General features: G+C 44.6%; 3 protein-coding genes across 3 annotated transcripts; 2 read left to right on the top strand and 1 right to left on the bottom strand.

The window, feature by feature from the left end:
• Positions 1–10,748: 10,748 nt before the first annotated feature.
• Positions 10,749–19,270, top strand: Purb (purine rich element binding protein B). The gene has a single exon (XM_087909176.1). It carries the CDS (start codon positions 10,982–10,984, stop codon positions 11,951–11,953), a length of 972 nt encoding a protein of 323 aa, XP_087765302.1. The 5' UTR covers positions 10,749–10,981; the 3' UTR covers positions 11,954–19,270.
• Positions 19,271–40,762: 21,492 nt separating this feature from the next.
• Positions 40,763–56,156, top strand: H2az2 (H2A.Z variant histone 2). The gene is made up of 6 exons (XM_085691412.2): positions 40,763–40,805; positions 41,099–41,400; positions 45,712–45,789; positions 50,944–51,057; positions 55,316–55,445; positions 55,829–56,156. Exons 1-6 carry the CDS (start codon positions 40,763–40,765, stop codon positions 55,888–55,890), a joined length of 729 nt encoding a protein of 242 aa, XP_085547538.1. The 3' UTR covers positions 55,891–56,156.
• Positions 56,157–63,889: 7,733 nt separating this feature from the next.
• Positions 63,890–67,315, bottom strand: Ppia (peptidylprolyl isomerase A). Its single transcript, XM_085692184.2, has 5 exons — positions 67,161–67,315; positions 65,193–65,223; positions 64,992–65,080; positions 64,416–64,588; positions 63,890–64,215 (listed from the first exon to the last, which is right to left on the bottom strand). The coding sequence occupies exons 1-5, from the start codon at positions 67,227–67,229 to the stop codon at positions 64,083–64,085; spliced, it is 495 nt and encodes a 164-aa protein (XP_085548310.1). The 5' UTR covers positions 67,230–67,315; the 3' UTR covers positions 63,890–64,082.
• Positions 67,316–71,377: the final 4,062 nt, after the last annotated feature.

Raw genomic sequence — 71,377 nt, 5'->3', positions numbered from 1 at the left:
TGCTAGGACTTTGCATGAAAGATTTTCATTTTTAAATTTTGTTTATTATCTTAGCAGGTTTTTAATAAGATATCGTTTAAAAATAATTAATTCAATTGGAGAACGAAGAGGGGGAGGTGTTCCAGGGTTTGTCTGACCCAATAAGCAGGAGCATTTATCAAAATGGATACCTGCTCCCAAAATCAGTTCCCCTTTTTGTACACTGAAGACAGAAAGAGCCGCAGGCAGCACTTTGGAAATAAGGTGTATTGGAGGCTTTGGTGGATGGCTTAGAGCGGCGGGTTTTTTTCTGATGCTGGGTAAATCCAGACACAGCTGGTGACTCCAGAACAGATGGTGAAGCTGGACCTCTGACAGTGGGGACGGAGGGGCCAGAGACTAGAAGGGAGGTCAGTGGACCGGTCTCAGCTACATGTAGTCCAGGGCAGAGCCAACACACTCAGCATTCCACTCTGCACACAAACGCAGAGGGGACAATGGGCATAGAAAAAGCTGGACTAGTGAGCTTGGAATGGCCCTGCAGCAAATCAGTGAAAGCTAAAAGAGCCCCTGACAAGCTCCAGGCCAGCACTGGCTGGGGGGCAGTCCTGGGGGGCAGCTGGGCAGAGCTGGCAGTGGGAAGGGATTACAAGATGCACTTGGTGGTGCTGGGCACAGGGTCAGCACTGCCAAGTATCCAAGCGGTGTGAGTTGAACTCAGCAAGAGAGCACGGGAGGGCGGCAAGGTGGGCATTAGGAAGCGACATGAATACATGCTGCTTGTGTAACCGAGCAGATGACCCTCACACCTGAGCCTGACAGCTGAGAAGGAGGAATACCCGAGACACCTAACAGACATTCGCTAAAAGGCAGGTGTGGCCCTAGACTGTCTCGACAGCAAGTGGTGGCACAGCAGAGAGCCTGGGCTCAGCAGCGGGCCGCAGTGACACTTGGCTTCCCACACACTTCCCTCCAGCCACCCACACCTAGCTGAAACTGCTTCAGTCCAGTCAGGACCTACGATGTGTGCCCTATTTCCTGTTAAGGTGGGTGGTCTCCACGGGGCAGGTCATGTCTCCCAGTGGCACAAGAATCTACAGGGAACTGCAGCACCGTCTCAATGACAAGGACCATCGGACTAAATCATGATGTCCCACACGCCTAGGTCACTGATTTGAGGGCCAGGGATTCTGTAGCTCCTGTACACTGTTTGGAATGTATTGGTAATTAAACAGAACAAGCTATTGTTAAAAATACCTTGACTTGACCATGGTAGTATATGCCTGAAATCCCAGTAAATGGGAAGGTAAGGCAGGTGGATCCCAAGATACCAGATCTACAAAGTGAGATCCTAATTCTTTTTTTTTTTCCCCTCAAGACAGGGTTTCTCTGTGAAATCCTGGAACTTGCTCTGTAGACCACGTTGTCCTTGAACTCAGAGATCTGCCTGCCCCTGCCTTTTGAGTGCTGGGATTAAGGGTTTGCGCCACCACTGCCCAGCAGTTTTTGGTTTTTTGGATCTTTTTAAATCAATTCTTTAACGATTTCATACAATGTATTTTGATCATTTCACCCAGTTCCTCCCTCTAACTCCTGACCAAATCTGTCCCCAACTTCCTGTCATTTTTTTTTTAAGTAACTCATCAAGTCCAGTTGCTGATGCCTGTATTGTCCTGGCTATGGATGGTGTCCTGCACAGGAGCGTGGTACATGGCCATACCCTTAAAGAAAACCGAGCCTCCCTCTCCCAGAAGCCAGTTGCTGTCCATAGCTTCTGAATTAGGGGTGAGAACTGCTGAGCCCCTCCCCCTCCGTGCTGGAATGTTGACTGCATGCATCTGCAGCTGCGGCAATTTCACGAGCGTGGTGACCTTTCCATGTCCAGAAGACACGGTTTTGTGAGGTCCTTCCCAAGCTCTGACTTTTACGATCGGATCGTCCAGAGGAGCCTTGAGCTTTGAGCCTAGAGGGTGGAGAGGGCGGGGAGGATGGGAGTTGGAGCCTCCACTGACTCTGCCCTTTGAGCAGCCATGAGCTTCTGCTTTAACCACCCTCTGCTGCTTGATTCTGACCTGATAAGGTCTGAGAATTGTACTAATCTATGGGTATAGAGATAAGAATTCAGAGGGCAGTTTAATAACTCCCAGCATTTAGCAGAATAATAGTAGCAGTCCCCCCCCACCCCCCCCGACCTCCCACCCCCCCTGACCCCCCACCCCCAGTCTACGATCCTAACCAAGGGTTTTGTTTGCTTGCTTTGTTTTGTTTTGCTAGATTTCCAGTAGCAGGCCCCTGTTTCCTCCTGTGGCCCAGGCCTTAAATCTGATCAGAACGTAGTTGGTTACCCTATAGCATTCATGCCCCTTTGTATCCATGGGCAAATCTTGCCATGTTGGTCATGATTGTTGTTCACAGGTTTCACAGTTAGGGAAGATTATTGACACCACACCCCTCTACCCAGCAGCCTGCACAGCACCTTCTCACAGTATACAAGATGACTAGCAAGTAGTATGGTTCCTGGTCAGCACCAACCTCACGTCTCTATGTCCTGTGATTCAGATGGACGGTGTCTCCAGCAGTAGTATCTTATCGAGTCCTGGTGAGCACCCAAGAGCAGAGACAACAGCCTGTGTTGTTTTGGGGGCTGAGATCCTATTTCTGGAAAGGGAGAAAGGAAGGACAACTTGAAGAGCACAATGCAACTAATTCTATAGAAACAGTATAGAGATGCCTCCAAACACAAAAACAAAATCACTGGGTGATCCAGCTATTCACTACTGGCTTATGTTTATTTATCTTGTCATAGTTGAGACTGAACCTTGTACTTACTAAGCAAATTCTCTACCCTCATGTGACATCCTTAGCCCAGAAGTCAAGATCTCAACGAGACATGTCCCCCATATTCATAGCAGCAGCATCCACACACCATCAAGCCCAGGACTCTAAATCCTCACAGATGGAAGAATGAGAGGACAGTGCACTCTGCACACCTTCAGTGAAATGCTCGTCTCAAGGAGACAGGCACATCTGCACTATGCAACCAACATGGACAAACCGTGAGGATGTCATGCTCAGTCGGATGCACAAACATTGCGTGGTACCATGTACACAAAGACTGTAAAGTAGTCAGACCCACAGCAGCGGTAGAATGATGGTTGTCACGGGTATGGAGAGGAGGGAGTGAGGACTGCTGATCCACGTATGTAAAGTGTCAGCTATTCATTTGTTGTTGTTTTGTTTTGTTTTGTTTTGTTTTTTGAGACAGGATTTCTCTGTAGCTTTGGAGCTTGACCTGGAACTAGCTCTTGTAGACCAGGCTGGCCTAAAACTCACAGAGATTCGCCTGCCTCTGCCTCCCGAGTGCTGGGATTAAAGGCGTGAGCCACCACCACCCGGCTATTTGCAACTTTTTTATAAAAAGGTTTAAAATAATGAAAATTTTAAATAATAATATTTTACTAAAAAATAATTTCACGAAAAGATGGACTGAAGAATGAGAAGGAGAAATGGCAGTTCAGGAAAGTTTTGGTCAATAAAAGGCGGTCAGGCTGTGCCCAGAATCGCCACCCTAACAGAAACAGGCAATGGACATGAGCAAGCACCTCACCCACGAGGACATACACAGTAAAACACCTGGAGAGATGCCTGGCCTCCTCGGTAAGGAGCCAGCTGCGAGGCCTGCCACTAGCCAGTGAAAACGCAAAAGGACACACGAGGACAAAGGCACTGACCAAATGTCCTCAACGTCTAGAAAACCTTTCTCAAGTCGCACGTGGGTTCGTGGTTGTTACTCCAGTATTTGAGAGGCGGAGGAGGAGAGGATAGCTGTGAGTTCTGAGCCACCCTGAGCTACACAGAAAGGTCTGATACAGCCTGGGCTACAGAATAAGACTGTCTCAGAAATACAAAAATTTAAAAATAGCTAAGTGTGACAGGACATGCTTGTAATTCCAGAATTTGGAAAACCAAAATGGGGGAATCAGGAATTCAAGGCCAGGCTACAGAATGAGACCCTACCTCAAAATGAATGAATGAATGAATGAATGAAAGAAATTTTGGGTTTTTTTATTTCTACCTAATTTCAACCTCAGAGAAAAATTGCAAGAACATTCAAAAAAAATTCTATGTCTCCTTGTGAAAAGGAGAACTTTAGACCCAGTCAGTTGCACAAAGTTCAAGCAAGGGATGACTCATGAACAGGCAGTGCTTGTAACCTGAGGGGCTCAGAGCGCTCTGACCACAGCGGAGCAGGCGCTGTCACGGGCCACACCCAAATGTTCATACACGTGACTGTCTCCTTCTGCAGCAGCTTCCTTCTTCTGGCATTTATATATATATATAAATGCAATTTCCCATAACCTGTGTGTTTCCATATTTATCTGTGTGTGGATACGCATATACAAGGTTCTGTATCTCCATGTATTTGAATATACACAAGTCTGCATATTTTAACATCTATCTACATGTATGCAAATGTATGTGTGTACAATTCTTTTTTAAATTGTTACTCTTATGTGGATGAGTGTTTTGCCTGCATGTATGTCTCTGTACCACATGCACGCAGCACCCATGGTGGACAGAAGAGGACATCAGATCCCCTGGAACTGGAGTTATAGACAGTTGTGAGCTGCCATGTAGGTGCTGGGAATTGAACCTGGTCTTCTGGAAAAGCAGTCAGTTCTCTTAATCTCTGAACCATCTCTCCAGCCCACAATTCTCTTCTTTTTGAAAGAGGGACTTGCTTGTGTCTCTAGCTGTCCTGAAACTCGCTCTATAGACCAGGCTGGTTTCAAAATCAAAGAGATCCGCCTGCCTGCCTGCCTCTGCCTCCCAAGTGCTGAAATCAAAGGCATGTGCCGCCACCAACACCCAGCAAATTTTCAATTTTTAAATGTCTTTACTCAGGGTCTGTGTGCGTGTGTGTGTGTATGTGTGTTCAAGTCATGCTGCACATTAGGAGATCAGACAACCTGACGGAGCCCTCTCCTTTCACTACATAGGTCTCTGGAACAGACCTCAGCTGGTCAAGTTTAATAGGAGGCGCCTTTACCCATTGAGCCATTTCTCTGACCTATACTCTATTTTTTTTAAACAGTGTGTGTGTTGGGGGGTGCATTTGTGTACAATATATGGTTGTCAGGTTTGCATGGTAAGCCATTACCCATTAAGTCACCTCACCAGCCTAGGGACTGGTTCAAATACTCTGCTTTTCAGTTAAAGACAATTTTAAAGACTGTGGATACTGTTCAGGCCATCATCCTTATCAGTGACCCTAAAAACCCTCTCCCTTGCCACATGGCTTTCCTTGTGCTCAGTACAGACTTGGACATCATCCAGCCTGTGGGAGACCCTTGCTCTAATCAAGCAGAAGGGCAGACGGAATAACCAGGCAGGGGCCTGATTCTAAGCCAGTAGGCCTTCTGGAAGGTTTGGGGAGACAGTATCCCCAGGAAATGGGGGGTGCTAGTGGACAAGGAAAGCACTGGGTTTCTCTGGGTGAGTGAGAAGACAGAGCAGATGGGCTGTTGGCCGGCTCTGCAGAAAACCCACAAGTGACCTAGAGTATGTCTGGAAAGGGCAAACCTGTTCCCCACAACAGCTGGGATAAGAATCCTAACTGGAGGCTTTGTGGACACAACAGCTGGCTTCAGCCAAGGCTGGGGCAGCTGGGAGTCTACATGAGGCTCTGCACCATCAGCTGTTGGCTGAAGAAGCCCATGAGAGAAGAGGATGCCCCACCAGGGCCCTGTGTGTGCATCCTTCCCATTGCTTTGGGGTATAAATGAGGGGAATCGTGACCTCCCTAGACCTGCTTATTCATTACCACCTAGTCCATTTGAAAGTTTCAGCTTTTTTTTTTTCAACTAACACACTTCCCAAAGAAAGACAAATGTGTATCTGGATTTCATTTGTATGTTCTCAACATTATCTGAAAACAAAACAAAACAAAATGTCTTTATAGTAGCCAGATTAATGGAGGAAGCTCAGTAACTTCCATGAATAACACCAACAGCAGAAACAATGGTTTTTGTCTTTGGCGAAGTCAGACCTATCCACCAAACTACAGGGCATGTGGGTAGCTTTGTGAGGGGCACGTGAGCATCAGGAATGACCTACAGAGTGAGGTGCACTTGAGGTGCCAGGCAGTGGGAAGTCAGGTTGTAGGAAGGCCCTAGGTATGTGCAGCCTGCAGATGGAGGTATCCCTGCCTAATGCGGTATCTGCCTCTCACGTGCCACACAAGTCATATGACACGAGGTGCCACAGCTGACTGCTAAGCCCAGAAGCTGAGAAACTATGCTTCCTAAAACCCAGCACTCGTGCAAAGAATTAATTTTCCACCTCACAGAGGACAAGAGTGCCCAGAATAAATAGCAGCACAGCTGTCGCACAGAGTCAGGGCGAGGCAAAAACTTTAGACTGTGCATGAGCCATAAACTTCCTTCCAGCCACACAAATCCAAGATAGCAATAGAGACCTGGACAGTACATTTGGCCCACATCTGTCAAGCTACCATGTGTCCGCAACATGGGAGGCCTGGCCTGGGGCATGGACGGCCCTGGTTTCTTGGCAGCTCGTATACAGGTTCCTCTGAAAGGCCTCCCTGCTTCCCCCTAGTCTGCTTTCATCTGGAATGGGAAAAGGCAAAAAAGACCAGGGAATTGCGGCTTGCAACAACCCAGAACAGGAAGACCCTGGAATTAAACATGGTTCCACTTTAGATACAGCCACAAACCCATTTGTGCAACCCCACATCCTCCTGCCAACCCCCGCTTTGCTGACCCTGGCCTGCAACCACCTCTTCTCCCCCTCTTCTAGCTTTAGGCACAGGCTGGTTGGCACATGGGCAACCTTGAATGCACTGTGGGGAGTTGGAAGGGCCAGGGACAGCAGACGGTTCTAGAGTGTAGCCAAGAAACACCTTTAAATCCAGAGTAGTGTGATCTATCTACAAAATAACCAGCTTGCACACTTCAAAATGCTGCTGCTGTGGACAGCGGAGACCCAGAACTGGCCAAAGACTAGGGAGAGAAGACACCATGACCTGAATGCTGCACAGTTTTCCATGCAGCAGAGGGTGCAGTCTGGACACTTGGCACAGTGTCCTTGGATCTGCAGATGGGCTAACGGCAGGCGTGGCTGAGCTAATTTCTTGAGTTTAACCATGGTGCTCCAGTTAGCTAAGAGTGTCCTTCTTCCGCTGAACAGACACAGAAATGTTGCAGGGTGAACAGGCATATTGGTTTATTCCCAAACAGCTCAAAAGGAAATCTAGCCACAGAGCAAGACACAAAGATATGGAGACATAGAGAAATGGAAAGAGACAGACATAGCAAGATGGAGACCAAGCCAGAGAGAGATGAGAAAGCAGTGTGGAGATCAGAGGTAAATATGGTGGCACGTTAATATTTGAGTGAATTTGTGTGAAAAATACTACTCTTACATCGTGCGTGTGTGTGCGTGTGTTATGGTGTTCTATGTATGCATGTGTGGGTGTAGGTGTGGGTGTGCTCACCCGTGCCTGCAGATGTGGAAGCCAGAAGCAGGTCCTGGAATGTCTTTGTCAAGCACCTTTCCATCTTAGTTTTGAGTCTCTCCTTGCACAAGACCTCACCATTTCAGTTAAACTGGCTAGTCAGAGAGCCCCAGGCACCAGCCGTCTCTGATCTAAGTATTTGGGTTACAGGCACACATCACCACACCCAGAGTTTGTACATGGCACCCAGGAATCCCAACTCTGGTCCTCGTGCTGCATGCAGTCGGCATTTTACCCATGGAGTCACACTCTAAAGCCCTTTAAATTTCAAGTTTACGAGAGAAAGTGGGGTGAAGGGGAGGCCAAACCTTTGCCCTCTCTATATGAACCCTCTGTGTCCTGACCCAGCTCCCTCCAAAGCTCAGCCCTTTCAAAACTAGCCACACAAGGCCATTGTCTCCTGGCTCTGCCACCTCAGCCTGGTAAGGTTCATTCCCATCTGCTTCCCATAGTCCAGCCTCCACTCCTTAAGAGTGTATGCATACAAACCTGCCTCAACCTCCTCAGGCTCCGCCCTGGATGCCGAGGAATGTTCTGTAGGCTTCTACTAGTTCCTCCCAACTATCAGTCCTAGCCAACTCAGCATTGTGGCCTCGGGCAGGCTGCTTCAACGTCTCCCCCTTCCACCAGAGGCTCCAGTGTCTTCTCTCCCTACTATCAGAAGGCAATGGATACTTCTTGTCTTCTACCCTGTCCCTTTCCCAAGCACCAATTGCCTGTGCTTGCTCCAGGCCTCATATGAGTGATTCCGAGTGAGTCTGCACTCTGCCCTTCTTCAAACTTATGCCACTTACATCTCTCTAGAAAGAGAGCCTGCACCCTTTGTCCATTCCCTTCCTTTCCTGATGTCACAGGATGGCTCCTCAAACCACATTTCCTGCTTTCACACTGCCTTCCATCCCCTCCCCCAATAACAATGTGAAATAGGGCTAAAGAAACAGCATTTAGAATTGGAGGATCTGAGCAGTGTGACTTGTGATGCAATTTGAAGATGTGGGAGAAGCTCATGCTCAACTATTAACTCTCATATGACCTCCAGTCATCACCGGCTCGACTCTCTCTCCATTCTGCTCACCTGTCCCTTGCTTTACGTGGCCCCCAAGGAGAATGACGTCCAGTCTGTCTGTCTGCTGGCAGTCTCTAAGATGCATCTCTCTCCCACCCCAATGCTAGACTCTCCGCTGGCACATTTCCCCAGGGGCATCAGCCAGCCAGCTTCTCAAACAGTCAACAGATCTGTCTCATAAACCCTTAGTTTATCGAAAGGCAGGGCTTTAAGCCCACCAAGAAGGAAGAAAGGAGGAATCAACTGACATTTCAAAGACAATGTGTTATAAAGCAGCCCCTTCCATAGATTCCCTGTGCACAGGGATCGGGGGACAGCTAACGTCTGCAGCATCTGAGGTCTTGTGAAGCCTAAGTTTGGTTCCGAGTTATCGTCTTCATTAAAAGACCTCACGCCCCCAATCGAGCTTATCTGCTAGCATTATTCTCATTCTCTGGTCACCAGAGCCCTCACCTTATTGTCTTCTCTTGACCCCATATAGTTTTTAAATCCTGACCAAAGAACCACAGTCTCCCTCCTCCCCAGCTAGCATTGCCCAGTCACTCAAAGTCTATGTGGGCCTATTTTAGAATACAGATGCTGCTTTTAATCAAGGGCTTGTGCTTGCCCTGAGTCACTTCCTTGAGGCACGAGGCTAAAGAACTACTCCTGTTTGTTCAGTTATGGTGGCCCCTGTCTACCGAGTCAAGGGTCTCCCTAGCCATAGAGCAGCTAGCTGCCTCCAGTTACATTGTCCCCCATCAGACTCCGGACCCCAGCCAAACTGCACTGCTCACCATCTGGAAACATATGTTCCTTCTGCCCAAAATAACCTACCCCTGTCTCCACCTGTTAACATCTATCGTTGAAGGATTACTCAATAAGTAGTGTTGGGACAATTGGCTAGTTATTTGAAGAAAATTCCTTAGATTCTTAACTTCATGCTAGACATCATGATATACTGTAGATAAATTAGAGTTTAATATATTTAAAACATCAAACCAAAAAACTCTCAAAAATATGCCCTTATTTTAAAAAATCGATCCTAGGATTAAAAACAAATGGAATCTCGAAGGAAACAAACAACAAATCTGATCTCAGACAGAACACAGACTGGAGAGAGAGTTAAGTGCTTAGCACACAAGCAGGAAGACCTAAGCTTGAATCCCTATCATTTGCATAAAAAGGTAGCAGTGTGCTTCTGTACTTCAGCATTGGGCCGGATCCCCAGAGCTCACTTCTAGCCAGCCTGGCTCAACTCAGTGAGCTTCAGGTTCAGTGAGAGACCCTACCTCAAAAAAATAAGGTAGAGAATAACAAAGACACCCATGTTCACTTCTGGCTTCTACACACATGTACATATACCCACACAAGCAAAACTAAAACACTTAACACTTGATTAAAATAGAACTTGATTAACTAGGATTAAACTGAGGCCAGAACTCAGGTTCAAGTCAGTCTAGCTGAGGTAGTGAGATCCTGTCCTAAAGACGCCCAATTATAAATGATCAAAAAGGGCTGGGCAGTAGTGGCGCTCTTTAATCCCCGCAATCGGGAAGCAGAGGCAAGTGGATCTCCAGAAGTTTGAGACCAGCCTGGTGTACAGAGCGAGTTCCAGGACAGGCTCCAAAGCCACACAGAGAAACCCTGTATCGAAAAAAAAAACGAGGTGGGGGGCGCGGGGCGAGGAGCAGCTTATGTACTGAAGGCTTCACCCTTGGCTGGTGGATCGTCATTGAAAAGTGACTGGATCCTTAAGACTCTGACCTAATCAGTGTATTAGTCCCTTAGGATTAATACTCTAGTGGCAATACTGAAAAGTAGGATCACGTTGGAGAAATCAGGTTACTCTGAAAAGTAACGATGCTCTGGAAAGATCACTCGTCCTTGGCCCTTTCCTGTCTCTGCTTTCCAGGCACCAGGAGGAAAGCAGCTCCACTCTTGAGTAATTCAGACGCTTCTCAGCATAGTGCTTTACCACTGCCCAAAAGCAACAGAGCCATCCGATCGTGGACGAAAGCCTCTGAAAACCGTGAGTATCAATAAAGTAGAAAGAAAGCACCCCAAGGCCAGCGGACAGAAGCAGCGACGCACTGTCACCCAGAAAGCCGCAGGGCGCTTCCCCGGCGCGGCCAGTGACGTCACCTCTGCGCCCCGCTGCCTCGCTTGGTCTTCCGGCCGGGAGGCGGCGGGCGGGCGGGGCTGAGTGACGTCACGAGAGCCGCGCGCCGGAAGCGGGCCGTGCAGCGCGGAAGCCGCGGGGGCGGGGCGCGGAGGCGATGGGGGGCGGCGGCGGCCGGCGATGAGCGGCGGGCGCGCGTGAGGAGCCGGCGGGCGAGGCTGGGGGGCCCCGGAGCGCGAGCCGCAGGGCGGAGGGCGGGGGCGCGAGCGCAGCGGGCGGCGGCGAGGCGGCCGAGAAGATGGCGGACGGCGACAGCGGCAGCGAGCGCGGCGGCGGCGGCGGTAGCAGCGGCGGGCCCGGCGGCTTCCAGCCCGCGCCCCGCGGCGGCGGCGGCGGCGGTGGGCCCGGCGGCGAGCAGGAGACGCAGGAGCTGGCCTCGAAGCGCCTGGACATCCAGAACAAGCGCTTCTACCTGGACGTGAAGCAGAACGCCAAGGGCCGCTTCCTCAAGATCGCCGAGGTGGGCGCGGGCGGCTCCAAGAGCCGCCTCACGCTGTCCATGGCGGTGGCCGCCGAGTTTCGCGACTCGCTGGGCGACTTCATCGAGCACTACGCGCAGCTGGGGCCCAGCAGCCCTGAGCAGCTGGCGGCGGGAGCCGAGGAGGGCGGCGGGCCGCGCCGCGCGCTCAAGAGCGAGTTCCTGGTGCGCGAGAACCGCAAGTACTACCTGGACCTCAAGGAGAACCAGCGCGGCCGCTTCCTGCGCATCCGCCAGACGGTGAACCGCGGCGGCGGCGGCTTCGGCGGGGGACCTGGGCCCGGCGGCCTGCAGAGCGGCCAGACCATCGCGCTGCCAGCGCAGGGCCTCATCGAGTTCCGCGACGCGCTGGCCAAGCTCATCGACGACTACGGGGGCGAGGATGACGAGCTGGCCGGCGGCCCGGGAGGCGGCGCCGGCGGCCCGGGGGGCGGCCTCTACGGAGAGCTCCCGGAGGGCACCTCCATCACGGTGGACTCCAAGCGCTTCTTCTTCGACGTCGGCTGCAACAAGTACGGGGTGTTCCTGCGCGTGAGCGAGGTGAAGCCGTCCTACCGCAACGCCATCACCGTGCCCTTCAAGGCCTGGGGCAAGTTTGGAGGCGCCTTCTGTCGGTACGCGGATGAGATGAAAGAGATCCAGGAGCGACAGAGGGATAAGCTCTACGAGCGACGCGGTGGGGGCAGCGGCGGCGGCGACGAGTCCGAGGGTGAGGAAGTGGATGAGGATTGAAACGGGCAGCTTCCCGCACTGGCCTCCCCCAACCCCACCACCATCCCCCCCCCCCCCCTTGGCTAGAGAGTTCCCTTTCCTCCTCGTCCCCCGTGAGCTAGTGGAGAGGGATCAGGGGAGGCCGCCGACGGAGAAAACAAAATTTAAAATAATATAGTTAAGAGAAATAACCATAAGAAAACAGTCACAGACAATTAGAGAAAAGCAGTAAAGTTCCAAGGAACTGCCAGCAACCTGCAAAGAGGACAGACAGCAGCATCTCCTCACCTGCGCAAGAGTCTCAGCTTCTGTTTGAAACCAAGGTTCGTAAATTCATCAGGATAACACTGGAGGGGATAGGTCTTTGAAAGTCTGGGACAAAACCCGCATCCGAGTTCCCCAGACTCGTCCATTGGTAATAGGTGAATTTGTGTTGTACCTGGGTAACCTGGTCTTAGCATCCCTCCAGGCCTCACTATTGCACCATCTATCCCGTCACCTCCATCGAAATCAGCATTTTGGATCTAGGTCTTAATGGAATCTTTGAGAAGAAAGAGGCCTTTGCAGTTACCCAGTTCTGAGGGTACAGGTTTATGAAAAGGAATGCAATTTTACAGTCATAGACAGGGCAAGCTAAGAATTCAAGAAACTATCGAAGAATTCAGAAACCAATTGGATCCATTTTTTTTTAAAAAAAAAAATGGTTTTGCATGGAACCTGGACCAAGGCCCCTGTCTTTTCTTTGCAGAATTGTTTTCCGGGATGCAGATGAATTCAGATATCAAAGCTTGAACTAGAATCCATTACTAAAATAGTTTAAAAGTTGGCTTTTTTTTTTTTTAACGAAAGCAATTTTACAATGGGGATTGCTGAGGTAGGCACAAGAAGTCAGGCATAAAGCACAAGATGGATTTGTTTGAGTGGGTTGGTTGCTGCTCACTAAAGTTCTTCCCTGATCTCTTCAGTGTGGAGGTCATTACCAAGAAATGGCTTACCATGAGTAAGAGCTGAATCCCTATGGCTCCACCATATGAGCTAGTGAATTATGGCTAATTCGGCTGTTACAGCCACTGGCTGGCTGCATTTTAAACCTTAAAACTTGACTATCTGCGAAAAGGAACAGTGTGGCTACAAGCCTGAGCTTTAAAGGCATACACATCCTCACAGAGAAGTTGGAGGCAACCGGAACTGAAGGCTTCATTTACCTTCAGTTTAATCTGTGGATTTATTGAAATACTGACGATCCTCAGGTCCAGAATTCCAGCATCATTTATTCTTTTAAAATAAATTTTTAAGAACTTGATCCATTGTATTCAGTACCTCACAATCAAAGTTGGCAAATGATGGATGAGTGATTCAAGCATTGCACCCGGTGGAAGCTGAAATCCATCTGTGAATGGAACTGAAGTGAACGTGAATGCTGACTCTATCCTGGAAGCATTTTTATACCATCTTGAAATTTCAACAAACTGGCATGTGCCAGTTTATCCAGCTGTCTTTCAAGAATAAAAGTTGGGGTTTTCAAGGATCGCCTCTTCTATATTTTAAATGGATTTTCAGTATAAATGATTTTTCTAATCAAGTTAACCCCACCCCATCAAAAGGTATTCCTAGAAATGTCATAGGCAACTTTGAATTGAATGGGAGCTAATGTTCTTTCCAAAGTTTTTCAGGTATTTGTGTGACACCTTCTCAAGAACCAGGAGGCAAGTAACCCCACCTCCACAATCTTAGTATTTCTTTTTAACTGCATGCCTGCCCTTTATTTGAGCTGCCTTTTTAATTTATTGCATATCCCTTTTATTAGCTTATTTTGGTATTCAATCTATACAATCTTTTTGTATTTATTGGGAAATAAGTAATATACAAAAAGGTCATTTTTGTGTCTGTGGCTGAGAGGGAGGGAAATACTTGTGTATATAAAATCAGGCTTTGAAAAAAATTAGACTGATTCAGAATATTGTTGATCTTAGACTTAAAAATGGGAGAGCCACAAACATTGGTGCCCTTACAGACTATTTCTCTACTCATCATCCACAGTAGAATTTTTAAACAGATTTTTTTAAAGCTTTTCTTTTAAATTTTTCTCCGTTGCAAAGAATGTTTCCTAAATTGTATGGGAGCAATAGTATTTTTGATGTTCTAATGACATCCGTATACTTGTACTGTATTTTGTACTACAAGGCAGCTGTTTTCAATAATGTCCTGCTGTATTTACCTATGTGTTTTGAGTGTTTGTTTCTTTGCTGCGGAGAACAAATTCCTACTTTTAGTAAAGGAGCTGAGAAGCTAGCATTAGGTTTGCAGAAACTGATTATAGTTTCAAACTCTGAGGCAGCAATGAAAATTAAGGTTGCAGCCATTCGTTGATTGCTGTAACGTTTTCATTTTCAAATCATGTACAATTCCTGTATAGACCAACTTGTTTTCTTGCTTCAGTGGTGGTTCTGTTGCTCAGCTGCAGTGAGCCAGTTCAATTTTGCAAAGGTGCAGTACCTCTCCTTTTCAAGGGGTTGGTTTTTGTTTTTTGTTTGTTTTTTCTTTTTATTTGGCTGAATTGCAGTAACTAGCCTTGCCTTTCTATTCTGTAGAAATGACAGGGTCTTCACAATCCTTCACCAGTGGCTACTAAGCTATAATTAGCTGAATAGAAAGAATGTGGAAGTGGTCTGAGGCATATAGAGTATATGCCAAGAACACTACCATATATGGCATCAGCTTTGGTTACCAGAGAAATTTTCTTAGTCATTAGACCATATAACAGTAATATATCATATGTAAATTTTTAGATATCAATTTGAGAATCCTCCAAAAAAAGGAGCAAAGAATGCATAAGCTATGTGTTGGCAAAAGTAATTTATATTAAAATTTTGACCTGCCTTTGTAAGATTAAGTGGTAAATGTCATAGTGGTGGGTTTTTAAGTCTTAACCAATCTCTAAGGTTTATTTCTCCTGCAGCGGGTGGGTGGTCCATGGCCTCCCCTCCCACTGTAGGAAGATAGCAGAAGGGTGGGGATTAACTGTGCCATTTCACTGATCCCCATTCTAGGGACTAGGGACAATAGAAGTCTGCAAATGTGGAGAGTCGGCTCATAAATAGTAGGTTTTGAAGGCATTGGTCTTTGGTAGCTCCTGTCAGAAAATGGCATTGTACAAATTATGGGAAGTTACCAACTTTTCTGTTGTGATTTTTGAAATGCTACTATGATTTAGAGTTGTATTTTTTTTCTTCTGAATTTGGCAGATATCCCAGCTAATGAAAATAGTTACATTTCTGAGAAGTTGGAGCAAAAACTCCATTTCAAATTATTGTTGAAATGTTTGTTTTTCAGGCTACTGTATACAAAAACACGTTTTTAAGAATATCAAAGAGAAGGGGGAAAAATCTATGCAGAGACCCTACTACTTCTTAATGTTTTCTATTGTCCCTCCACATCATTTCAGCAAGTCTAGCGGCAGTTCTTGTCAGCAAATTCTTCAGTGCATATGCTGCACAAAACAAAACGTAAATCTGCACAGCACCAAAAAGCAAACGAAAGCAAACCAAAAACCCAGACACCCTATGTATCTGCTGGAGGCATGTAGGTGGTACAAATGACCGTAGCTGTGAGCACACGTGGCTACTGTCGTGTCACTTTCCATAAGTATTTACTGCAGAATGATTGAGAGGCTTTTGGTTCAGGCAGCCATTAGCCTCCTGCTTCCTTTGTTACCTCTGGATCACTTTGCAGTAAATTGCAGGTCTTTTAAAAGATTCAAGCTTCGGTTTTCTCAAAACAAAACAATTATCCTGTCTTACCTGAAAATGCAGGGTTGTGGGCAAAAGAGGCTGGTTATAATAATGCCCTCATATTGAGTGGTCTGTAAATGACTGCACACTTCAGGCACTAGAGTTGCTGAGGATGCTTTGTTAATGTGACCTTGGCTGGCTTTACAGGGGTGTAGGACAGTCACATAGGCGACTATTTGCATCTGCCTTGCTCTTGAGGTGGATGGAAGTAAAGAGGCTGGAGTGTGTAAGTCATGCACATAAGTATTCTTCACTGTAAATTTTGTTTTCATTTTTAACCCAATTATGGTACTTTGTCCAATGCACAACTGATCTCTCAGTAGATATTCATTTGAAAATAGTGTGGCCTTGACCAGTGAGAAGGGGAAGAAGTGACTTATGCTTGTGTTGAAATGACCTGTTTGCTGAGTGGTCGTTCTGCAACACTCTTACTATCATGTTTTTGATTGAGGAGAGTTAATGTTCTTTGACCCTGAATTTGAGTTTTCTTCTATTTTTAGGAAGTATCAGAATTGCTCTGATGAGTAACAAAGTTGACTGCTTTGATGTCCAATCTCAGGTTTTAAAATACAGTGGCATAAAAGCCCACTGTTACTAATTCTTAAGACAATTTTGATTTCTATACCCTAAAAGTCACATGCATAAGGCCTGTTCAGAGAGCAGAGCCTCCATCTTTTTGCTCCTTTTCCACTTGTACTTACTTCACTTGAAAAGGTGTCAAGTGACTTGCATTGTATATTTCCATTTTTAACCCTGATGTAGTTCTCAAAGATAAAGCACTTTCTGAACATGAAATACATGGATCATGTGTGATGGATCATGGTTTCTCAGGCCCCTAGATAATCCACTTCTGAGTATTGTTCTATGTAAGGAGAATAGAGATCTTTGCTAATGTTAGGAAGTTTGTATTCTTGATTAGAATGCATTTGCTAGTTTCCAATGGATGGGAGAGTAAACAATGCTGCATTCACAATTTAATAAGTTGCTTTCCCTTGAGCCTTAAGGTAGCTTTTTCTTTTCTGTCAACAACAGCACTGAAGTTATAGTAAGTGAAAGAGATTATCTGTTTTCAGGGTTGGTTTTAGAGTACTGTAAATCAATTAGCTGTCTTCCTAAAGAGTCAACTCCCTTCAGTAGACAGGATGGTGGGTGTGGGGAGGGGGGCTAGGGAAGGGAGAGAGGTAGTTTATAGAAAAGAAAAAAGAAAAAAAGAGCCACGTTTACCTTAAAATATAGAGAAAAAAGAAAAAAAGTTCATGTCCTGTCCTGTTGGAAATTTCAGATGTAAGGTGGGAATGACAAAGTATAATCCTTTCCCCTGCTTTTACTTTAGAAAACCTAAGTTATTTTCAAATGTTGGCCCCCAGAAGTTTCAAGAGATAACTAGACTTGTTAACGATGAATTCTATAGCAGAACTTTCAAGAGGTAGCTAGACTCATAAATGGTAAACTCTATAGGTATCTCTGACTTTGCTATTTAAAGTTACTTTCTTCAGTCCTCACAATTTGAACCTAGTTTCATTATTGAAGAATTTAATGAATTTTTGTGTGAACAAATGGAATAGTTGTCAATATTGAAAATTAAATTTGGAAAATGGAAAAAGAATAAAATTACACCGTAAAGATTTTTTATTACCCTCGTAGTTCCCATTTGCTGTGTGTACTCCTGACCCAAATTAAGGCGTTTATGAATGTATTTTATATTTCCTAATAAATAGGAAATAGCCACCAATGTAATCATGTAACCACCTGTTTTACTTTCATTTAAAAATCAAATGTCTCTTGAATTGGACATTCCAATTGGGATAGGTAGAGAGAGCCATGTTAAAACAGTAAATGCCATATTTGTAGTTTCAGTAGGAGTTCTAATAAAGAGAACAGAACTTTGTTAGAAGTTAAAGCATTTTCATGATTCTAACACTTTGGAGAAAGATTTTTGACTATAAACATGAGGTTCTATGATCAAATTTCATGTCCACTACATTACTACCCACTGGCATGGATAAAAATAATCAGTTTGTGCTCTGGAATGTGGTCAGAGCTCTGGAGAGAAAGCAGTAGGTCTGTTCCGTTTCCACTAGTGAAGTGCAGAAGGCACAGGTGTGTCCATTTTCCCACCTTCAGGAACTCTTCAGTGCTAACTTTTTCAACAAAATTATTATTTCTTAAAGGCAAAATATTTTGTGCCCTGTGTTGCAAGATCACAATGGTTAGTAAATCTTAGTGTTTGGAAATAGAGTGACAAGAAGTTTGTTTCTTCCCTTTTAAATGTCTGTCTTAGGGAAATACAGATGCAGGAAAGTCCAAGATTATGAGCAGAATTATATCCCTGAGCACAGTGTGTTGGGGGAGGTTTTATAACAGACCCTTTTCTCCAAGCCCACATCACTATTGAACCAAAGCGCTCAGGAGGTTGGGCAGAAAGTCTAGAGACTTGGCTGTGTCACAATGACTGACTTTCCACAGAGCCTGTGGTTTTGCGCGTTTTGGAGGCAGGCAAATATATTTTACTTTTCCGTGACCTTGATGTCTGAAATTGAGATTGTCAGTGTATTTGAACTTTTTTTCTGAAGTTAGAGCAGTCGTATTAGGCGTTTACTCTTGTGAACCTTCATGCAGATGTCTTTCCAGTCTTGTGAGTATAGTGCAGATGACACACTTTGTGCCCTGTCTCCCGGTGGCTCTGTTCAGCTAGGCTCTTCACTCCAAAGCTGGGACTGATGTCCTAGTTGGGATCTACAGAAGTCATTTGAATGAGTTAAAGCCAAATCTTGAGAGCAGGAAACAGCTTCCTGCTCTAGATGTACAATTAGCTTAGGTTGGAAATTACTCTAAAGAGGGTTTGGAATGTCTTTAGTCTGTGTAAATACCAACATGCTTATTATGCATCATGAACCAGTGTGTATGCCTGTGTATGGATTTGTAGAGCTGGTTTCTGCTTCAATTGAAGCTGCACCTTTGATTTTATAAGGTCCCCTCCACCCAGAACCCTATAAACATTTGTAAATAGAACACTAAAATTTGTAGCGGTAGGATCAATTTGGGAAATATCTGCTGAGAGACCAAAAAGTTCATTTTTTTAAGTACCTTGGTTAAAGAGTAAAGATTATTCCTCTTATTTTTTAAAAGAAGAATGCACTTTAACAAACACAGCTGCATGGGCAATTCAACAATCCATGAAGTGCAGTACCCATCCAGAAACCACACTTCCTGAAAACCGTTCAAAGCAGAGTCCAGACGGGCTGGTGATCTCACCGCCTGTAGGTTGAAGCTCAGATTCTGATGAATTGTGAGACAAGCAGGGCTGCTTCAAAGAGCAATGTGAATACAGCCAGAAGCTTCAGACAGGTCTGTAAAATGGCGGGTCCCGTATTTACCACTAACTAGCAAAACTGACAGAAAAACTCATAGAAATAAAAAGTTTAAGAATCCTTCCTGCTGGTGTGCACTCCTTCCAATAGCAGACTTTTGCAAATGGAGTTTTACAGTCTATATTTAAAAAATTGTATGTTTGTAACAAATAAAGTATGCGGAAAAGTGAATGACAGTCTTGTGCCATTGTCTCTTATTTAAGGGATTGCATGGTGATTGGGGAGGGAGCTATCATTCATCGTGGTTCACAGATGGGTGTGGATTTGAGGGGGGTCCCCACTTGAAGTGGCCTGAGACCATCTGAGTTTCTATGATCCTTCCTAGTAGGGCATCTGTGGAGTAAGTCGGAGCAGATAGTTTTATGCTTTGGTTCATGACCACTTCCTCTTTTTTTGTTGTGTTGTTTAGAAGGGCTCACAAAGCTTGCTGCCCAGATGTTCCCAACAGTTGAAGGACTGATTAAGCAATAAATTAGGCCAGTCTTCTCTTGTCCAAATGATAGAGGAAAGACAAAATAATTGTGTCCAGTGGTCCTGGCCAGAGATTCTCAAGCTCTTTGTCTCTGGAGCTGCTTTGCACTTCATATCCAAGGGAGTATTTCTGGGCTATAAACATGGATACCTATCAGAGTAGAAATGAGAGGTTAAGACAAAGAGGCACACATCTGATGACACCATTTCATTTAGCTTCTGGAGCACACCATAGACTGGTGGGAGTGAGAACAGTAAGCATGAGCAAGTTTTGTTAGTCAGGCTCCTTGAGAAGGACCACACTTGGTCACCGTGGAAACCACTGCACTAGCCATCGGTTCATGCTAAGTGACATCTCTGAAAATGAAGGATGGAACTGGTGAAGGTGGGAGCTTAGCTGGGTGTGACAGTATAGGTTTTTACTCTGAGCAAGTTCATTCCAGGCCAGCCTGGTCTACATACTAAGACCTCAAAAATTAAAAAGCAGTAGTGGCACGAGACTTTAATCCCAGCACTAGGAGGCAGAGGCAGGCAGATCTCTGAGTTCAAGGTCAGCCTGAGACAGAGGGAGTTGAGGATAGACAGACTACTCAGAGAAACGCTGTCTAGAAAAACAAAACAATCAGTTCGTTATATGAAGTAGTCCTACACGCACAGAGACAGACAACACTTGACTGTATACATGTAGTTTTCCTGTGATTCTGCGTTTTTACAGTCTGGCACTGGTTATCAGTGCTGGAGACAGAACAACTTAGAGTTAGGGGTACTCAACGTCCAGGCCAACTGGACCAGAACTCAGGGACATAAGTTCTGGTGTGGACCTTTTTAGCTCCCCCAAGGTATATTTTTGTGGAGTCAGGTCTGAGAACCAGACCTGGCTTGTGGGATCCTAAGGTACAAGGAAGGGGAGATGATTGAAGCCTTAGGGATCCTCCCAAAGCAGTCCTCAATGTATAGCTTTTTCTTGCAACTCCCCGCCCCATGCCTGAATGATGCCTGCTACTGTGGAGGCTAAAATAGAGGATATTGTGAAAGGTTAGAAAAAAAAAAAAAAAACTCCCACCATTGTCCTCAGTCCCTTGGCTAAAAAACCTGGGGTGGGTTTTACAAACTCTTGTTTGCACTGGAGTTGCCCTAAGCCTTGAGCTATGATTTCTCAGTTTGGGTCTAGGAAAGAAGCTGTACTCAAGTAGCATGCCTGGCAGCGTTGATACTGTTTGGTTTGAAGACTGAACTTAAAAGATGAGCTGCAGAACCAATGGGATGACTCAGCAGATAAAGGTGCTTGCTGCCAATTCTCATGACTAAGGTTCGATTCCTGGATACCACATGATGAAAGGAGAGAAATGACTTCCAAGGATCATCCTCTTTTCTACTTGCACACCATGGTTTGTACCTGCACACATACACAAAAAAATAAAATAATAAAGATAACTAGAGCAAGGTGTGGTGGTACACTTCTGTAATCCCAGCACTCTGGGAGGCTGAAGCAGGAAGATATATGATTTTTTTTTTTTTTAACGGTTTCTCTGTGTAACAGCCCTGGCTGTTCTGAAACTCAATTTATAGACTGCTGTCGTGGAACTCAGAGATCCTCCTGTCTCTGCCTCCTGCGTGCTAGGATTAAAGATATGCACCATTGCCTGGGCTGCATAGCAAGACTATAGATCAGAAAAAAAAAATGGGAGGAGGGACTGGAGAGATGGCTCAGTGGTTAGGAGCACCTGCTACTCTTCCGAGGACCTGGATTGATTCCCGGCACCAACATGGCAGCTCACAAGTATCTGTAACTCGAGTTTCAGGGAAACTACATAGAGAAACCCTGTCTAGAAAAACAAACAAAAAATCATGTAGTTCTTTTTCTGAAGTAATTCTACACACAGAGACAAAACTTAAATGCATACATGTTAATTTTCCTGTGATTTTTTTCCCATAAATTTCCTGCCCCCAGCCTTTAAGAACATTGCATACATGTGGTGCACAGACATATATGCAGGCAAAACACCCAAACACATAAAATAAAAATCTTTAAATTTTTTTTAAAAGCAGAAATCACAATTGTGTATAATTGTAATCCCAACATTCAGAAAACAGGGGCAGGTGGATCTCTGTGAGTTCAAAGTCAGCCTCGTCTATACAGTGAGTTCTCGAACAGCTAGGCCTATGTAGAGAGACCATGTATTAAAAAGAATAAATGAGTGTGCATTGGGAGGAGGATCCTTTGGCTCATTAAAGCTTCTTAGGGCCCCTAAGCCAATTTCACTTCCAAGGGAATTGCTGAGATTTCGGAAATAAGAGCCACCTGGTGGTCATGGTCAAAATCCCAGGAACTGTATTTAGATTAGATCATTTATAAATTCATTCTGTTACTTATTGGGTAGCTATTATATGCTGTACTAGATGCAGAAGACATGGTCCATGGTTTGGATGGAATTCACAGTTTAGCCAGGAGAAAGAGTTTACGAAGCACTAAGAGCGATAGATGAATTTATTGACTACTCCATCCCTAACTCAAGCATTTGGTCCTTACAAGAGACAGCTGCAGAGAAACTGGAAGCAATGCATGATCCCCACACCTGTCACCCTTGCACTTGGGAGTATCTAGATCTCATAGTGAACATGAGGCCAGCCAGACTGCATGAGGCCAAATAAATTCCAACAAATGAATATGCCTCTTTTCTCCAAACCAGTATGAAAAGCCAGCTGAAGGCAGCTGTGCTGAAGAGTTTGCCATGCATTCTTTTGAACATTTTGATAGGTTGCTTTTAAATCCCAACATTGATAAGTAGTCATTGCATTTATGTAGTTGGACATGGTGGGATTCAAGGCCTGAGCCACCATGTACCACCACACCCGCCTGTTCTGATGAACATGCTTTATCATTAAAATGTGCCACAGACACATAACTATTAGCTGAAATTAAATTGAAAATTAGTTTAATGCTTCCTTGCGTTAAGTTCCACTTAGATGAAGTGAACTTTTTTGTGTCTCCAGCGTTGACAGAAAAAATGTCTTGATTACTCCAGCTCTGATAGAACATTAGATGCTTGTCTGCTCCACTCTCTGATGGTACACATTTCCTTTTCAGACAAGTTGTTAACTTTAAGAGAGAAGACAATTTGTGGCACATGTCAGTCGTCCCAGCACTCCAGAGACAGGAGCCAGGGAATTCCTGAAAGTCTGCAGCCACTCTGGTCTACTGTTGGAAGAAGGGCTGCTTGTTGGTTCCCAGCCGCCTGGCTACCTTAGACCAGAAATAATCACACAGAAACTGTATTAATTAAATCACTGCTTGGCCCATTAGCTCTAGATTCTTATTAGCTAACTCTTACATATTAATTTAATCCATTTCTATTCATCTGTGTATCGCCACATGGCTATGGCTTATCGGCAAGATTCCAAGCGACGTCTGTCTCTGGCGGAGCTACATGGCTTCTCCCTGACTCTGCCTCCTTTCTCCCAGCATTCACTTTAGTTTTCCCCACCTAGCTAACTTCTACCTTGCTATAGGCTAAGGCAGTTTTCTTTATTCATTAACCAATAAAAGCAACACATAGATAGAAGGACCTCCCACACCAGTCTACACAGTGAGTTCTAGGCCAGCCAGAGTGGCACAGTAACAACCAAACAGCAACGACTGGAAGTGAACTGTTGTGGCACACACCTGTGATCCCAGCACTCAGGAGGGAGAGGCAAGAGGATCAGCACAGTTCAAGATCATCCTCGGAGGACCATCCTGGGCTACACGAGACTGTCTCGAACAGAAGGAAGGGCTGGTATGTAGTGCAGTTGGAGGCATGCTGGCCTAGCATGTACAATGCCCTGAGTTGGATCTATAGCCATGTAAATCAGGTAGAGTGGTGCTCATCTGTAATCCTAGAACTCAGGATCAGAAGTTCGAGGTCATCCTCTGTAGGAAGCTCAAGGCCAGCCCGGACTACATGAGACCCTAGTTCAAAAACAAGAAATGGGATTGGGGGGGGGCTGGAGAGATGGCTTAGCGGTTAAGAGCATTGCCTGTTCTTCCAAAGGTCCTGAGTTCAATTCCTAGCAACCACATGGTGGCTCACAACCATCTGTAATGAGGTCTGGTGCTCTCTTCTGGCCTGCAGACAAAATATTGTATACATAATAAATAAATAAATAAGAAATGAGATGGGGACCTGAAGAGATGGCTCATCAGTAAGAGTACTGACTGATCTTCCAGAAGACCTGGGTTTGACTCCCAGCATCTGTATGGTGACTCACAACCATCTGTAACTTCAATTCCAAAAGATCCAATGCCCCCATCTTACCTCCATCTATACTAGGCACACATAGGGTGCACAGATATACATGCAGGCAAAACACTTGTAAGACTTTAAGACAATTCTGAAGCCATTTCTGACAATTCTGAACCCTCTCAGCTTACCCTCCTCCCCTGGGAACCAAGGACCTAACAGCTACACACGCACGTATGTTCTCCAGAAATTGGGGCAAGATAACCTTTAAGATATTGACTCAGTTTCTGAACAATTACCCATACACATATGTTTTGACTCAGTCCCCTGGAAAACGGGGTCCAAATGACCTCTTACCTCATCCGACCTGACAATAGCTCTCCAGCCAATTATTGGTATTAGCCCTTTTCGAATAAGCCAATCATAATGTTCAAAGAACAACTCCCCTTGCTTCTGTGGCCTTCTTCTTTAAAAGTAGACTGTACCAGCTATTCGAGGTCTCTCGGCTTCCCGAATGCTGAGGGACCCTGTCATGACAGAATTAATAAAATCCTCATGCTTTTGCATCGGCTGTGGAATATGAGATGGTTTCTGGGGGCAACTCCTTCTCAGTGTTTGGACACTAGGGTCCAACACACTCATACACATAAAACAAAATAATATTAATAAAACAGTTTTTTTTCTTTACTTGGTTTTTCGAGACAGGGTTTTGCTGTAGCTTTAGAGCATGTCCTGGTTCTTGTAGACCAGGCTGGCCTCGAACTCACAGAGATCTGCCTGCCTCTGCCTCTCGAGAGCTGGAATTAAAGTCATGGGCCATCCCCGCCCAGCCTAATAAAACAGTTTTAAGTGGGCAGTGAGATAGCTTGGTGGATAAAACAAAAAGAGCCAAAAAAGAAATTTATGTTGGATTGATCAGTTTATTTCTATGACCTTTGGTGAGTTTTTTTGTTTTGTTTTGTTTTACTCTGTATAAAATGCTGCACCTGTCTGTGGCTAGTTTCTGCTCCTGGATCTGAAGCTGTGCCATACAATTCAGAAAAATCATTTCTGCTCACTGACTTTAGGTATAGGGTGTAGCTCAGGGGCGGAGCACTTGCTAAGCCCTAAATTCATCCCTGGCACCGCCACCCTGAACACATATGCCAAGAACAGGCTACACACATGGTATACTTTTGTTATTGATGGTGGTTCTTTTCATTTATATGTAATATACTTTCTTAAAAGGCTTGCATGTTTTCAATTATGCGTGTGTTGCGTCTGTGTGTGGGAATGCGCAGATGTCTGCCGGTGCTCTTAACAATCAGAGGCATCGGTTGCTGCTGGAGTTATAGGTGGTTGTGAGCCACCAGATGTGAGTGCTGTGAACTAACTCAGGTTCTCTGCAAAAGCAATATGACTCGTAACCTCCGCGCTAGCTTCTCAGACCAACTCTATGCTTAAGGGAAATTTTTATTACATTTATGTGTGTGCGAATGCTATGGCACACACGTGGAAGTCAGAAGACAACTTATAGGAGTCGGTTTTCTCTCTCCACCATGTGGATCCTGGGAATCAAACTCAGGTCGTCAGGCTTGGCAGCGAGTGCCTTCACTTGCTAAATTAGTTTCAGCAGCTGAATCTTTGTTACCTGTTGTAACACATGGCTCAGAGCAGAAAGCTAGGTCCCTTATTCTTTAATGCACATGGCACGAAAAGAGAGTGTGTCAAGTGCGCTGGAGGGATAGAGAGCGATCGATCTCCTGAGGGAAGGTAGTGGGGATGCAGGACAGCAGCTGCCCAGCTCCTGAACGGATACCCAGAGGGCGACATCACAGGGTGAGTGACTCCTCAAGGCTGTTATCTTCTCTGCCCCTCGTCTGACAGTGCACCTCTCTCTCTTTTGGACACAATTGCTGGACTCCCTCAAATCCTCATCAGTTGGACATTCTCTCTGTGACAAGACTTAGGCTGCAGGGGACTCTGGGGGATTTTGTTGCAATGTTCTAACCCCTACCACCTTTAAGAGAGAAAATGGCTCTTCCATCTTCCCTGCAAGCTGCTCCCCTCCACCCTCTAAGGGCCAGGCCTAACATCTCTGTTGGAATGTGTCCTAGGGCAGAGCTGGAGAGAACAGTCATTCTTCCTGTCATTAAACCCAATCAATGGTGGGCACACACAGCTCTGGGATTAACACCGGCATTCTCAAGTCCCCATCAACCCCAACTTTGGTCTTCCTACAGTGCAGCAACTGGAATGGTGACATTTTTCACTATAATAATCTTTTTGTTGTTGTTGTTTTGTTTGTTTGTTTTTTTCAAGACAGGGTTTCTCTGTGTAGCCTTGACGGTCCTGGAACTCACAGAGATCCATCGACCTCTACCTCCCCAGTACTGGGATTAAAGGCGTGTGCCTCTATACCTGGTGACTATCATAATCTTAACACAAGAATTGCATCTAGGGGCTGGAGAGATGGCTCAGAGGTTAAGAGCATTGCCTGCTCTTCCAAAGGTCCTGAGTTCAATTCCCAGCAACCACATGGTGGCTCACAACCATCTGTAATGGGGTCTGGTGCCCTCTTCTGGCCTGCAGGCATACACAGACAGAATATTGTATACATAATAAATAAATAAATATTTAAAAAAAAGAATTGCATCTAATCTATGTTCAAAACAAGGCATTTAGTGTCCAGAAGAAAGAACCATACTTTTATTAAGTTTCAATAACTACCAATATATTACTAAGGCTTTCTCTTTTGGGTGACCAACCAGCTCCCAAATCATGACACAGAAACTTAATCTTTTTTTTTTAATATTTATTTATTGGGGGCTAGGGAGATGGCTCAGTGGTTAAGAGCACTGACTGCTCTTCCAGAGGACCTGGGTTCAATTCCCAGCACCCACATGGCAGCTCACAACTGTCTGTAATTCTAGTTCCAGGAGACCCAACACTCATGGCAAAACACCAATGTACGTAAAATATAAATAAATAAATATCTTTAAAAAAAATAAAGAAAGAAAGAAAAAAAGATTTATTTATTATGTACACAGTGTTCAACTTCCATGTAGAGGGCACCAGATCTCATTACAGATGGTTGTGAGCCACCATATGGTTGCTGGGAATTGAACTCAGGACTTCTGGAAAAGCATCAGTGCTCTTAACCTCTGAGCCATCTCTCCAGCCCCCCAGAAACTTAATCTTGAACTCACAGAGGATCCGCCTCTGCCTCCCCAATGCTAGGATTAAAGGTATGTGCCACCACCACCTGGCTCTTGGCTAGCTCTTTGAACTTAAATTAACCTGCTTCTCTTTATTCACCTTTTGCCTCAGGGCTCTTTACTTTCTTTCTGTATACCTTACTTTCATAGCATTTTGTGTCTACTGGCTGGCTACTGCCTGGCTGATGCCAGGGCAGCTTCCTCCTTCTCTCCTCTCCTCTTCTCTCATTCTTCTCTCTAGCTCTCATTCTTAGATTTCTCCTATTTATTCTCTCTGCCTGCCAGCCCCGCCTATCCTTTCTCCTGCCTAGCTATTGGCCATTCAGCTCTTTATCAGACCAATCAGGTACCCTAGGCAGGCAAGGTGAAACAAATACATACATGCATAGAATCAAAAACATGTAAGTCTCTTTTAAAAAAATATAACACATAAAAGAATAAAATGACCACCACCACCACCGGCAGTGTACAGTATGTATTCTTGGTATATGTGCTTGGGGTTGTGTTCCTCATATATGCCAGGCAAGAGCTCTAGACCTGAGCTACAACCTACATCTAAAGTCAGTGAGTTTATGAATGATTTTTCTGAGTTATCTGCCAGAGTTTCAGGTCCAGGAACAGAAACTAGCTGCTGCAGACAGGTGCACTGAACGGTCTCTCCATGTCTGGCAGGACTCGGCACCCGTGTTGGATCTGCAGCCCTGTAGACTTACCTGGCTGAAGCGGAGAATGTGAGTTTCAGCCATGGAAGTTTTCTTGGAGATTCAGGATACACGAATTTACATGCTAAGTGGGGCTTGATGGTGCCTGTCTTACAAACCTGAACACTCAGGAAACGGAGGCAGAAGGATCCAGATTCCAGGCCAGGCTAGGATATATAGTGAGATCTTGTCTCAAACAAACAAAAAAGGAAATCGCAAATGTCTTTTAGATACTGTATTAGCATCAGGACAGCAGAAACACGGAACAGAGAAGGCTACTCACACCATGGCAGCCAAGAAGGAAGGGGAGGGGCCTAGTAAGTCTAGGTTCAAGATCGATCCTTCAAACATATGCTTCCAGTAACCAACTTCCAATTAGGCCCAACTCCTGGTAGCCCAGACAAGATCATCAGCAATGCGTCTGTGTTTGCATTTTTTTCATGGGCCCTACATACTAAACCACAGCAAATAGCTACAGAAGAGATGTGAGTGGCTCATACATACATGAAAACATGACCAATTTCATTTATAAGAAGAGAATTACAGCCGGGCAATGGGGGTGCTGGCCCTCAACTTAGAGGCAGAGGCAGAAGGATCTCTGTAAGTTCAAGGCCAATCTGGTCTACTGAGTGAACTCCAGGACTGCTAGAACTGTTACATAACCTGTCTCAAAAAAATGAGAGAGAAGCCGGGCGGTGATGGTTCATGCCTTTAATCCCAGCACTCGGGAGGCAGAGGCAGGTGGATCTCTGTGAGTTCGAGGCCAGCCTGGTCTACAAGAGCTAGTTCCAGGACAGGCCCCCAAAGCTACAGAGAAACCCTGTCAAAAAAAAAAACAAAAAACCACAAAATAAACCTGAGAGAGAGAAGAATGTACATGAATGTGTCTAATGGCAGCTCCCTTGATGGCTCTACAGGAAACAGGCATTTCATACTGCTGTAGGGACAAACAACCCACTGGGAAATCTCTTAACCACATCCAGCAAACTGACCTCAGAGCCAGCAATCCCAGTAATGGGAAGTGATCCCAAAGACGTCATGGCAGATCGAAGAAAGCACAGCATCAAGGCTGTGGGGTCTTTTGTTCCCTGACAGGAAGGCCCATTAAAGGCAACTCCATGACACTAGTTTTCATATTCAATATAAAGGTGAAACACACCTGATGTAATCCAACTGTTACTGTAAAGTTTATTGAAAAGCTTTAATTGAGTTAAGATAAGATTGGTGGTTGAAGGCTGGAGAGATGGCTCAGAGCTTAAGAACACTGACTGCTCTTCCAGAGGTCCTGAGTTCAATTCCCAGAGGCCACATGGTGGCTCACAACCATCTGTAGTGGAATCTGATGCCTGTTTCTGGCATAAAGTCATACATGCAAACAGAGCACTCATATACATTTAATTAATTAATCTTTTTTTTAAAAAAATAAAGATAAAATTGGTAACACAGATTTGAAGTTGGAACAACAGTAAACTCCTATGACCAGGCACTTTTTTTGATTTGCACTCTTTTATTTTTTCATTTTTATTTTTTTAAGACAAGGTCTCAAAAAATGTAGTTCTGATAGTCCTGGATCTCACTCTGTAGATCAGGCTGGCCTTGAACTCACAGAGATCTACCTGCCTCTGCCTCTTGTTTCATTCATAAAGAGTGAGGGATTGCCAACAGTTTATAACTCAAGTAATCATTTAATCATATTCTTTTCTTTTTTGATCTTCTCTTCACTGACTATAAGCCAAAGTTGAAAGCCCCAGAATCCTACTTGAGAAAAAAAAGGTTGGGATAGAACTAAACTGGTAAAGCACTTGCTATCCAAAACAGTATACACACAGAAATGCACAGAAACAGAGAGATACACACATAGACATACACACACAGCATACAGACACAGATACAGACATATATACACACAGACACACAGAGACAAACAGACACACATATATACAAACCCACAGAAACAGACACACACACATATATACAAACCCACAGAAACAGACACACACATAGACACACAGAGACAGACAGATACACACATGAAGACACAGAGACATACACACAGATACAGAGACAGACAAACACACACGAAGACAGAGGCAGACACACACATAGACACACAGAGACAGGCAGACAGACACATACATGAAGATACACAGAGACAGACATACAGACACTCATACAGACACACACACACAGAGACTCAGAGACATAGACACACACACAGTAAGATATAGCAGGTAGGTCTTAAAAAATAACCAACAAACACATGAGGGGAGGATGGATCAAGAAATTGCTCAGTGGTTAAAGATCTCATGTATTGCAAGAATGAGGACCAGAGCTTAGACCACCCCAAGAAGCTACGGAAATGCCAGGTAGGGTTGGTGGCCTACCTGTAGCTCCAGTGCTGGAAGGCTAAGACAAGGAAAGCTCAGAACGCTAGCCTGAGTAGCCTATTGGCAAGCTCTGGGCTCACTTGAGAGACTCCACTTCAGCAAAAAAGGTAGAAAGCTGTTGAGGAAAGGTACCCATGTCAACTCAGGCCTCCACACACACAGACACGTGTGTCTGTGTACACATGCACACCGACACACACACAACACATACACATACACAAGAAAGAAAATGAAGACAAAAAAACTCTTAGAGGGTGGGGAGATGGTTTAACAGGCAAGAGTGCTTGCTTCAGCAACTCGAGATTAACTTTCTGAAGGAAGTCATGGCCACAGAGTAGCTGCTGGGAGGCGGAAAGGAGGTTATGTGGTCTGAAGCAGTGGTGGGAATAACAAAGGTTTTGCGTGGAGCAGGGTGTCTTGACCCACAGCAGAGTGTACCTACTGCTCATCAAAAGCATCAGAGAGCAAGGGGAACAGGAGAAAAACTATGCAGGTGGTTTCAAGACACTAATCTGACTGTTTTCAACTTGGTTATTGTTAAAAAGAAAAATTCTTTTGAAAAGAGAGAGGGTATTTCTGGACTGACAGATTCTACTTGGCCGTGGCTATAGAGGCCAAAAAGAGCAGAGTCCATAATTGGTGTGGGACAGTGGTCTGTATTCTGTCAATTATATTTTAAATAAACACTGATTGGCCATTAACCAGGCAGGAAGTATAGGCAGATAACCAGACAGGAAGTAAAGGCTGGTCAGTAAGAACAGGAGAATTCTGGGAAGAGAACGCAGTCCTGAACCAATCATGGGAGAAGCAAGATGTGACTGCCCCACTGAATAACGTACTGAGCCACATGGCTAACACAGATAAGAATAATGGCTAATAATGGGGTATATAAGTTATAAGAGTTAATAAGAAGCCTGAGATAATGGGCCAATCAGTTTATAACTAAAGTAGACTTCTGTGTGATTTCTTTGGAACTTAATGATTGCGGGAACCAGGCAGGACAGAAACCCCTTCAACATCTCTAAAGAAGATGCCTGTCAATATGTTGTCAGAAAGTCTTTCAAAGAAGGTAAGAGGTCCAGGACCAAAGCACCCAAGATGCAGCATCTTGTCCTGCAACACAAATGCTGACATATCGCCTGAGAAAAGAAAACACAAGAAAAACAAGGAGGGGCCGCAGAGTAAGCTAAATTTTGGGCAAGAGAATGGAGGGAGCCAAAGAAAAACACTAGGAACAGATTGCCAGGAGACATGAGCTGCCCAAACCAGGGGCTTCTATTTCTGAGCCCAGACAAGAATAAAAATCTTCCAGAGTGACAAACAAATGATCAGACCCCAGGGGTTAGAAAAAAAGGGGTGCCTGCTTCACGAGCATGAGGACCTGAGTTCAAATCCCCAGCACACATGTAAAATCTAGCCTCTGCCACTACACTTGTCTATAACCAGCACAGTGAGAGAGGGGAGGAAGACAGTAGGATCATGGGGGCCTGCTAGCCAGTCAGCCTACCTGAGAAATGCTAAGTTCCAGGTTCAGTGAGAGACCTAGCCCAAAAGAATAAGAGGGAGGATGATAGATCTCCTGATGCCATTCTTTGACTTTGACTATGTGTTCTCTGTACACATAGAGAGGCATGTGTGCACACATATACCACACATACACACAAAAAAATCTATTTTTGCTTTTCAAGACAGGGTTTCTCTATGTTACAGTTCTGGCTGTCCTGGAACTCATTCTGTAGTCCAGGCTGTCCTCAAACTCACAGAGATCCTCCTGCCTCTGCCTTCTGAGTGCTGAGATTAAAGGCATGCGGGACATCTCATTCCAGCCACTAAAGCCTCCAAACATGTATACACTTATGTGTACTCACACACGCAAGCATGCTCAGAGATGTTGCCAATTCATACACTGTTGATACTTTGTTTTTCCACATTTTGTCTAACTTTTAAAATAGGTAATAGATTTACATAGCTAAACATAAAAATAACATGGAGAAAAAGTTTTTTCAATGATTTATTTTATTTCACAAGTATGCACAAATGTGCACCATGCATGTGCCTGGTGTCCTTCAGGAGGCCAGAGGAGAGTGTCAGATTTCCTGAAACTGGAGTTACAGATGGTTGTAAATCATTCTATGGTACTAGGAACTGAACCCCAGTCCTCTGGAAGAGCCTCCAGTGCTCTTAACAGATGAGCCATCTCTCCAGCCCTGAATGAAAGGTCTTAATCCTGTCTTCCTTCACCTGCCTACCCTGAATAGCGTTTTCTCTGAAAAGAACCATTTAAAGAAACATTTTTCTCTGTTGTCTTAGTTCAGTATCTCTCCCAGTTTTTCTTTCTTTTTTTTTTTACTTTATTTAACTTTATTTCATGCGCATTGGTATAATGATGTCAGATTCTCTTGAACTGGAGCTACAGACAGCTGTGAGCTGCCATGTGGGTGCGGAGAATTGAACCCGGGTCCTCTGGAGGAGCAGTCAGTGCTCTTAACCACTGAGCCATCTCACCAGCCCCCTCTCCCAGTTTTTCTAATCTTTTAGGTAAAAATAATTTTTCCTTTGGTTTGGCTTTTTTTGAGACAGGGTTTCACTGTGCATCTCCAGCTATCCTGGAACTCACTCTGTAGACCAGGTTAGCCTTGAACTCACAGGTGCTGGGATTAAAGGCATGTGTCACCACCACACTCACTGAGCTAGAAGTGCCTTTGTAGGCGAGGATGACCCAGATTCAGGGATTCCAGGCCTGCGCCACCACACCTGGATGGTCATGTGATTTTTAAGGCAAGCGTGTCATGGTCTATTATTGCACAGCAGTGAGCAAAAGGAACTCCGGGTTAACTTTGAAAGGACACCCACAGTACCTGTACCTGACCCTCTTCAGACTGGATCTAACGCCTCCTGAGTCAGCAAAGACGACACTTGCCATCAGCAAGAGTGAATGGTGGCGATTGGACAAGTGTTAAGCCCACCACTGGAGTTTAGGGATAAACCGTAAGGTGGGGCACATTAGCTTCAGGTAGAGAGCTCCAAATGTGCGTGCTTCAGTGCTTGTGTTACGGTGTGACAGAAGTGTTATTGGTTACATGATAATACTTTTTAAACGTTTGTGCAATAATGTCAAGAGTGAGTTTCAGAAGTATGTATCTAATAAAAAGTGAGCAAACTCTAAATTTATTCCCACACAGACTCCCATACAGCTTCTGTGAATGTTTATAAACCAGCAGGGCCTCAAGCTCAATGGCCCCAGGAACACAATGGTCACAATCTGCTGTATAAGTTTTAAGTGTCCACTTCAAAACTTGGAGGACTGGGGAGATGACTCAAAGGCTTTGAGCCCTGGCTGCTCTTGCAGAGGACTTCAGCTCTGCTTCCAGTACCCATGTGGTGGCTCACAACTGTTATGCCCAGGACATGAACCCCTCAGAGATCACCAGGAGTTTGAGTTCAAATGCAAAAGCAAAGAGTCTTTATTACAAGCTCAAGTTTGGGCCCTCCATTGTGTCCATTCCGACACAGCGGTTGAATTAGGAAGAGCCTTGAGCTCAGCTATGGCAGGCTTTTAAGGAGTAAAGTAAGGGGTTAGGGAACTCTGGGTTTAGGTGGGGTTTGAACACGCCTGATTGGGCAGGAGTGGGACAGCAGGAGTCTACTTTTTCTGGTTTTTCTAGATAGGGTTTCTCTGTAGCTTTGGGGTCCATCCTAGAACTAGCTCTTGTAGACCAGGCTGGCCTCAAATTCACAGAGATATGCCTACCTTTACCTCCCAAGTGCTGGGATTAAAAGCATGTGTCACCACCTCTTCACAACCATCTTGAGAGCCACAGGATCTACATGCCTCTGTTGGCCTCTGCAGGCACAAGATACACAGATATACATACAGGCCAAATACTCATACACAGAAAATTTTAAAACAAACAAATAAAAAAAAAAACCAAGTCAGGTGGTACTGGCACATACTTTTAATCCCAGCATTTGGGAGGCAGAGGCAGGCTGATCTCTATGAATTTATAGCCAGCCTGGTTCACAGAGAGAGTTCTAAGACTACTTATTGTAGTAAGTAAAAGTAGTAAGACTGCTTTTTACAGTATCAGAGACCACACCCAAGTGGGCTGGTATCTTAAAGGCTATTGGCTGAAGGAGCAGAACGTGCTCCCACAGCACTTCCCCTTTTGTTTAAATAAGAGAGTTCCAAACTTAATATAAAACTATATACACTAGGAATGGTTATCAAGTATAATTAGAATTATAAGCACCATAAATGACATTACACAAAGAATGTATGCAAAATGTTTTAATAGTAAACATTCTATCCTAAGGAGACTAAGTCTTGTATAGGAAATGACTCAGCTAGCTCAGTCGGTAGAGCATGAGACTCTTAATCTCAGGGTCATGGGTTTGAGCCCCACGTTGGGCACCAAATGTAGGAGGAGCTGCTTGGTTGTCCTGGTGGCCCAGAACCAAAATAATCACACAGAAGCTGTATTAATTAAAACACTGCTTAGCTCATTAGCTCTAACTTCTTATTGGCTAGGTCTTAAATCTCAATTTAACCCATTTCTAGTAATTTGCACATCACCATGGGGTAGTGGCCTACTAACAAAATTTCAGTATGTCTATCTCTGGCAGCAGATCCATGGCATCTCCCTGACTCTGCCCTTGGGCTCAGTACCTTTTTTGGTGAGGCAGTCACATCTTGCTTTCTCTGAGGCTGGATCACAACTGCAGACTACTTTCCTCTTCCCAGAATTCTCCTGTTGTCATCGCCCAGCCTTTACTTCCTGAATGGTTGTTCCGCTTATACTTCCTGTCTGGATACTGGCCAATCAGCATTTTATTAAACAAGTACAAGAAACAAATGTTTACAGGGTAAACCATTGTCCCACAGCATTCCTCCACCCTTTTTTTAAAGAACAAGAACTCTGAATCTAATATCCTTTGTTTAGCTTTTTTCTTAACCATTATCCACAACAACTTGTAACCTACATTCTAAACAAAGGGAAATATTCATAGTCCATTTTTGAGGAATGTTGTCATAGTTTTTCAGGCTACTTCCTGCTGAATTGGGGTGCCGATAATCTTATGGGGACCTAAAGAAAATTTAAAATTATGGTTAAGTTGTGACTAGAGTATCCTGTGAGGCTTGATCATCTCAGCCAGCAGTCTTGAGGCTGTTTTGGATGTAGAACTCAGACATCTGGGTCATCCACTTATATTGGCAATTTCCAGGGGGTCTTCGTTGATCAAACCTTATTTTTCCTAGCCCAGGATAAACCTGTAGCATCACATTTTCTGTGGAAACAAAAGTAAAACCTCTTCTCCAAAGTAACATAATCTTTTTACTTCAATTTTGAAGTCAAGGCATTTATAAAATATTTATGTTTTATTAATCCATCAGCCTTTATATTCAAATGTCTTTTAGCAGTTGTTGAGCCTTCCTCAGCTGTCAAGCAATTCAAAGAGAACATAATAATACATATAATCCAGATGCTCTGTGAATTTTCCATTTTTACATGGCTTATTTTTCTTTACTCCTTTTAATCTATGACTATCTGTACTCTGTCTCTTTAAAGACTTCACCCATTTTTTCAGCATTAACTTTATTTTATGACTCTCTATACTCTTTTTCTTCTCTCTTCCAAGCCTATGTACATTTATCCAACACTATGACTCATCTGGATTTATCTTTATTGCATATCTGTAATTCTTTACTGTCTTGAAGAGCTTTAAAAATGGTAAACATCTTGGCTGCAGCTGCTCTGGATGCTGGCTCCACCCAGAACAAAAATAATCACACAGAAACTGTATTAATTAAAACACTGCTTGGCCCATTAGCTCTAATTTCTTATTGGCTAACTCTCACATCTTAGTTTAACCCATTTCTAGTAATCTGTGTATCACCATGAGGTAGTGGCCTACCAGCAAAGTTTCAGCACCTCTATCTCCAGTGGCAGATCCATGGTGTCACCCTGACTCCGCCCTACTTTCTCCCAGCATTCAGTCCAGTCCTCCCCACCTAGCTCTGCTCTGCCTTTCTCTGCTCTGCTATAGGCTGAAAGCAGCTCTTTATTCATTAATAGTAATCATAACATGCAGAGGGGACTCCCACATCACAAGACAACCAGGGAAACATAGAAAGAACCTGTCTTAAAGAAAAAAAGCCTTGGTAATGACTTTGAAGACTCTTTGCCCATAGACCATGTTTTAATTAATAAGGAAGTGCACTTACAAATCACTTCATAAACTAAGGTTTTTTCATTGATTTTTATTTTATGTGCATGAATAATTTGCCTTCATGTATGTATATACGCCACCTGTGTGCCTGATACCCAAGGGGGTCAGAGGAGAGTGCAGGATACTCTGGAACTGGAAGTGGGTGCACTGTACATGATTTACAACATGTGTGCATGTGCTTCACTATTCTAACAAGATGGGGGAGCTATCAAATTTTAATATGCTTTAGAATTCAACCCTTCTACACATTGTGATAAAGTAGATGTGAACCACAAGTGTGCAGGTGGCCACTTGTTACTCTTTGCTGCCCATCACTCTATCTAGGATTGTTTTGAGTCTTTGAAAATAAGTCTACACAGCATTGAATGACTAGTTTCTTATTTATGTGTATGTGTGTTTTGCCTGCATGTATGTACAGTGCATCATGTGTGTGCAGTGCCCATAAAGGCCAGAACCGCTCTCTAGAACTAGAGTTACAGTTACAAGCTGCCATGTAAGTGCAGGAAATTGAACCTGGGTCCTCTAACCACTGAGCAATCTCTCCAGCCCCCTTTAATCTTTAACACTTTTTGTTGTTGTTGTTTGGTTTGTTGAGACAGGGTTTCTCTGTGAAACAGCTCTGGCTATTCTGGAACTCTCTCTGTGTATACCAGGCTGACCTCAAACTCACAGAGATCTGCCTGCCTTTGCCTCCCAAGAGCTGGAATTAAAGGTGTGTGCCACCATCGCCCGGTAACAAATAGGTTTAGAGACTCAGACTTTTCTTACATTAACTGAAAAAAAAAAATGTAAGGGAGAAGTTCCTTTGAGATCACAACCATGAAGTCACATGGTTATACAAACCCTGCTGCATTGGTGTGTGAAACATGAAACACATTTACCTTTCTCGTCAGTCACCTAGCACTGTTACATGTATATTTGTGTCTATGTATCTACTTTATTTTTGAAGCAAGTTTCTGCCACCAAACCTGAAGCTCACCCATTGGTCAGACCGACTAGCCAGAAACTGCCTGGAATTCTGCCTCAGCTTCCCAGTATTTGTTTTACAAATGTGTGTTTATGTGCTCCATGTCTGCCTCTGTTGGGGGCGTTATTTGTTTTTGCTTTTTGAGACAGGGTTTCTTTAACCCTGGCTACATGCTCTCTGGACCAGACTGGCCTCTATCTCACAGAGATTCACCTGCCTCTGCCTCCCAGTTGCTGGGATTAAAGGTGAGGACCACCTCTGTCTGGCTCATGTCTGACTTTTTGAGTACAGGAATCTAAATGCAAGATATCATGCTTGCAAAGCATGCTACTCACTAAGCCATTTCCCCAGTCACTGTGTATTCATGTTTTTATAAGTTGCTTAATGTCAGCTGGGCAGTGGAGGAGCATGCCTTTAATCCCAGCACTTGGGAGTCAGAAACAGACAGATTGGTATGAGTTCGAGACCAGCCTGGTATACAAAGTGAGTTCCAGAACAGCCACGGCTGTTTCACAGAGAAACCCTGTCTTGAAAAACAAAACAAAACAAAACAAAAATACTTGCTTAATGCTTAATAGTCCACAACACAAATATATCAAAAAATATCCTATTGTCCTTAAGAGCTAACCTGAAACTCACAAATAAATGAGTTTGGTTACCTATTCTTTAACATTGGCTTTGTGTTTTTCTCACTTAAAATTATATTTTTTATTTTATGTTTAGGAATGTTTTGCCTGCATGTTATGTATTATTTGTGGTGATATTTTGTTTGTGCTTTAACAAATAAAACTTGCCTGATGATCAGAATGCAGAGCTAGCCACTAGTTAGCTATAGAGGCCAGGCAGTGGTGGCACACACTTTAACCCCAGCACTTAGGAGGCAGAGGCAGACAGATCTCTGTGAGTTCAAAGCCACCCTGGGCTATGCAAGATCGATCCAGTCTAAAGGAAGATCAGAGTTAGGCCATGGTGGCTCACACCTTTAACCCCAGCACTAGGGAAGTAGAGACAGGAAGGGGTTTACCTAGGTGGAGAGAGGAATGAAAGGTGGGAAGAGACAGGAGCTCATGGATTCAATCTGAGGTTTCAGAGAAAGGCATTCAGTCTGCGGACTTGTAGAAATAGGATACCCCATTTGGTCTGAGGGTTCATAGAGGTAAGAACTAGTAGCTGGCTGCTCTGCTTCTCTGATCTTTCAGCTTTCACCCCCTAATATCTGACTCCAGGTTTTTATTATTAAGACCAAATAGAAATCATGCTACACACACTTTACTTAGAGGTTCAGGTATCATCTATTGAAGACTGCCTTCTCCCTTGCTAAACTGTGTTGGCACGCTTGCCAAATGAGCAACCTACATGAACAGGTGGGTTCATTTCCAAACTCTGGCCCACCGGTTTATCATTTTGCTAGAACATACTTGGTTACTATAGTTTTGTAGTCTGTTTTGGAATTAAGAAGTGTATATCCTCCAATTTGGTTCTTTCTCAAGATAATTTTAGTTATTCTAATTCTCTTGCATTTGTGCATGAATTTTAAGATTTCCTCACCAGTAACTTCAATAAGTGAGGATTTTGATGTTATTTTACTAATTTTTCACCCATATTTTGTATGATTTCTATTACTTTGAGGTCAACTAGGGCTACCCAGCAAGTTCCTGGCCTTATCTCAAAAGAGAGAGGAGAGAGAAGAGGAGAGGGGAGCAGAGCAGTTTAGCAGGGAGAGGCTAATCTAAACAAGGCTGCCAGCTATTCAACAACCAAGGCAGCAGCTAAACAGCTCAAGAGAGGCCATGGCAGGAAGGACAGAGAGTGAGGGCAGAGAGCTGAGACTGAAGAGGGTATAAAGGCTGCAAGGAGCCACAGAAGAGAAACTACAAGCCCTGAGCACTGGAAGAGTCCAGGGAAGCAAAAGTTCAATGCCAAGGATTTCAGTTACAAAGCCAAAAGGTGTAACACTGGCCACATATGCCTGTGACCCCAGAACTGAATCCAGAGATAGGTCCTGGGAGCTTGCTGGCAAGCCACAATGACAAGCTTCAGGTTCAATGAGAGACCATGTCTCAAGGGAATAAAGTGGAGGGAGATAAAGTTGGACACCTGACAGCCTCCTCTGACCACCACGCGTGTGCACAGGCACTCATACGGACGGACCCATGCACGAGGACACACGTGGGCAGACACACACACACAATCCTTGAAGAAAGATAGGTGCTATTTTCAGTTTTACTAACAGCAGAAATAGGCTTGGTGACATGAAATACTGTACATAAACCACATGGCTGCAAGTCAGTCAGATCTTTCCATAGGTGACATTATCTTAGTGATTGATTTAAATGTTTTTTATTTAATTTGCCAACTAACATTTCTAGAATACTAGGCAAAAAAAAATAAAATAAAAAAATTCTATGCTCCGAGGGAGACCCTTACAGTATATAATGCATGCCACAGCCATGCAGAAGGACACTCATCTCAGATTAGGTCAACAGAAAATATTCTAGAAAATGTCTTCAATGAACCCTTTCCTTTTTCCTGGAGACAGGGTCTTTGCACGTAGCCCAAGCTGACCTTGATATTTGCCTCAGCCTACCACCGAACACGAAGATTACAGGTGTGTCCCACCACGTCTGGTTGTGTTTACTCTTAAAAGATGAATAAAAGAGGAAAGACAGAGGATTGCTTTAAGAAAAAGCAAAAACACATACAAAGGCAAGATGGAGTTAGGGTGTTGGGGAAGTGATAAGAGACAAGGTGAGCAGGGGTCAGGGCTTTCAATACCGTGCTAATGATTTGGATTCTGTCTTTGTAGAAAGATAACTGGCTTATGTCTTGGTACACTGGTAACGACTTTCCCTAGTAGACCAATATTATCATTCAATTATGCCCTGAAACACAAAGGAGTAGGAGTTAACTGGGTACTGTCTACTGAACTAACTCCGAACTCGAACCCAATTCTATTATCTGAGCACATCATTGCATTTATTCCGATTTCATTGGCCCCCCCTTCTCACTCTTTTTCTTATCTTCATCTTGGTTTCCCAAAGTCATTTAGAAGCTCGTTCCTTCCTCGTCTAGAATTCAAATTATTTTTTCCGGAAAGCCTCACTTCTCCCAGGTTACTGTTTCTGATGGAGGTTAACTGTCAAAAGAAACGTAATTCAAATTTGGGTACAGATACCATCTATCTGGAGGAAATTTTCTAAATACACTGGCTTGGGAAAACCGAACCGTAAGAACGAAGTCTCAAAACAAAACAAAAGAGTAGAGAATTATTTTGTTCACAATTAATTCCTAGGACTAGTCTGGGCTTCCCACAGTGAAAAGAATATAGCTTTGGAAGCAGAAACCAGAACGAAGTCCTAAGAACTCTGATGGGCTGTATGCAAATGACTACGTTCTCCTAAGCTCATTTCTTCAGTTGAGAAACGGACGGATGTAGGTCTCCCAAATCGCCCGGGTTCAATGATCATCACAAAAACAATGAAGCGTTTTAAAGTTGTATGAACGGGCCAACGATAGCTAGAGAATTTTACTACCGTGCCGGTGCGAGTCACACATATTCCTAAGTTTTCACAATAGCTTCCGCACGAAGCTATTTAGACTTTCCTTTCGTGCTTCTGGGACAGTTCCCCGAAACTTCTAGTAACAGAAGAAAAACAAAGCAAACCAAGAAGACCTAGCGGGCTCGTGCACAGGCGGGAAAGCACAGCTGCGCCGAATCACACTGACCCGTTGGCTCATCCTACTGTTGTTCCCAGACTCCCGCCTCTGGTGCGGCCGGCAATGTTTTCATTGGCTTTTCTTCTCTCCCATTGGTTCGTTCTTCTGTTCATCAGACTCCGCGGCAGGAGAGAGGCGGAGAGCGCGTCAATGTTGGGGTTGGAGGTCCCGCCTCCAAGTGCCGTGTGCAAAAACAAACAGCCGTTGGGGAGGCGGTGCCGAGAGGGCGGAGTTCTGGCTAGAAGGAAGCGTTCGATTGGTCCACCGCCAAGGTTCAAATAAACAACACGAGCGGCTATTGGTGGCGGCAGCGCGAGGCGGGCCGGGGGCATTGTCCGGCTCCGGCAGCGGTGGTCCAGCTGCGAGAGCGGCGGCGGCGGCGCGGGGCGACAGCGGGCGTCGCGCGGCCGAGACCATGGTGAGTGCGGGGTGGCGCGGGGAGCGGGCGCGCGGAAGCACCGGGCGGCGCCTCTACCTGTGGCGCCGGGAGTGGGCGGTGTCGCGCGGCGGAGGGGGAGCGCCCGCCCGGGCCGGACTCCGCCTGGGGGGCCGCGCCGGACGCGGGAGGCAGAAGCAGGGGCGGGTTCAGCGGCGCCCGGGGGAGGACCCGCCGCCCCCGGGCCAGTGCGGAGTCTCCGGCGCCGGGTTACGTAATGCCCCTGCTGAGGCTCGGAGGAGTTCTGACCCTGCCCACCGGTACGGCTCGGTCGGTTCGCGGTTTGCACCGGCTTGAGGCGGTCATCGAATTATGCCCCCACTTCTTTAAAGGCAAAAGGAGTTTATTTACAGGCTTCATCTGAAAGTATCTTTTCACTCTGCAGTTCGGATCTAGTTGAAAGCGGATTTTTAGAAACAAAAGTGAATGAAACTTTAGCACCATTCTAAATTCAGAGGAAGGAAAAAGTGCTAAGAGCAACGGAAACCTGTTCGTTGCGTCAAAATTGTTAAAGGGAATGACGCTCTCAATTATGGAATTGTATTTGTGACGGTATTCCTATTTTAAATATTCTTTCACAGTTTCAGAAATAACACGCCTTCCCAATAATGAGTCTGTCCACACACATAAGAGATTAATTAAGGAAAAACTTTTTAATAACGCATGTCCTGCTGGGTTATCACCCATGCAAGAGCCAGCCTTCATCGGGAGCTCTACCTAAATTATGTACATTTTAGGCTTGTGCGTTCCGCAGACACTGTCATCCTGAAATCTCTTTTCGGTTTCGGGTCCCAGGTTACACTCCGAACAATTAAAACAGAGGCAGGAGATTGCAAGTCTGGCCACTTAGGCAGATAGGAGATTTACACAGCAAAAAAATACTACATATTACCAGGATTATTGTAAGTATGCCACTGTTGTTCTTCTTTTTTCGAATAATCGTTTCCCTGGTCATCTTTCCCACCTGACAGAATTACGTTTTCCCTGATGAGAGCTCAGGGGAGTAAATGGCAGACTAGGACTTAATGATACCTGTGAACCTGTGCTGCCTGCTGCCTTGATTTGTGTTTGGGTGTGGGAATCTGGGCATGACTGCTGGTCATAAATCGGTGCTGTCTCCTTTGCCATGGGAATGGAGTCTAACTGGCTGGGTCAGTCCTGGTGAATAAGCCACTGTACCCTAGCATCCTAAATTCCCCTTATCAGAACAGGCACGTTTGCATAACTGCACTGCCTGTCTTTGGGTTCTTTTGGAGGCAGTGCTCTAGCTAAGTTTGGTTTGTGTCAATGTCTCCTAAGCAAACCTATTAGGAAGTCCATTGTCACATCAGTCTTAGTACTTTGAGTTTCACCTACATCTTCACAAGACAGGTGCCTTCAACAGGTGTGGCTGACTTCAAAGCTAAGGCCCACCTCAGGCTGTCATTTCTCATCTGACAAATAATGTAATTTGGCTCATGTTGATGACATGTGAGGTGTTTAATAGATGACTATAAGCAGATTGGCCAGTGGAAAGTAGCCAAGTGTGGACTATAAAATTCTCAGATCTCAAACTAGAAAAGTTCTGTCAGCTGTCATTGTTGTGTGGTGACTGTAGGCAGTTAGTCTGCACGAGCTACTTGTTTGTACATAAGTTAATCTGCTAAGGCAGTTGATGATTTTTTGTTTGTTTTGTGTTTCAAGACAGGGTTTTTCTGTAGCTTTGGTGCCTTGGTGCCTGTCCTGGAACTAGCTCTTGTAGACCAGGCTGGCCTCGAACTCACAGAGATCCGCCCAACTCTGCCTCCCAAGTGCTGGGATTAAAGGTGTGCACTACCATTGCCTGGCCTCAGGCGGTTGGTTTTTATGATCCCGGTTAGTTTTTCTTTCTCTCATTGTAGTGATAGGTTTTCAGTATCTACCCAAAAGTATATAAGCGTTAACTTAAGAGAAAAAAAAAAACTGACGGCGTTGGTTGTCTTTGGTTAAAAATAAATAATTAATTGACAGGAAATAAAAATGGTCTATTAGAGTAATAGCAAAGTATCCAGTATCAAGGCAAAAATCTATTTCAGTATGCTCTTTTCCCATGAATATACTTTTTTATTTATTTATGTATATTTTGGAATAAACTTTTTAAATCCAGACAAAGTATGTATTCATTGTGTATATATAAGGGTGGGCTATTGAGGTCAGAGGACAGCTTGCGGAAATCTGTCCTCATTCCACCATGAGTCTCAGACATCAAACTGAGGTGGTAAGGTTAATAATGTCAGTTCCCTTTACCTGCTGAGCCAGCTCCAGAGCCCAGTTTTTACATATTTTCTCTTTTTCAGTCATCAACAATTTTTTATTTAAAGTTGATTATATGTGGTTTGGGAGATTAGGGTAAGTAGCAGCTTATTGTTTTTTTAAGTTTTTTTTCTTTTGTTTGTTTTGATTTTTTTGGTTTTTGTTTTATTTGGTTTTTCAAGGCAGGGTTCCCCTGTGTAGCCCCGACTGTCCTGGAACTCACTCTGTAAACCAGCTGGCCTCTAACTCAGAGATCTATCTGCCTTTGCCTCCTGAGGGTTAGAACTAAAGGTATGTGCTACCACCACCCAGCTAAAATGTTAAAATAAACATTTAAACATAAAAATAAACATAAAAAGTGCTAAGCTTTGTGCTCGTGATCTTAGCTCACAGCAGCTAGAAATGGTGATGCCAACGCTTGGGTGCTCCACAGACTTGAAATTCCCCTCCCTAAATTCACTGATGTGACCAGCTTCATACAAAATAGAGACAAATATAATAATGAATGCCCTTACACCACTTCCCAATAGTCTTTGTTCTGTCTGAATCTCTGTATCATCTTTGTTCTTTATTTTTAAAGGTAGAACTGCTAGTTGAGTTCTTATAGCATCCCAGAGCTTCTATAGCGCACATCTCCAAACTCTTCCACATTCCTCCTGTGAATCAGTTCCAAAAGCCTAAGAGCCATAGGTCAAGTTTAGTGATGACAACAACCCCACTCTTGGTACTAAGTTTCTCTATTACTTTCCTCATCACCTTGACCAGATACTTGACGAAAGGTTTAAAAAAGGAAAAACTGCTAGGCTATCGTGGCACCCAGCATTCAGAGACAGAAGCAGGCAGATCTCCATGAGTTGAGGCCAGCCTGGCCTACAGAGAGAGTTCAGCAGGATAGCCAGGACAACACAGAGAAACCCTGTCTCGAGAAACCGAACCAAAAAAAAAAAAATGTGGGAGGGAGTTTGACTCATGATTTCAGATGATTTGGGCCTCAGTTGACCCCATACTCTTGGGCAAAGCATTATGGTAGCAAGAGTGTGTGTACTTCATGGCTTGCCAGGAAACATCCAGTTATAATACACTCTGTAAGAACATACACCAGTGACCAACAACCTTCATTTCTGTCTTACCACCTAAGGAATGCTACCATTTGAGAATGAAGCCTTCATCTCAGTCCACTACATGTGACTGATTCTGTTTATTTGGCTGCTGTAATAATGTTGCCATGAACAGAGGCTTACAGTCAATGACTTGTTTGGGGTCTGTAACTAGAAATGGACTGGCTGCGTCCTGAGGCACTTCATTCTCTTTTCGGTGTTTGATTAGCCTAATTTTTGATAACATGGTTGTTCTTCCTCCCAGAAAAGATCAATTCTCAATTTTCTATGGAAATAATGTTATGCTGGGTTTTTTGAAAAGTTAAATGTTGCTGGGCGGTGGTGGCATGCACCTTTAATCCCAGCACTCATAAGACAGGCGGATCTCTGTAAGTTCAAGACCAGCCTGGTCTACAAGAGCTAGTTCCAGGATAGGCTCCAAAGCTACAGAAAAACCCTGTCTCGAAAAAAAAGGAAAAAAAGAAAAGTTAAATGTTTCTGAAATACATGAAACTTAATATCAATCAGAAATTTGTCAGATTTATAAATAACTTAGACTTTAAATATGTGTTAGTGATTGGTTTTTAATGTGTTAATAAAAGGTAATATATATATATATATATATATATTTACAGTGAGGCAGCAAATCACCTAAATATCCTAAGTTTTTATAAGAAATTTTTACCTAGTTGGGCAGTGGTGGTGCTCGCTTTTAATCCCAGCATTCGAGAGGCAGAGGCAGGAGGATCTCTGAGTTCGAGGCCAGCCTGGTCTACAGAGCGAGTTTCAGGACAGGCTCCATAGCTACTAAGAAACTCTGTCTCAAAAAACAAATAATAAAAAAAAAAGAAGAAGAAGAAAAGTAAAGTATTGTTTTGTGACTTTTTTGCATTAACATTTTCAACTGCATATTGTTTTCCTCTAGGCTGGAGGCAAAGCTGGGAAAGACAGTGGGAAAGCCAAGGCTAAGGCAGTGTCCCGCTCACAGAGAGCTGGGCTGCAGGTAATGAATGATCCATTCTGTCAGTTTGTTGTTTTCTTTATTTTTGTAATTCATGACCCAGAGATGGTTTATTGATTGCAGAAATGTCCTTTTTTTATAATATACCTTGAATGTGAGAGTAACTAGTTAAGACTTAAATTACAAAGCAAGCCATTAGTTTGTATTTTATAAGAGAACAGGATATCTTAACAAATTTGTTGATTTCCCCCCCCCATTAGATTAGTATCTGTTCTTGGACCTGGAAAGCAAAATTAACAGTTAAGAATGTGTGCTACTCTTGTAGAACAGCTGGGTTCGGTTCCCAGCACCCGAATTAAAAGGGTCACAGCTATCTGTGACACCTGATCAGGGGATCTCACGCAACACATACCCACACAGACCCGTGTATGCTTAACAGTGAAGTACACCTCTTTGTAAATGCCTGGTTTTTCAAGATTATAACTGTGTTCTTCATTCTTATAAACTTAAGAGTGGGTATGCTCTGGTTTTCCTTCTGAAAATGTTTGTAGTGGCTCATTGTCTTTCAGGGCAGGATAGAACTAGAGCCCAATATTGGATTATTGTACTGTTCTCTAAGTATTTCCCAGAAGACCTCCATTGTACCGAGAAGTATGTTCTAAACTCCTAAGTATTCTCAAATTTCATGTATGTGAATTATTACAACTTTAACCTACAGACAGAGTTTTCTAGGTGAGTAAAAATTATTCCCTGCACATAAGGAATGCTTCAAAAGGGACTGGAGGAGTCAGGGGTGGTGGCGCACACCTTTAATCCCAGCACTCGGAGGCAGAGGTAGGCGGATCTCTGTGAGTTCCAGGACAGCCAGGGGTGGAATGGGGAGCTGGAGTGTTGGCTCAGTGATGAAGAGCATTGCTGTTCTAGAGGACCAGAGTTAATTCCCATAACCTACATGCTAGCTCACAACCATCTGTAACTCCATTTCCAAGGGGGTTAGGCCTTCTTCTGGCCTCTTTGGGCACCAGCACACATGTGGTCAATAGACATCAGTGCAGGCAAAACATTCATATACACAAAAATAAAGGGATGCAATTTTTTGTTTGTTTGATTTTTTTTTTTTCAAGATGGGGTTTCTCTGTGTAGCCCTGGCTGTCCTGAAACTCACTCTGTAGACCAGACTGACCTCAAACTCAGAGACCTGACTCTGCCTCCAAGTGCTGGTTAAAGATATCCACCTTTAACCACCGCCTGGCAAAAAAATAAATACATCTTTAAAAATTAATAATAATAATAATGCAACCCGCCGGACACTGGTTGCGTACGCCTTTAATCCCAGCACTCACGAGGCAGAGGCAGGCAGATCTCTGTGAGTTCGAGGCCAGCCTGGTGTACAAGAGCTAGTTCCAGGACAGACTCCAAAGCTACAGAGAAACCCTGTCTCGAAAATAATAGTAATAATAATGCAACCCAACCTTACACATTTTAGGCAAGTATGAGCTGTATCCCAGGCCAAGAAACATTTTATTTTTTTAAAGATTTACTTATTTTCTGTGTGTGGCTGTTTTGCCTGCCTGTATGTTGGTGCAGCATGTACGTACAGGTGCTTGAGGGGGCCAGAAGAGAGGATCAGAGATCTTGGAATATATACAGTGTAGTTGTTGGGAACTAAACCTGTGCAAGAGCAGCACATGCTCTTTACCACTGAGCCATCCCTACAGCCCCACAAAACCCTTTGTATAGGGGAAATTAGGAACCCACAGGGTTGCTCAATGGGAAGAGCATCACCATTAAGCCTTACAGCCTGACCTAAGTTCAGTTCCCAGGACCCACACAGTGGAAGGAGGAAACCAACTCCAATATGTTATCTTCTGACCTTCGTTTGTGTGTGTGTAAAGCATGTGCACACACATACATAAATACATAAATAGTTTTTAGGAGGGAAATTGGAAGTTCATACTGTGTGGTGTGTGTATTCACAGCTTCCCTTGGTAGCCGTGTCAGCCTCCTGCCTCAGGTGTGCTGGCCACACAGCAAACCATGTTTCTTACGGCCGTTTCAACAAGTGGATCACAGAACCTCTGTAACACAAAGGGAAGGGGAGAGGAACTTAAATTCATTTTGTTTTCTTTTGGTGTTTTTGTTTTTGGGTTGTTGCTTGTTTGTTTGGGACAGGGTTTCTCTGTGTAGCTGTGGCTGGCCTGGAACTTGATCTGTAGACCAGGCTGGACCCAAACTGAGAGATCTACTTGCCTCTGCTTTCTGAATGCTGGGATAAAAGATGTGTGCCACCACCACTTGGCTTTTTATTTTAATTTTATGTGTATGATTGTTTTGCCTGCTTGCATTTGCATCATGTGTGGAGGTCCAAAGGTAGCATCGGAACTCCTGGAACTGAAGTGAACTACCATGTGGGTGCTGGAAACCAAATCCAGATCCTCTGGAAGGGCAGTGTGTGCTCCAACTGCTGAGCCGTCTTCACAGTTCAAGAACTTAACTTTTAAAGCATTGTGTATTTTAGGGCACTACTTAAATTCTCATAATTTATTTCAGGTGTATTTAAGCAGTGGAGATTGTTGCATTGGTTTAATAAATAAAGGGGTTGTGCAGGGGGAGGGGGAGAAGAAGAAAAGGGTTGGTGAGATGGACCAGCATATAAAGGTGTTTACCCCCAAATGATGGAAGGAGATATCCAACTTGGACAAGTTGTCCTCTGACTTACACACAAGTAAGTGGAGCCTAGAGAGATGGCTCAGCAATTAAGAGTACTTTCTCCTCTTCTAGAGGACTAAAGAGGTTCCCTGCTCTCATTTGGGCATCTCTTACCTTAGTCTGTAGCTCCAGCTCCTGGGGATTCAGTGCCCTCTTCTGGCCTCCCTAGTACATAGACACAAATAAATGTAATAAAGTATTGTAAGATAAATATGCCGGGTGGTGGTGGTGCACGCCATTAATCCCAGCACTCAGGAGGCAGAGGCAGGCAGATCTCAGTGAGTTCGAGGCCAGCCTAGTCTACAAAGCAAGTTCTAGGACAGCCAGGACTGTTACACAGAGAAACCCTGTCTTTAAAAAATTTTTTAAAAAAATAAGATAAATATTTTAGTGGTTTAAAGGATCAAAAATCATGCATGTAGCTGGTGGTGATGGTAGACATCTTTAATCCTAGCACTTGGGAGGCAAAGGTGAGTGAATCTCTGCGCTCAAGGCCAGCCTAGTCTACAGGAAAAGTTCCAGGACAACCAGGGCCAAACAAAGAAACCCTGTTTTGGTGGTGGGGGTGGGGCAGGTTCATGTAGGAGTTAGAGAGAGAGAGAGCTCAGTAGTTAAGAGCACTGACTGTTCTTCCAGAGAACATGAGATCAATTCTCCACACTCGAATGGCAGCTACAATGTCTGTAACTCTGGCTCAGAGGATTGGGCATGCAAATGGTATGCAGACATACATACAAGGCAAAATGCCTGGACACACAAACTTTTAAAAGTAAAATGAGCATGGCTTTGTTTTAAAAATAATCCATGTAACTGAGGGAGTCCAGCGCTACCTGTGATAGTAGCTGCTTTGGAGGCTGAGGCAGTAGGATCACAAATTCAAGGCCAATCTGGGCTACATAATGTGTTAAAGACTATGCTAAGCGTAGGTAGCTTAGCCATACTCTGCCTCAGAAAATAGAGAGCAAATCTGAGGTGTGGTACAAAGCTTGTAGTCTCAGATTTCTGCAAATTGGAGGCCAACCCACACACTGCACATTCTGTATAGCAAGATCAAAGAAAAAGTACAAAGAAAGGATATCACTTCAGCAGTAAAGCGCTTGCCCAGGATGTTGTCAGACTCCAGATTCAGTCTCTAAAGCTACAAAAAAGAAGTATTAGCAGTAGATGGAAAGAGGTAGAGAGTTGAAGCCCTTCCCTGTTCCACCGAAAAGGTTTTCTCTAAGATTGTAACTTTCTTTTAATCCCAGCACTCGGGAGGCAGAGGCAGGCAAATGGTATGCAGACATACATACAAGGCAAAATGCCTGGACACACAAACTTTCTAGTTGTATGCCAGCCACTAAGTTGTTCTAAGAGGTATGCGTGGTCCTGTACAAAGAATCGCTGGCACCTGCCTTTGTTTCCAGCTGTTCAGGAGTCAGAAGGTCTGGGGCAGCTTGAGAACTTAGCAAAGCCCTGTTTCTTTGTTTCTTTCTTTCTTTTTTCTTTTTTTTTGAGACAGTGTTTCACTGTGTAGTACTGGCTGTCCTGGAACTTGCTTTGTAGACTAGGCTAGCCTCAAACTCAGAAGTTTGCTTGCCTCTGCCTCCCAGGGATGGGATCGAAGGTGTGCACCATGCACAACCCACCCTTCCTAAGACATTGTATTAAAGGCCTCATTGTAGGGCAGGAGAAAGGCTCAACTATTAAGAGAACTGAAGAAGATCCTGGTTTGATTCCAAGCACCCATATGGGAGATCACAACTGTCCTCCGGTTTTAGGGGATCCAGTGACCTTTGAAGGAACTAGGCTCACATGTTGTACACCCGTACACATAAAATAAGTTTAAAATACAGTTCTTTGTAGTCTCTAAAGCTCAGTAAGAGATGGTTTGGCTGTCTTGCTACATGCCAGACAGCACACCTTACTGACATTACAAAACAGAAATAAGGCATTGATTGTGCTCTTAAAATTATAATTGCTTCTGGAGACACTCCTTAAGAATGAGATCTTGGCCAGGCGGTGGTGGCACATGCCTTTTTTCCCAGCACTTGGGAGGCAGAGGCAGGCGGATCTTTGTGAGCTCGAGGCCAGTCTGGTCTGCAAGACCTAGTTCCAGGACAAGCTCCAAAGCTACAGAGAAACCGTGTCTCGAAAAACCAAGATAAATAAGTAAAATAAAGTAAAATAAAATTGAAGAAGAACAGAGTTAGGGTCAGAGGAGAATGGTGGGTGAAGGTTGAAAGTCATGTGACTTTTATGTGAAAATTGATCAGATACAATTGTGATTATTGGGCCGTATTGAACATGTAATTGATAACACCATGGTATATTTTTACAGTGAACTGCGTTGCTCAAAAATTGAAGATTTGATGCTGAGTAGCAGCACATCCATGTAGGTTCTAGGACCATTAACTACCGAGTAAATTTGCCCGTAACATGGTTAAGCCTTCAGTTACACTGAGGCACTGCATTGCCTCCCAACAAGAAAGACGTCTCTTTTTTCAGTTTCCTGTGGGCCGGATCCACAGACACTTGAAGACTCGCACCACAAGCCATGGACGGGTGGGAGCCACTGCTGCTGTGTACAGTGCTGCGATTTTGGAGTACCTCACAGCTGAGGTTTGTGGAGACGTCACGTGTGGGGATCCAAAGGGTTGCTCTAAACTAAATGGCTGTGACTGCCATGGAGAACACGTTTTTGATTTGTATTTTATGTACATTGGTGTTTTCCCTGTATGTATGTCTGTTTGAGGTTGTCAGATAGATCCCTTGGAACAGGAACCATAGATGGTTGCGAGCTGCCATGTGGGGGCTGGGAATTGAACGTGGGGGTCCCCTGGAAGAGCAGTCAGTGTTCCCAATCGCTCCACACACACACATACACTTTTTTGGGTTGGGGGTGTTTTCAATACAAGATTTCTCTGTATAACTGTCTTAGCTATCCTGGAACTCACTTTGTAGACCAGGCTTTGAACTCACTGAGATCCACCCCCCAAGTGCTGGGATTAAAGGCATGTGCCACCACCCGGCCTGAGAATACTTCTAAAGACATTAGTGCACTCTTATTTTGTTTTCTTTGTTTTGTTTTTGTTTTTTTGTTTTGTTTTTTGAGTTTCATATTGTCTAGTCTAGTTCCAACTCCAGCATTCCAGAGGGTGATCATGAACTTTTGTTCCTTCTTGTCTCGACCCCCCCCACCAGTGCTGGATAGCAGAAGTAAACCATCACACTGGCTGCTTCCTTTTCTTCTGTTTTGCTTTTTTGAGACAGCCACTCGTGCTGGCCTAGAACTTATCTTGTGTTCTGCTTAGTGTGGGGAGTTTTTTGTTTGTTGATTTGGCTTGGTAGAGACAGGTGACTGACTGATTGGAATTCTGTGTAGACTAGGCCAAATCGTCATCACTCTGCCAATTTTTTACTTGTTTGTTTTTTGCTATTTATTTATTTATTTATTTATTTTTCTCCTGAGATAAGACTTCTCTGTAGCTTTGGAGCCTGTCCTGGAACTCCCTCTGTAGACCACGCTGGCCTCAAACTCACAGAGATCTGCCTGCCTCTGCCTCCTGAGTGCTGAGATTAGAGGCGTGCTCTGCCAATTGGAGTCCTGATGTGATTGGTTTCTGTTTGTTTATATTTAAGTGAGGGCAAGCAAACCACATTTTTCAGAGCCATGATAAAGAAATAAATACTTTGTAATTAAGTGAACTGTGAGGTACATATGTTAGTCATTTGGCAGTGTTCGAGGCTCCTGGCCTTGCATACATGAAGCCCTGGGACTGTTTCCCAACACCCCCATAAACTGGGGATAGTGGAGGCAGGAGGATCAAGAACTCAACCCATAAACTGGGGATAGTGGAGGCAGGAGGATCAAGAACTCAAGTCATCTTAGCTACATAGTGAATTCAAGGCCATCCAGGGGTATATGATAACTCTTTCTTTAAAAAGCAAACCAGGGGCACTACTCATGAAGTTAGAGCATGCCTTCCTAGTTTGTGAAGATTTGTAATAGAATGATATGGCCAGGCATGGTGGCATGTGCTTGTGACCTTAGATAGGAAGATTGTGAGTTTGAGGCCGTCCTCAGCTATCTAGAGAGTCCCTGCCCCAAAACTAACAAAGAACTTGCTCTGTTAAAATCAAGAACCTTTGATATCGTAGGTAGCATAGTAGCGGTCCTTCCTTCATGCTCATAAGTGAGCTTCACATTTCAGTTAGATAAGTTATTTTGGTAAGACTGGTTTGTTGGTTGGTTGGTTTTCTTCATGACAGGGTTTCTCTGTGTAGCTTTGTAGCCAGTTCTGGAACTTGAACTCACAGAGATCCACCTGCCTCTGCCTCCCAAGTGCTGAGATTAAAGGTGTGCGCTGCCAACACCTGGCTTGGCAAGATTTCTTAATATAAGGATCCTGGATCTTCTCTCCCCATCTCAAGACCTCCCCTGGAAAATGCATAGGAAGGCATGAAATGTTGGCAGCTACATTCCAAACCGTAATTTGAGTAGCATGCAAGTCAGGTGGTAGAGACAGCCAAGCCTAGTAGAAGATTCTTTTTTGTTTTTGTTTAAAATTTAATTATTATATATACTATGTTCTGTCTGCATGTATGCCTGCAGGCCAAAAGAGGACACCAGATCTCATTACAGATGGCTGTGAGCCACCATGTGGTTGCTGGGAATTGGACTCAGGACCTCTGGAAGAGCAGCCAGTGCTCTTAGCTGCTGAGCCATCTCTCCAGCCCAAGCAGAAGATTCGTAATGGGGAAGCTGTGCTAGGGACAAAGCTGAGAAATGTGACTGTGATGTACGTTAGTGATCACATTGCCGTAGTCTCATCACCCTCCCTGTTTAAGATTTATCTCTGATTTATGGGTAGTTTGAGCTTTGCTATGTTATGAGTCAAAGGTTTCATGGGGGCATTTTGCTGTTAATTGAGACACTTTCTTCTTTGATCCTATTCCAGATTTTTAGTTCACTACAGGCTCTAGGAAGATATGCATTTTCCTTTTCTAGTGCTGTGGCATGTAGAGTTAATAGTTCACCCCGTGGAGGTCTTTCTACATTCCTATTTGGGATTCAGCTACGTTTTCTTTGTGGTACTTGGGATTGAACCCAAAAACTTATGAGTTAGGGAACTCCTCTATACTGATCTACATCTCTAGTTCTTTGGGTGTTTTATTATTTTATGTATTGGGGTATTTTACATATAAGCAATTGGGGTATTGCTTATATGTCTGCTTACCATCTGTGTTCAATGCCCACAGACACCAGAAGAGGGTGTCAGGTTTTCTGGGTCTGGAGTTAAGAATTGTAGCATGAGGGTCGGCTTGTTGGGGTATCTGTTCCCACCCGGTACCCCACAGCCGGCAAGTCCCAGAGAAAATCAATCACACAGAGATCTCTATAAGTTATAAAGCTGATTGGCCCATTAGGTCAGGCTACTTATTAGCTCTTATAACTTATGTTACCCCATTATCCTTATCTACGTTAGCACATGGCTCAGTACCTTTTCCAGCGGGGCAGCTTACATCTTTCCTCTCCAGTGGTCTGGGCAGAACTGGCCAAGGAGCTTCCTGCTTCCCAGAATATTCCCAGACTCTTTGCTCCACCTCTTCTTCCTGTCTGGCTTTCCCGCCTATACTGCCTGCCTGGCCAATCAGCGTTTTATTAAAATATGATTGATAGAATACAGATAATTCTCCCACACCAAAGAGTGGTTATGATGGGGGGCTGAAGAGATGGCTCAGAGGTTAGAGCACTGACCACTGAAGCCACATGGTGGTTCACAACCATCTGTAATGAGATCTAGTGCCCTCTTCTGGCCTACAGCCATACATGCAGACAGAACACAGTATACATAAATAAATTAAGAAAAAAAAAAGAATGGTTGTGATCCACCATGTGGGTGCTAGGAATTGAACCAGGGTCCTATGGAACAGCAGCCAGTGTTCTTAGCCACTGAGATACCTCTCCAGTCCTGCCCTTTGTTTCTTTGACACAGCCTTGTAGGTAGCCTCAGCTGGCATTAGACTTGTAGTCCTACCCAGCAACAAGTGACTGAGCTACGTGTTTCGCTCACGGCTGGCCAGGGTTTCTAGGGTAGAACTAGACCGCCTCTCAGTACAGCTCAGTGAGAGGGTGCATAGCTTGTGGGAAGCCCTGCAGCTTTAGTTTCTTTATGCTTTTAACTTATCACTCTTTATTCTTAGATCCAGCCTCATTATTAGTACAATGCCATTGTCATTCTGTCATAAGTATCATGTCTTACCAGTATCAAAACTCAGAATAAGGGCTGGAGAGATGGCTCAGAGGTTAAGAGCACTGCCTACTCTTCCAAAGGTCCTGAGTTCAATTTCCAGCAACCATATGGTAACTCACAACCATCTGTAATGAGGTCTGGTGCCCTCTCTATATTGTATACATAATAAATAAATATTTTTAAAAAAAACTCAGAATAAACAATGAATTCTGGGTTGTAAAGAGGGTTTAGTTTTGCACCTGTCTTTTATTTCTTTGTTCAGTTTGCCAGAAACACAGGTGTTATATAAATACATTTTAAAACAAGTCAGCATATTCTAGGTATTTAACCTTGGAGTTTTGGCCAACCAGTGGTGATTCATACCTTTGATCCCAGCACTCTGGAGACAGAGGCAGATGATCTCTGAGTTCGAGGCCAGCCTGGTCTACAGACCGAGTTCCAGGACAGCCAAGGCTACACAGAGAAACCCTGTCTTGTGGGGGAGATTTTTTTTTTTTTACGTGTGTCTCTGTGCAAGGAGGAGAGTCAATGGGAGGTATTAAGTGTCATAAAAAACATACAGTGACAGAGAGGTTGTTCTCCTACTATTTCCTTAATTGTGTTATTTCATGGGTGCTTTGTAGGTGCTGGAGTTGGCAGGTAATGCTTCCAAGGATCTCAAAGTAAAGCGCATCACTCCACGTCACTTGCAGCTTGCAATCCGAGGTGATGAAGAGCTGGATTCACTCATCAAGGCTACCATAGCTGGGGGCGGTATGTATTATTAGGCCTACAGTATATCTAATTAACATCAATTAGATCAGTGATCCTCAGCATCAGTGGTTAATTAGGAACCATATGAATTTTAATTCCATAAGTGTTAAGTGTACTATAGTTCTGTTGGTGGTGGGATGAACCTGGGTCCCCATAAATGCTACAATTGAGCCACAACTCAGGACCCTCTAGGCCTCTTCTCATAGTGGCCTGAGTAAATATTTGTCCCCTTGCCATGGGTAGTGCTATTTTTATTTTAGTTTGTTCTTTAAGGTTTAAAGTACTGCCCCATACATTTTGAACTATGCTAAAGAAATAGCATGATCCTGAGACGTTGCTTGTTATCATATTGTACTAACAAAACTTCTTAAATTTCATTCTAGGTGTGATTCCGCACATCCACAAATCTCTGATTGGAAAGAAGGGACAGCAGAAAACTGCTTAGGAAGTGATTTAACCACCTGCTCCCCCTTACTGTCTGTAGCTGGACAGTGGACACCTGTGGGATTGTGTGGAAACTTTAAGAACAGTTCAGTGGAAAAGCATAGACAATTGCTGTAGACAAGATAAAAGAAACATTTGTATGTTTTTAGACTCGCGAAGTTTGATAAGTCCCTTTCCCTGTGGTCATGGTCATGTGTTGATTGGCCAAGTTTCTCCCTTGTGTTTTATACAAAAATAGAATTGATAAAACATTTTTTACAAAACTAATTTGTCTCAGAATTTCTTCATGATGTGTTGGAAATACTTTGTTCACACCTGGGCGTGGCTTTGTATACATGCAACCCTAGCATCTGGGAGGTTTGGGCAGAACCTTTATAGTTCACAGTGACTCTTGCCTACATACTGAGTTCTAGGGCAACCTGGACAAGAGACTCGGTCAAAAGAAAAAAAAATTTGCTCAGACATTGAAAATTTTAAATTGCAAATTAGTCTTTCATGCCAGGCGGTGGTGGCCTATGCCTTTAATCCCAGCACTCGGGAGGCAGAGGCAGGCAGATCTCTTGAGTTCAAGGGCAGCCTGGTCTACAGAGTGAGTTCCAGGACAGGCTCCAAAGCTACAGAGAAACTCTGTCTTGGAAAGCCAAAAAAAAAAAATTTAGTCTTTCAGAATAATCTTAAAACAAAAATTGGTACCATGTTGAATCTTGGATACAATCTAATATACCATTATTTTTATTACATGCAACCAAGAAAGAACATCTTTGTGAACTAATGCCAGCAATTAGGAGATAAATCTTCATTGCAAAGGTGGAGGACAAAGGGGGAATTGTGTATTCAGGGTCAAAACTGGTAATGGAATGAGTTGAATCCTTGCCTGCACGCTTACCATATGTGGTGCCTATGCTACCTGCTTCACTGGCCAAGGAACTTTATTGCCCCACTCTCTGGGTGTGATGCCTAATGTCCACAGGAACGAAATGACCTACTGCGAAGGTGATTAAGCTCGTACGTAGGGCAGTGGAGTTAGGAGCCGAACCTCGACCTTCCTGCTCCAGAGTTCACACCATGACCTAAGTGCTGCTGCTTTATCGGTTTTCTGCTTTTGTCTGGGAAGTCTGACTTTCTGTGGTCTCATAGATCCCACAAACCTGCAGTAACTTACAGTCTCTAAAGACGATGTCTAAGTAATAACGTATACAGTTTAACTTAATTCACTAGTCAATGTAGTATTACAGCCAAAATGTTACTTTTCTTCCATGGAACTCTTTGTAAGAAACTAGTTGATATAACAGTTAACAGTATCAAAACGATTATTTTGAAGAAATAATTTTATCATGGAAATTCTGACAAATACACAGAAATAAAGATGATAATGCTGGTGTGATAGAGCCATGTATCCCTGTCCTCCAACTTTAGTCTTGTGGTCAGTTTAACCATGTCCCCACCTGCCACTGCCAATGGGTTGCTTTGAGTCTGGTTACAGTCTTCACATCTATGTATTGTAGAGACTCGGTTTCCACTAAATATTCCACTTAGAGACGGGACACCTTGAAGACAGCTAATAGTTTTACTATGAAGTACCAGTCAGCATTCAGGTTTTCCTGGGGTTTTTTTTTTTTTTTTTTTTTTTTTTTTTTTTTTTTTTTTTTGGAGACAGGGTTTCTCTGTGTAACAGCTCTGGCTCTCCTGGACCTTGCTCTGTAGACCAGGCCAGCCTTGAACTCACAGAGATCCACCTGATCCACCTGTCTCTGCCTCCCAAGTGCTGGGATTAAAGGCATGAGCCACCACCGCTGGCCTGGGTTTTGTTTTTAACTGTTTGAATCAAGATCTAGACAGAAGAGATGGCTCAGGAGTTAAAAGCTCTGACTGCTCTTCCAGAGGGCTTGGGTTTGAAAACTCCCAGCACCCGCATGACAGCTCATGTCTGTAACTTCGGTTCCACGTGACCCAACACACATGGCAAAACACTGATGCACATAAAATACTAAACATATAAATAAATGAATGAATGAATGAATAAATAAATAGGAGGTCTAGACAAGTTGGGACTGGAGAGATGGCTCAGTGATGAAGAGCACTGTCTACTCTTCCAGAGGTCCTGAGTTCAATTCCCAGCAACCACATGGTGGCTCACAATCATCTGTAATGAGATCTGGTGTGCAAGGATACATAATAGGATATTATATAAAATAAAAATAAATAAGCCAGGCATTGGTGATACACATGCCTTTAGTCTCAGCACTAGGAAGGTAGAAGCAGGCAGATCTCTGAGTTTGAAGCCAGCCTGGTCTATAGCACTAGTTCCAGGACAGCTAGCACTGTTACACAGAAAAATCTTGCCTGGGAAAACAACAAATATTTACATACACATCAACACACACACACACATACATACAAATATTTAAAAAGCATTGGCTACTCTTCCCAAGGTCCCAAGTTCAATTCCCAGCAACCACATGGTGGCTCACAACCACCTATAATGAGATCTGAAATAAATAAATCTTAAAAAAAAAAGAAAAAAAGGGGGGCTGGAGAGATGGCTCAGTGGTTAAGAGCATTGCCTGCTCTTCCAAAGGTCCTGAGTTCAATTCCCAGCAACCACATGGTGGCTCACAACCATCTGTAATGAGATCTGGTGCCCTCTTCTGGCCTGCAGGCATACATGCAGAATAATACTGTATACATATTAAATAAATAAATCTTTAAAAATAAATAAATAAATAAATATTAAAAAAGAAAAAGAAAAAAAGGCTGGGCAGTTGTGGTGCACACCTTAAATTCCAGCACAGAAGGCAAAGATAGGTGGATCTCTGTGACTTCTAGGCCAGCCTGGTCTGTAGATAGAGAAAGTTCCAGGACAGACTCAAAAGCTACACAGAAAAACCCTGCCTCCAAAAGACAAAACAAAAAATCTGAATGAAAAAGAACAAAAACAACAAAAATCTCTTCCTCCTCCATTTTTCTTGGCTCTCCAACACCTCTTTATTAGTCCTGCTGGCCAGGGGAGCCCCGGTGTGTCATATATCCTCATCATGCCCTGGCAATGCTTAAGCACGCATGGGCAGCCCGTTTATGGCGGTTCCCTAGTTGTTCCTATCCTGGGCAGTCCTAGATGCCTGTGTTACTGTCATATCCAAGGTTCCACAGCCTTCCTTTATGCTGTCTACCTAGCGTTCTTTGGGCCTTCCTCTTCACCTTATCCCGTGCACTCCTCCTCCAAGCAGTGCTATGTTCGAATATCTGTTGTCATTCATTCATTCATTCTTGTAACATGGCCCAAGTATCTCACGTGCCATTGTTGTATTCTGTAGTTTACTTTCTTCTGTAGATGGAGATGTTTCTTTTTTTTCTTTTTTCTTTCTTTTTTTTTTTCTGAGACAGGGTTTCTCTGTAGCTTTAAAGGTTGTCCTGGAACTCACTCTGTAGACCAGGCTGCCCTTGAACTTACAGAGATCCACCTAGCAATGGAGATGTTTTTTTCTTTCTTTTTTTTTAAGATTTATTTATTTATTATGTGTACAGTATTCTCAGTATTCTGTCTGCATGTATGCCTGCAGGCCAGAAGAAGGCACCAGATCTCATTACAGATGGTTGTGAGCCACCATGTGGTTGCTGGGAATTGAACTCAGGACCTTTGGAAGAGCAGCCAGTGCTCTTAACTGCTGAGCCATCTCTCCAGTCCCAGAGATGTTTCTTAATGTCCTTGTTGTGCAGTCTCTCTTTGTGTGACTGCCTATACCCTTTTGTCCAATCAACTTTACTTGTAAATGTTCATAACAATGAGTCATTGGTCTGGCTCAAGGCCTCTGGTTTCTGGTCCACCATCATTGCTGGATTTGCACCGAACCTCCTCTTGGATATCCCTCAGCCGCCCTGAGACATGGAAATCCTACAGGCATTGGTCCACAGGACTAGTCACTTCACAAGCTCTAGCAGCTCCTAGATGGGGTAGATGTTAGGGTGGGCCAACCCCAGACCTGGCTGTGGGCCTGAGTGGTAGTTGAGTTGGTCAGTTGAGTTGGGCCACTGAGACCACCCACCTCAAGCGATAGGCAGAGCCAGTTCCCCTAAGCCACTGGGGTCCGTTCTCCCTCACCCATGGTGAAGAGTGGGGCCATCTCTCCCAAGTGCGGAATGGAGACAGCTCTCCCATGAGGGTGGGCGCCCCTCTCTTGCTGCAGTGTCCAGCAAGGGCCAAGGCCAATATCTTTAACTGATGTCAAAATAAAACCATCAGGTGAAAAGTCAAAGGAGAGGGTGTTAACCCCTCAGACTTCTTGCTGCACAGAAAAAAAATAAATGGCACCTTTCCAGACCAGACACTGTTAATCCCAGCATTTGGAGAATGTCTGAGTCAGGATTGCTACACACTTGAGGCCAGCCTGTATTACATAGTTAGTTCCAAGCCAGGCTGAGCTAGATGAGAGCCTGCCCCACCCCCCACAGCTCCCTATCTCTCCTTCTCTTGCTCTCACACACGGTTTCCAGTGAGTGATAGGCCAGACACCACTTGAACCCGACATTGAATTTGGCCTTAGTGCTGAGTCAGCTTTGGTTTTGCGCTGCACAGAGCAGCACCTCTGAAAGTTTCCTAATGATGAGCTTGAAGTTGATTGAGCACAGTGGCCTGTGCCCATAGCCCAGCACTGGAGGATCCGACTGAGTTACACAGTGAGAGTGTCTCAAAAAATAAATAAATGCAAGCCAGACATTAGTGGCACACATTTAATCCCAGCACTCAGGAAGAAGAGGCAAGAGGCTCTCTGTTTAGGCCAGCAAGCTCCAGGACAGCTAAGACTACATAGAGAAACCCTGTCTTGAAAACAAAAAATAAATAATTTAAAAAAATGAATAATGAACTTGAATTCAATTAAACTTCTAGGCCTAACTTCCATTTACTTTCCAGAAAATAAACTGGTAGAACAAGTAAAGAATACAAACAAAATGATTAGGCAATCCAGAATTAGGGCTATTAGACAAAGCCTGAACTTTTTTTCTTAAGGTATTTTTTTAAAATATTTATTCATTTATTATGCATTCAATATCTGCCTACACGTGCCTGCAGGCCAGAGAGGGCACCAGATCTCATTACAGATGGTTGTGAGCCACCATATGGTTGCTGGGAATTGAACTCAAGACTTTTGGAAGAGCAGGCAATGCTCTTAACCACTGAGCCATCTCTCCAGCCCCCTTAAGGTATTTTTTTATATATTTTAAGAATTTTGGGTCAGGCGGTGGTGGCACACGCCTTTAATCCCAGCACTCAAGAGGCAGAGACAGGCAGATCTCTGTGAGTTCGAGGCTAGCCTGGTCTACAAGAGCTAGTTCCAGGACAGGCTCTAACAGAACAGAAACCTGTCTCGGGGGGAAAAAAAAAATTCATACATGTATGTAATCTACTCCCCATTTCCTTCCTTCCAACTCCTTCATGAATTCTCCTTAACACCCCATCCAATTTCATGTCCTATGTATGTATGTATGTATGTATTTGGTTTTTCATGACAGGTTTTCTTTGTGTAGCCCTGACTGTCCTGGAACTCCCTCTGTAGACCAGGCTGGCCTCTGCCTCCCAAGTACTGTGATTAAAGGTGTGTGCCACTACCACTCAGTAGTATTACTAGTACTACTAATAGTATTACTAACTAGTAATACTAACTAACTAGTATTGCTTGTATGTGTATGAATCAGGAGTATCCACTGGAGAATGGACAAAACAGACATTGTCACTTAGAAAGTGGAAAGACACAAAAGCAGAAGAGACAGGAGTATCTCTGTGAGTTAAAAGCCAGCCTGGTACAGAGCCTACCAGAATCATCGTGAGACTAAGAGCAAGTGCTGCAACAGGAACATCATCTCTCCAGCCACCTAAAGTTGCTTTCAGTGGGAAACAAAAGGTATTCCCGCTGGAGGCATAGTTCAGTGGTAGGACATTCACCTTGGATGTGTGAGGCTCTGATTTGTTCGTAACAAAGTCTCATTTAGCTTAGGCTGATCTGAAACTCCAGAATGAAGCTAGCCTTCAATTTCTGACCCCTTCTGTCTCTACTTCCTTAAGTGCTAAAAAATAGGCCTGGACTGACATGGCTGGCTGGAGGCTCTGGGTTTCAATCCTCAGCATGCTTTTGGTTTTATTTAGACTGTATCATGTATGAAGCCAAGCGTTCCTGACTGCTACAGGTAAAGTTAAGAAACGTGTTTTTTTTGTTTGTTTTAGACAGGGTTTCTGTTGCCCAGGCTGACTTAAAACTTGTTCCATAGACCAGGCTGTCTGCCTCTGCCTCCCAAGTGCTGGGGTTAAAGTTATGTGCCACCATACTAGGCTAGCATTGCCTTCAAATCTACTTTAAAAACTAAAACTATTCCTGCATATATGTATATGCACCATATATACTTCGTGCCTGTGGAGGTCAAAGTGGGTACTGGATCCCCTGGAACTGGAGTTACAGATGGTTGTAAACCACCATGTAGGTGGTTAGGACTTGAATCCAGGTCTTCTACAAAAGTGTGTGTGTGCTCTTAACCCTGAGTTACCCCTTCAGTCTGTTTGCATCCTTTTTAAAATAATGGAGCTGAGCCAGGCAGAGGTGAGAGGCAAAGGCAGGCGGATCTCTGAGTTTGAGGTCTACAAGCTACTTCCAGGACAGGCTCCAAAGCTACAGAGAAACCCTGTCTCAGCAAATAAAGAACTGGAAAGACAGTTCAGTGGTTAAGAGTGTATACTACCTCAAAATAACCTAAATAAAAATGTATTCTTGCAGAGGATCTAATGCTGGTTGGTTTCTAACACATCAGGTAGCTCACAACTCCAGCTCTCAACCCAACACCCTCTTCTGGCCTCCTGGGGCACCTGCATTCACAGGTGCATGTACACTCAAAAACTCATTAAGAATCTGAACTATGAGCTATAAATTTTGGATTGCTTTCTGTGCTGTGAACACCATGACAAAAAGAAACTTGAAGAGCAAAGGGCCTATTTCACCTTATGCTCTACAGTAGTCCATCATGGAGGCACACTTACTGGTTTGCTCCCCTGCCTAGGGATTGGCACCATGCACTGTGCTGAGCCCTCCATGAGTATGCCCAACTGATGTGTCACAGGCCAATCTGACGAAGGGGCAATTCCTCTATTGAAAAGTCCCTTCCCAGGTCTCTTTTTAGACTAGTGTCAAGCTGACAAACCTATGACATTTGATTCTAGTAACGTGATTCTGTTGTTAAAAAGGGCGTGTTTAACATACTCCAATTCCAATTAATTATAAATTACATATAAACAAAGATAACTTTAAAAATGTAAATATGAAATATTGGGGCTCGTGTTAAGTCAGTGCATAAAATAAAAAAAGTGCTTGCCACAAAGCCTGAAGACCTGAGGTCAAGTGCTGAGAAACAGTGGAAGAACCAAACCCTGAAAGTTGTCCTAAAAACTACACAAAATGAACACAAGCTGGAAAGCACTTAGGAACTGGATAGCTCAGCAGGACTAGAGTTCAATTCTCAATACATATATCAGTCGGCTCACAGCTCAAAGTCTGAAGCCTCCAGACCATAAAACACACGCACACCATGTAACCAAGAATAACTTATGAACTTGAGTGTTTTACCTATATGTATGCATGTTTGAGCACCAGGTTATCCTGAAACCAGAAAAGGCTTCATTGGTCACATGGGTTGCAAGATTAGCTCAGGTTAGTCAGGCTTGTACTCCTACTTTTGATCCTTTTGTCACCTCTGGGAGAAACAAATCTGGGAGGTTCAAAGATGGCTTAGTTGGTAAAGGTTAGGACTCACAGATCCCAATCTCACACTCACAGCAGCCCCCACAAAACCATAAATCTACAAATCTACATGTTTAAATACACTAAGTGAGATATTCAGTGACAAGCAGTTAAGACCTCTTGAGTTAGGGAAGACAAAATGGAGTACTGCTATCTTCAGTCAAAGTAACCTAACCAGCTGCTTAGAGACCTGTACCAACACCTCAACACAAACAATAACAGTTCTTACTTAGTTTTTATTCATAATCATAAACTTAACTCTGCAATCCAGCTAGACTTGAAGGGGAATGAGGAAAATATGGAACCCAAAGAACTTCAGTGAGAGCAGAGATTACAGGGTACTGCGAGCAGATGGGGCTGGGGTGCTCTCCTGAGCTACAGAAGGAATGGTCTGATGGGTAAGAAGTCAAAAGAATTAGAGTTGTCCACAGTCGGAAATGGTGATCTTCTTGCTGGTCTTGCCATTCCTGGACCCAAAACGCTCCATGGCTTCCACAATGTTCATGCCTTCTTTCACCTTTCCAAAGACCACGTGTTTGCCATCCAGCCTGTAGAAGAATGATCACCATCAGCAACTAGCAGAAGATGGCACACTGAGATAAAGACTGCTACAAGACAAATGCATGCACACATACAATCAGCACTCTCACAGGCTTGATTTCCACTAAGAGAAGAGAGGAAACACTGAAGAAACAAATGTCTCTCAGCAGGGTTGTGCTTTTTCAAATAGATACATTGTGTTTCTTACCACTCAGTCTTGGTGGTGCAGATAAAAAACTGGGAACCGTTTGTGTTTGGTCCAGCATTTGCCATGGACAAGATGCCAGGACCTGTATGCTTCAGGATGAAGTTCTCATCCTCAAATTTTTCTCCGTAGATGGATCTGCCGCCAGTGCCATTATGGCGTGTGAAGTCACCACCCTGTAACATCAGAGAAAGATCTGTCATTTAAGCAACGTAGCTGAAAAATCCTCAAGGTACAGCCTTAACACATTTCTAATTTTTGTCTCTGTGTGCACATTAAGCCACAGGATCTCAACTGCTATTCTCCAAGGGCCATCCAAATTTTGTTTCAGACAATTACAAGTTCCCCCATTGGCCTGGGGCCTAAAGTTTTGGCTAGGCTGGTTGACAGCATCAGAGCATTTGTCACCACACCCAGCTTTTACAGGAGCTCTGGGGACTCAGGTCCTCAGTAGCAAGCACTCCAGGGCTCACACCAGAACAAGGTACATATAGATTCTAGAAGGTCGGTGTGGAGAACATGTGGAATCCCAGTACACAGAAGGAAGAAAAGGAATTTAAGGGCCCAGTCAATTCATACCTGGCACATGAATCCTGGAATAATCCTGTGAAAGGAAGAACCCTTATATCCAAATCCTTTCTCTCCAGTGCTCAGAGCACGAAAGTTTTCTGTTAGAAAAAAAAAATACAGGTATTAGAAACAAAATACAGTATGTACACATATACTTTCTCTTTAAAATTGTTTTATCCACGAAACTTAAATTTAGAAAATCAAACCTACCTGCTGTCTTTGGAACTTTGTCTGCAAATAGCTGTAAGGAAAAAGGGACAGCTAGTTAATACATAGGTGATTATCTTCATGACTAATGCCCTTAGCTTAGGGATTTGTACATCATAAATTCATTTTCTCAGTAGGAGAGAATAATTTTCAAATCCCAGTAGGAATCACTCCTAAGTTTTAAGGGTTGGGTTGAGAAACATGAGAACCAAAATCATGCCAGAAACCTGGAGCCAGTCATGACTTAGAAATAGCGACAGACTCCTTAAATGTGACTCAAGAGCTTTTAATACATCACACCTATTTCTGAACAGACTTCAGGCTTCTCAAATATACATCACCTCCCCTAACTTCATGTTGGAATCTAAAATCAAAATTTCTGAAAGAAAACGCTGTCACACAATGCACAATCGGGTAAATAAGCTGTGTTAGTCACTGGCAAGGGAAATGTCACCTTCACCCTAGAGCTCTGAAGCATCAGGTTAAGTGGTCTTGGTACCTAGGTCCCTTACCTACTATTATGTGTTTTGAACCTTTCCTCAGTATTTACAAGCCCTTTCATAGTCGAAAACCACGAATTCTTTTTCAACTTTCCAAGATGATAGTAAATCAGTTATAGCATCTACATTCTCTTACAGAGATATACCTATGGCTTAAATGGTTAAATATATGGGTTCTTTTAAACCGCTTAAACTCTCTCTCTCAGAGCTTGGCAAGTCCACCTTCTTTTATTGCAAGTACTTCTTCGAAGCCCTTCTTGGCGGGTCCATCTCTATTCTCACCTACGGACCTGCAAGTTTTGTCTCACTTCCATTAAGCTCTGGCTAACCTGATACTGACCTGCTGCCCAGCACGAAGCCTTGGCCAAGTTTCCACAAGAGCCCTTGTCAATTATCAGCTCTGACTACAGAGAAACACTGGCCGAAGACTATTGTGCCGAGCACTGTGGTGGGCAGACAACGGGGAAATCTAGGTTTGGAGTTAAGAGAATCAAAACCTAACCACTGCTAGTCCTAGAGTAGTTTAACAAGACAGAGACTAAGCAACATTCAATTTCACTATGACCTAAGGCATGGTACTGTGGTTAACGAGAATATTTAATTTTGTAAAAGAAACACGCCTAGGATACTAATTACTATCTGATCTTTAAGCAGCTATTTAACACCTCCCAAACCAATTAGATAACTAACCACTGGCAATCCGCTTCGGTCAAATGCGAGACTGCAGCGTGGCCAGCCCTAACATGCCTGTTCCACAGAGGGCAATCGGGAGGGGTTCCAGAGCGCCTCCCCCGCTGCGCCATCACTGCGACGGGAGGCGGTCCTTGGGCACCCAGCAAAGGCCCGGCCTTTCCCGTTTCCGCTGGTGGGGTGGGGGACGTAGAGGGATGTTCTGGGCCTCTCTACGCAAACGTTACTGCTCCAAACCAAATGGAGAAACGCTCCGGTCACACTCGAGCACACCCGATTTACCGGGAACTAACGAGCAGGGACCGGATCATCCAGCCTTCGTCTTTGAGACCCTAAGTGGGGTCCCTGCTGCTGAAAGGCAGATCCCTCTGAAAGGCAGAGGGCTCGGGGGGAGATGGCTGGGAAGATGCCCGCGGGTCGGCGGCACCGCAGCCCAGCAGGGCGGGGCCCAACGGCTCCGAGACGGGAGAGGCGCGCCGAGCACGTGCGCCCGGCCGCGCAGGGCCCCACAGGGCGCAGCCACGTGCGCCTGCGGGCAGGCCGAGGCAGGCGGGCGGGGGAGGGGGCTGCCCCCTCCCCCCAACGGCCGCGCCCCGCCCGGCTTTGTCCGCCGCCTGCCCAGCCTCCCCGCGCCTCGCCGGCCTCCCAAAATGGCCCCTCGTCAGGAAATGGCGCCGCCGCCTCCAGTGCTCGCTCCCCAGGAGGGTGGGCCCGCGCCCGGGGGCGCCTCCCACTCCACCGTCCCCAGGACCCCACCCCGGAGCGCCAGCGCCCTCCCGACCTCGAAGGAGACGCGGCCCAAGGGCTCGCCATCGGCCGCGATGTCGAAGAACACGGTGGGGTTGACCATGGCTGCAGGAAGCGGCGAGAAAGGACAGCGGCGTCTGCAAAGCGGCACGAGCCTGGCCGCCCCGCTTCTTTTATACACGGCCTGGGCCCCGCCCACCGCCCTGTCGCGCGCCTGGACCTTGATCAATCGCAATTGCTTCCCAGACGGAGTGACGGCGCGGGCAGCCTATGGGCGCACGCGGGCTCGAGGTGGGGCGGGGAGTGAGGTGCGCGTGCGCCGTCGCGCGCGGAGGCAGGTTCCCGCCCGCGGGCTTCTACCGAGTGGCTGTGGCGCGGTCGGTGGGGGTTAGGGTCTGAGGGCAGTTGGGAGGGTGTCCACGCTTTCTGGCTGTCCTTAGGATCGCGTCGGGGCCTCTGGCCCTCCCCTGTGAAGGCGCGCATCTTCCCATTGCACAGAGAGAGTAACTGAGGTAAACACGGACCTCAAGGTCGAGCGGTTCTTCAAGGTCGGGCGGGGTCCTGCGGCGCGGCCTGCGCTGCGGAAACGCGAACCGGCATCCCTGGGCGGAGATCCAGGACCCGCATCGGCATCCTGCACTGGCAACCGCTTCCTGCTAGGTTCCTTTGAGCGCCTCCGTTTTCCTCAACTTTCGGAAGGGACACAAGCAGCCCCCTCTTTTGAAAGATTATGAAATACTTTTTAAATGTCCTACTTTCCAAAAATATCCTGCCTATTCTCCAAGAGGAAGCTATTTAAACAGGATCCTGGCCAGATCCTACCTGTAATTATTTTCTCCCCCCTCCCCCAGCAAGGTTTGGGTCTTTCTCATTTCATCATGAGGCCTAAGGTGTACACTCAATACAAGTGCTTTGAAGCAGGGTGGCACATGCCTGAAACCCCACCTCCAGGTAGAGTTCCTGACAGCCTGAGCTCTAAATGTGAGACCCCCGCCTCAAAAACAAGAAAGGAGGAACAAGAGAGGAACAAGAAAGCTTGACTGCGGGAAAGTCAGTGCTGCTCTCCCGCCGTCTGTGGGAGCTGGCTTCGAGCTGTAAGGCCTTAGATACAGCGCCTCAGGAATGTGGGTCTGGCCGTGCCTTATTTGGATGAATCAGACCAAGAGCACATTCGCTTGAACGACAGAATCTTGGTCGGCCGAGCTGGAATCTTCTGTACCAGTGTAGCTTTTATTCATATACCATCCTATAAACGTGCTTTTCTCAAAAATGTCCCTTATGCAAGCAGAAGGACCTGCGTTTGAATCCCCAGGACCCATACAAAAGCCAGGCCATAGGAAGGGGTCTCTAAGCCCCGGACCTGGAGGGAGTAGAGATGGTTGGCAAACCAGTCTAGACAAAACTGAACTCCGAGTGCAGTGAGACCCTTCCCCAAAGGGCGGGTGGAGGGGCTGGGGAGGTGGTTCAGTGGTAAGAGCACTTGCCTCCTCTCCCCCCGCCCCCGCCCCTGCCCCCGCGCAGTTGTGTTTTAGGAGTTTTTTTCCCTAGTCTGGGTTCAATTTCTTCTTCTTCTTTTTTCTTTTAAACTGAGGCCCTTTGCATGATATGTCTAAAGTCTTTTTTAATTTATTTATTTTTACTTTGTGCACATTGGTGTTTTGTCCCCCGGAACTGGAATTACAGACCGTTGTGAGCTGCCATGTGGGTGCTGGGAATTGAACCCCGGTCGTCTGGAAGAACAACCAGTGTTCTTAACCACTGAGCCATCTCTCCAGCCCTGAGTTCAATTTCTTAGTAGACACATCTGCTGATTGTGTGTTTCCTCTTTGAGGAAACTGTCTCAGGCTCCTGCCAGCAGCCAGCCCTGCTACAGTGGATCATATTCTCAAGCTGTGGACCAGGGTGAATCCTGCCGTTCCTTATGTTGCTCTTTAAAAATTATTTGATGGGCGTGGTGGCACACACCTTTAATCGCAGCACTAGGGAGGGAGGCAGAGGCTAGCTTGCTCTACCTAGTGAGTTCCAGGACAGCCAGGGCTGTGTAGAAAAACCCTGTCTTAATGGGTTAATGTCTTAAACCTAAATGAAAACATAAATAAACAAACAAATAAGTAAAAATTGAAGAATACACAGGTTGGAACTGGAGTGTGGCTCAGTTGGTAGAACACATTCTGTACAAAGCCCTGGGTTCTATCGCAGCTGCTCATAAAGGAAGCATATCATACACACCTGCTAGTCTGTGGAGGCAGGAGGATCAGGGGCTTAAGGTGGTCCTTGCCTATAGCAGCTTAGATATGAGACTGTCTTAAGAAAATAAAGGGGGGGGGGGCTAGAGAGGTGGCTCAGAGGTTAAGAGCCCTGACTGCTCTTCCAGGGGTCCTGAGTTCAATTCCCATCAACCACATGGTGTCTCTCAACCAAATGTAATGAGATTTGGTGCCCTCTACTGGCCTATAAGATTCATGTAGGCAGAATACTGTATACTTAATAAATCTTTTTTTTTTTTAAAGTGCACGAGTTATTCATGGAGCCGTATCTCACATTCAACTGCATTATTACCCACTTTCAGCCCTAATGTGTGACCCGGGTCCTACCACCAAATGTAAGGCCAATATCTCCCAAGAGGCTTGGCTCTCCAGGCCCTGAGGTAATTTTGACAAAGCCCCTGCAGTACTGTCCTAATTCATACAGAAGGAACTGCAGCAGGTAGGGGCAGAAGCAGAGGGGAAACAGGCAAGGAAATTCTCTCAGCAGCAACTTTGTCCCGTGCTGGCCTGGAGCAAAATGAATGTGGAGTCTTCATTCAAAGACCGTCAAGTTTTCAAGATGGTCCCTTCTGAGCATGTCCAAGTGTGATGGTACGGGACACACTCTCATGACTCTGGCCTTGCCATTACCCTTCGGAATAGATAGTCCATGGGGGGCCAGGCATGATGGGAAAGTAGACCAAAGAGCTGAAAAGCCTCCATGTCCCATATGTTCAGGACCTGCTAGCGTTGACTGGTGGAGGAACAGTCTCAAGAGAAACCCCACATCACATCACACACATATGCACACAAACACATGTGTACATGCAATGTGTTTTCAGAGGCTAGGAGAGTGCATTCCCCTGAAGTTGGAAGTACATGCACTGAGAGCCTCTGGTGCAGGCGCTGGGAACTCAGGGTCTCTAGAAGGGCAGGAAGCATTATTTTTTGTTTCCTTTTTTTTTTTAAAGATTTTTATTTATTATGTATACAATACAGTGTTCTGCCTCCATATGTGACTGCAGGCCAGAAGAGGGCACCAGATCTCATTGTAGATGGTTGTGAGCCACCATGTGGTCACTGGGAACTGAACTCAGGACCTCTGGAAGAGCAGTCAGCATCCTTAACCTCTGAGCCATCTCTCCAGCCCTTGTTTCCTGTTTTTTGAGACAGGGTTTCTCTGTAGCTTTGGAGCCAGTCCTGGATCTCCCTCTGTAAACCAGGCTGGCCTTGAATTCAATTCAGAGATCTGCCTGCCTCTGCCTCCTGAGTGCTTGGGATTAAAGGCATTCTCACTACCAAGATATGGAGATATCTCTAAATTTTGAAAAATATTCTTCTGTCTTGGAAAAGTTTAGAAGCTGGGGTATAGCTAAATGGTTCATTACTTGCTGAGTGTTGAAAGGGAAGGGCCTGAACCACATCCAGCCAGACACATCTGTCAGGTAGAATTCTGTTGGGAACTGGCCAACAACGTCACATAAGCCTGTGAGAGGACTTTTGGGGCTTTCCAAGGGCACAGGCATTAGGGCCTGTGTGGTGTGTTATGGGAGAACTGCCTGGGGACTCCCCCAGAGGCTACACTGGCTACTCCAGATCAGTCATTACCATGGGATGGAAAAGAGGACAAACCAGGAAGATGGCATCCTTAAATAACTTAATAAGGCTGGACTTCACGGCCGAGTCCAGATGTCCCTCCATATAGGACATCTGCCAGTTCAGTCTGCCAGATGAAGCAGCACACAGTCCTCAAGACAGAGCTGCTCTTTTTCCAAGACAGAGTTTCTCTGTATCTTTGGCTCCTGTCCTGGAACTAGTTCTTGTAGACCAGGCCTTGAACTCTAAGAAATCTGCCTGTCTCTGTCTCCCGAGCGCTGGGATTAAAGATAAGGTGTGTGTCACCACCGCCTGGCGATAGTTTGTACTCTTTAGTTTGTAGTCTCTACTCTGGGGAGAGGAGAACAGGATCTTACTAAACACCTTTGGCTAGATTAGATCTTACAAT

The sequence above is a fragment of the Myodes glareolus genome, chromosome 8 (genome assembly GCF_982192425.1).
Source record: "Myodes glareolus chromosome 8, mMyoGla1.1, whole genome shotgun sequence".
Classification (NCBI taxonomy): domain Eukaryota; kingdom Metazoa; phylum Chordata; class Mammalia; order Rodentia; family Cricetidae; genus Myodes; species Myodes glareolus.
This window is presented reverse-complemented; position numbering and strand designations above follow the sequence as displayed.

Bases quoted from the DNA above. Each gene is read 5' to 3' on its own strand.
- Ppia (XM_085692184.2), bottom strand. From the start codon at position 67,229: ATGGTCAACCCCACCGTGTTCTTCGACATCGCGGCCGATGGCGAGCCC. The intron at 65,081-65,192 runs GTAGGTTTGATT...TTTTTCTAACAG, and splicing joins CAAAGTTCCAAAGACAGCAG to AAAACTTTCGTGCTCTGAGC. The intron at 64,216-64,415 runs GTAAGAAACACA...ATTCTTCTACAG, and splicing joins TGCACCACCAAGACTGAGTG to GCTGGATGGCAAACACGTGG.
- Purb (XM_087909176.1), top strand. From the start codon at position 10,982: ATGGCGGACGGCGACAGCGGCAGCGAGCGCGGCGGCGGCGGCGGTAGC.
- H2az2 (XM_085691412.2), top strand. From the start codon at position 40,763: ATGAACGGGCCAACGATAGCTAGAGAATTTTACTACCGTGCCG. The intron at 51,058-55,315 runs GTTTGTGGAGAC...GGTGCTTTGTAG, and splicing joins TGGAGTACCTCACAGCTGAG to GTGCTGGAGTTGGCAGGTAA. The intron at 55,446-55,828 runs GTATGTATTATT...ATTTCATTCTAG, and splicing joins GGCTACCATAGCTGGGGGCG to GTGTGATTCCGCACATCCAC.